At 35.2% G+C, this 72,089-nt stretch overlaps 3 protein-coding genes across 3 annotated transcripts; 1 reads left to right on the top strand and 2 right to left on the bottom strand.

Moving 5' to 3' along the window:
• Positions 1 to 45,533: 45,533 nt before the first annotated feature.
• Positions 45,534 to 49,328, top strand: LOC136233468 (xyloglucan O-acetyltransferase 4). Its single transcript, XM_066023134.1, has 2 exons — positions 45,534 to 45,976; positions 48,475 to 49,328. The coding sequence occupies exons 1-2, from the start codon at positions 45,578 to 45,580 to the stop codon at positions 49,234 to 49,236; spliced, it is 1,161 nt and encodes a 386-aa protein (XP_065879206.1). The 5' UTR covers positions 45,534 to 45,577; the 3' UTR covers positions 49,237 to 49,328.
• A 703-nt stretch (positions 49,329 to 50,031) lies between these two features.
• On the bottom strand, positions 50,032 to 51,314 carry LOC136231914 (uncharacterized). The gene has a single exon (XM_066020940.1). It carries the CDS (start codon positions 50,797 to 50,799, stop codon positions 50,248 to 50,250), a length of 552 nt encoding a protein of 183 aa, XP_065877012.1. The 5' UTR covers positions 50,800 to 51,314; the 3' UTR covers positions 50,032 to 50,247.
• A 5,895-nt stretch (positions 51,315 to 57,209) lies between these two features.
• On the bottom strand, positions 57,210 to 61,971 carry LOC136231904 (alpha-dioxygenase PIOX-like). Its single transcript, XM_066020926.1, has 9 exons — positions 61,953 to 61,971; positions 61,701 to 61,841; positions 61,351 to 61,614; positions 61,124 to 61,273; positions 59,010 to 59,143; positions 58,562 to 58,921; positions 58,149 to 58,376; positions 57,873 to 58,075; positions 57,210 to 57,803 (listed from the first exon to the last, which is right to left on the bottom strand). Exons 2-9 carry the CDS (start codon positions 61,821 to 61,823, stop codon positions 57,337 to 57,339), a joined length of 1,929 nt encoding a protein of 642 aa, XP_065876998.1. The 5' UTR covers positions 61,824 to 61,841; positions 61,953 to 61,971; the 3' UTR covers positions 57,210 to 57,336.
• Between the last annotated feature and the right edge of the window lie 10,118 nt (positions 61,972 to 72,089).

Genomic DNA, 72,089 nt, shown 5'->3' with positions numbered 1-72,089 from the left:
TGAACAAGAATTCATTCGGCATTCCATCGATTGATTAATCTTATTCATCCCTCTTTCTCTTTGATCTTGTGTTGGTTTGTTAGAGGCAATCTATTTTGGTTGCATCTCATAAGGGTTGATTTCATCTTAGCATCACCGTATTAATCTTTGTGTTTAGAATCTCAGAGAAGAATTGTGGGCGCTTCTTTAACAATGGTAGATTGTTCATTGAAATGTATTCCTTCTTATCCCTCTTTATATGAAATAACGATTAACGGATCCTATGGTTAAAAGGAAGTAGGCTAAAATTTTTATATTTCCGCTGCGATACCTTAGCCTTAATTTCCTTCAACTTAAACCAGAAATTTATTACTTGATAATGACGGGGTACACTTATCCCTTAGTGAGTTCTCATCTAACCTTAGGTGAGGGCGCATCACCCTACTCCAAGATGACTGAAAGCAGTACCCTTTATTTCTGTTTAGGGCACTTGATACATATCTTTCATTTGGACAGCCTATAACCACTTTAAAAAACACCAAAACTCAACAAACTCAATCACAACTCATCCAAAACAAATCCTATGATCATACCTAAGTATTTCAGAATCTCAAACTCATAGAAAACAAGCTAAAACAACATACTAACCTTCAACTTGTGTCTATCACCTAGTATGCTTCCTAACTTGACTTGTTTGGCTTGAAAATGGAAGAAATTGGAAGAGTTTTCTTTGGAGAGGTTTAGGTTATGAACAAGGAAGTTTTGCTGAAGCTTTGTCGAAATTTGGGAAGCAAAGGATAAGAATTGAGACATATACATCTTTTTAAATCAAAGAGGTGTATTTTGTCTTAATATTGGGGTGACACCTCGTGCTTGCTCACAAACCTCACATTCAGCCCTCCTAAAGTGTAAGTTAATCAATTTAGGACATATGAATTCATTCATTCATTCATTTAAGTCCTAACTCAATTAACCGATCGTTACATCTTAACGACATATTAATCGCCTACTAATCGCACGGTAGTCGCATTATGCATACGAAACTTCTATTGACAATGAGATGAATCTAAAATGTATGTATTCAATTATGAAAACATATATGAATGTGGGAAGACTCGTATGTTAGGGTTTTGGGGCTGTTACACTTTATCCCCCAACCAGTAAGGTCTGGCCGTTGATATGCTTTAATCTCAAATTTACACCTGCACGCTTTAGTTTTAGTTTTTCGTATTAACCCTGCCTCATCTGTTCTCCATCTGTAGCGTTCACCCCGTGAACATCTCAATTGCTTTTGCTTTCCACCATGTTTATGCGAAGATATTATAATCTCAAACCCAATTCGAATAGCTACTTGTTTTGCCCAAGTAACAGCATCTTCACACGAAGGAAAAACGGTGTCCGTTATAAAACGGGAACTGTAATCAATGTCGTCGGGTTGCCAATCTTCTAATGGTTCCTGAATATATAAAAATGCATAATATGTATTAACAATACGCGCAAAAATTTAAAAAAATGGCATTCGGGTGCATAATAGGTATTAACAATACGAGTAAAAATAAAAAAACTATATAAATTTGGGGCTTATTCGGGCAGCCTGCACGTTAAAAATTACAATTCCGAGCTTGTTTGGGCCTCGTATAGGCTAAACGGACAGGCTGCCCCGTTAAAAAGCAAAAAAGGGCCAAATTAGGCCTAAACGGGCAGCCTGCCCGTTCAACCGTCGGTTGGAACGGGCAGGTCACCCTGCCCGTCCCATGACGGAACGAGCGCAGCGTGCCGCCCGTTCCGCAGGTGGAACGGGTGGCGCGTGCTGCCCGTTCCGCAGGCTGAACGGGTAGTTCATCCGTTCGGCCTGCGGACGAGCGGCATGCGCCTCCCGTTTAGGCTAAATCCTTAAAAAAAAATCAAAATTTAAAAAACGAATTTTAATTTAAATTTATATCGTAGGATTACCTCGTGTTCGAAATTATGGTCTACGGGAATGCTCGGGTCCATTTTCGTCAAATTCGGGGTTTTAGGCTTGGGAGAGAAAGAGAGAAAAAAAAAAATTTGAGTTTTTGAAAAAAATTAATGAGAAGGACATAAATGTCAAAAGGGTGCGGTGGATGAAAAAAAAATTTGCGGTATATAACAATACCCTATTCCTTTGGGATTTAACAAGCACTCCTGATTTTTAGATACCGAAAACAATAATAAAAACCAAGAATCCAACAATTATATTTTGTGATACAACCCAAAGAGAAAACAACAATTAAAGAAGAACAAATGAAGCAAAAAATTATCTCAATTATATTTTTTCCATAAAGAACGTTTATATATACGGTTTTGACTACATGAATATTCACCGTTAGATTTAGTTTTATTAAAATCCTGAAGTGGGGATTTGAAGCATCCTACAGCTTAGGAACTAATAATTAGTATTAATGTTTAAAAAAATAATTATTAAAGCATTTATTTAACCAGATTTCTTTGCAAATAACACGTTTCTACCCGTTGAGAAAAATGAGGAGTTAGTTCCCATCTATAATAGAAAGCATGCATATAATTAATTTATAAAATATAATATATGAAATACTACTATGTATATATATTTTGAAATAATACAAGATAAGATAATATATGTATATATTTATACAACAATCCCTCACGTATTTCAAAAAAATAGAAAAAACAAACTTTGGTGGGGTTTTAATTAAGTGACTCAATTTGATGTCTATTAGACTATGAACCAGACTTGCGGTACATACAATATGATTGGGTAAATTATACAGCGTGGTTTACAATATTTATCATATTTTATATTTTAACATACAACCTTTAATTTTACGTATAAAAGTGTATAAAATTTTGGTGACCTTCCACTAAAATACGCAGTAGTTCTGCATATTTTTTTATCCTCATAACATAAATTTTTAAAGAAAAATTGAGTAATATAATTGTGATTCCATTACGACAAAAACAATATGACTAATCCAAACATAATAACGAGCATCCATTAGAATTCCATTATATCATTCATTACAAAATACTAAACGGTCCTCAGAAGTTTTTCAACCAGCCAGTTCCATGCAATAACACCCCCACCATGGGTGAATATAAACCAACTAATTAATTTTATCTCATCCAGACCAAGATCCAGTTTGTATTATTGTCTTCTTCTTATATAATAGAAATAGAAAGCATACTTTATGGTGCTTCTTAAATATTTCATTGATCTAACAAACCACTCAAATGAAATCATCATAAATGGATTTATTATAAATTACTCATATATTTACTTTCATAGAAGAAATAAAAGCATAATAAAATAAGATTATGGTCAAACTTGACATTAATATTAATAACTTAATATCCTTCATTAATAATATTTGCATTGCCACTTTTTACCGAAGGATAAAAAAAAAATACATATATGGAGCTTAAAATTTCGACTATTGCTAATAGAAGTTCATAGATTGATATTTATTTTATTGTTATTAACAAGTAGAAAAGTATATCTTAAAAGTAAATTAAGAGGACCAAAAGACAATAACTAAGAAGTAAATAAAGATTATCCTGTAAACTCTATTTGGGTCTATTTATTGATAATAAATATAACTAATAAAACAAACAAAGAATTCTAGATTAAGAGGTCTTAAAAAAACAATAGATATGTATATATATATATATATATGTTTCCATATCAATGGATTAAAAAAAAAGAGTGATGCGGGCATCTAGTCGACTAGACAAGAGGAGACGAATGGTGAAAGAAGTTGAACCAAAGGGGCAATACGTTAAGGCAAATGAAAGCTTATTATGCTAAAAAAATAGAGTCTACACGCCATATCGCTATTCCCACACACCGTTTGGGTCTGATGAAAAGTTTCTGATTCTTTTTAATCCATTGACACGCCGTGTCGGGCTTTTTAAAAAGCCTTGCAATCAGACTTGCCTCTCACCCCGGCTCTTTCCTAATTACAATTGTGTCACCCCTTAATTACCATCCATTTACCTCTAACCCATTTTACCCCTTTAAGTTTTATATATTTAATTTTATGTATTTGGCTTTTTATGTAATTTGTCATTTAGGTTTTGAGATGCTATAGATCCATCTCTTTCTTTCTAATCAATTAACTTTTGATGAATTAAAAATATAGTCTTTTCTTTGAAGCTTGTTAAGGTTTCATACCTTCAACGGTGAGGAATTTTCTATTTCCTACAGATTTAGTCCGTGAAACTCGGGATTAACTCCTTCTAATTTAGTTGGAGAATAACCATATTTGTTGATTTAAGATCAAAATCGACTCGTTCAACATCGATCTGTATCATTTGGTATCAGAGCTGATCGTTTTCCTAACTGCGACTTCTTCAACAATGATTCAATCGAGTTTTTCACATGCCTTAATGGAGTTTGCAAACAAGAGCCTTGAAGAATGGCAAGACGAGTTTGAAGAGATGGATTTCAAGCTTACTAAAGCAAGGAGAAAGACAATAGAAAACATGTAACAAAAAGAGATGGAGAGGTTCCAAAGAGGAATCCGAAGACGACAACGTAGAGCCCAACGAAGAGGAGATGGAGAAACCTCCATTTTTCCTCATAAAGAATCATCCCAAATATATCTTCCATCACACAATGAAGAGGTAAATCCTAAATTTTCAATTCTTGATGTGGAAGTTATGGGTAAGCCTATTACTAGTGAGGACTTGATTGTTTGTGACATTGCTAGTGATTTAGATTCTCAATATGGGTTTATTGATAATGGAATGATAAATGAGAATTTGAATCCATGTATGGATGAGGAAGAATGAGTGTTTGTGGTTGAAAACTTTGAGAAAACTCATGTTGAGAAGTATACTCCCCATGTGTTCGATGAAATGCACCTTAGACATAACTACATATGTGTGCTTAAAGAAAATGAGGGTAATTATCTTAAATAAGGGGGGAGTGAGTTTGGGCTTGTTAATCTCTTTGAAGAGAATGTTGAAATCACCTAATGTGTGGAGATTGATGGCTATGGTGATAGAAGATATGTTGGTGGTTCAACCATGTTGGGATGTAGCATGTTATTTGAGTCGAGCAACTTGGCAAGTGAATTAATCGGTTTGAATTATGAGAAAAAGTGAATGGGAACGAGAGGTCATGAGCAAGAATAAATTATTGACAAAGAGAGGAACGAATTTGAATATGAGCATGAGGAAGATGAGTTAGAAGAGGATATTGATGAAAAGGATAACCAATCTGAGAATGAGCTAGAAAGAAATGGTGAGTTTGGCTATTATGATAGTGAATTCGAAGATGAGGTTGAAGAGAGAGAGAGAGCACGCTTCCGAGGATGGGATATATGAGGATGGTGAATTTTATCGTCATGTGAATGAAAATGATTATGATGAAGATGATAGAATTTACCATGATGAGAACGAGCGTCAGAAAATTGACTGGAACCAACATGGGGCCACTTATGAAGATGGCGAAGATAGAGTCTATCATGATGAGGATGAGCTTCGGTACATTGAGTGGAATCAACACGGGACTCCTTATGAAGATGATAAAGATAGATTCAATTATGATGATGAGTTGGACGACGTTGGGTGGAGCCAAATCGAAGATACATAGATATGAAGGTGATGATGATGGTGATGGGTGTAATGTGTATTTGGTGATGTTATAAAACAACATCTTTTAGCTTCCTGATGGGTGTCGAATCCACCAAAGATAAATATAACTTTACTTGACCGAAATATGGATTTGTAACAAGGGTAAGTAAAGGTCGAACCCAAAGGATTAGTACTGATTTAACTAAATTAATAACCAAGAAGACAACAAAATTAAATAAAGGGGGGTTGAGTAGATTTCTGAACTAAGTCAACAAAAATAACAAAATCAAAATTGAAGTTGAATATAATAAATAAAGAAGATTTCAACTATGGGGTTCTCATGCAAGGAATTCAATTAGTCTTGATCATTGATAGATAAAATAGACTCTTATACACATACCGGATCAGTTTGGAGTATTCTTCCTTAATATTAAACTAGTCAAGCACGACAAATAACTAGTTCCTAATCAATAAATAATACAGCCTCAGCGGTCAAGATTCAATCTATTGACAGCCTTATGAATTAGAAGAACCCGACCTTAGTCAACCGACACTCAGCGTAGACGATTAAGAAACTAAGTTATTTGTTCATTCGACTCAAATAAACCCAATTACTTTCGTATTAATGTCACATGAAAGACAATCTTAGGTTGTCAAATCTGAATCTATTCTTTCAAATACAAAACTAACTTAATTTATATTATCGATTGCTACTATGATTGGTTCGTTTAGGTAAAACTCTAACTTTACCAATTCAGCCATATGACAATCCAATTCAAAGAACGACCTGCAGTTATCATTCGAAGAATGAATAATCAATCGAGAATAAATCCCTAAAATGCAATGAACAAATAAGCGGTAAGATAAGAATTAAAGCACAACAGTCTCACAATAATGAAGAAAACCTCCCTTGGATTAACCCTTAACTGAAAATAGAAGTTTAGCTATGAATAGCCATGAAGAACAACCTTTCTCTCTTGTGAAAGAGAGAACAAAAATAAAAATAAAAGCTAAACCTAAAAACTAAAAACTAAAAACGGAATGAAAAGTGAATTAAAACTGAACTCTAATTATAAAACGGAATTTTAAAACTGAACTCCCATTAGAGATAGATCCTCTCCTATTTATAGGAGTTCTCCAACCCTAATTAGGAGATAAATACTAGCTAATTATAAAAAAATAAATATTCTAACTTCCTAATACTACTTGACTTTTTCCTTCCTGATTTGTAGGCTCAAAACTCCTTAATAGACATCTGAAAACGTGATAAATTTGAACAGATTCGCACTTGACATATTTGGAAAGATTTCTGTCCGCCTGCTTCTTAGTCTTGGGCAAGACTAACTCCCAGCTTCGACTTCAGGTCTTTAAAACAGCTCCAGATTTTATCTTTAGCCAAATTAGCTCCAAATAGCCCCAATTCAGCTCCTTTCTTCATAATAAGTCCCTGTAGAGGCATAATACACAAAACAAGCAATAAAACCCGTGATAACAATCAAACCGGCTAACAAATAGCATAACAAGTGGGTATTTTATCGCTGAAATAAAAACTTATCAAACACCTCACACTTACCCAATGCTTGTCCTCAAGCATACCAGATCATGTCAACAGTTCTTAGCTCTAATGATTTCGTGTATACTAACCTTTCTCGATCCCCCCTCATAATGCAAAGGTTATCAGCCATTAACTCTCCAAGTCAAGAATTTATTCATGTTTAAATACACAATGTAACTACTTGAAAAATCTCACCAAATAAGCTTTTGACCATGTACATGAGAGATGAATTAAAATCTGCAGCACCCTCACAGAAGTCACTCATTGCACTCAAGTGTTTAAGCTATAATTAGTTTTAAGAAATCACTCAAGTCACAATCTAGAATGAAATTACCATAAGCTTGCCAATATATCAAATCTCCACCACTTAGTATGAATTCAAGACACTAAATCAAAGGGACTTAAAACAGGGTGTAACATAGGTTGTGGGTAAGGTTTGGAAAGGAAAAGAGAAAGAAAGGGAAACCGAGAGTAGTAAAAATGTACAGTCTACTCTGAAAATGGCCAAATGGAAATCAAAGCTCAATTATTTACAAACGACTTACAATTCTCAAACTTCAGAATGAATGTTCAAGATGAACTTAAACAACTATAAACAGACTGAAATGAAAAAACTAACAAGAAATTTTTCTTTGTTTCTTTTTCTCTTTCTTTTTCTTATTTTTTTATGCCTCTAACTTTTTTTTTCATCTTTTTTTTCTGAGGGTTTTTTTTTCTCATTTTTTTAAATATAGAAAACCTTCGAACTAGAACAAGAAAGCTGCTATTTTGCCGACTAATGTCTATTTAGACACTTTTTGAAGCACACCCACATATACTATAACTAAAGGACTATTCAATTGAATCCTTATACTTTGATGAACTTGTGGTTTTCGAACATGGAAATTGCTCAAAGCGGCAATTAATCATTGAATAAAGTAAAAGAATATACAGACTCTGATGGCTAAATTGTCCATGACCAAAGGACTCAAACAAGGGTTGTGTCAAGAATGAGGAAAAGGCTCAAATGTGGCTAAACTAAGGGCTGGATACTGTTATTTTTGTTAGTTTTGAGTAAGACTAAGGGTTCGAATTTATTTGAAATGACTAAGAAAAGAAACCTACTTCCCTTATCATTTTTAATGTTCGAATACATCAGATGTGGTCTCGAAATGCATAACATGGCAAGTTTCAGAATTTCAAACTAAAATTGGACAACACTCAGAAAAATAGAACAAAGTGTAATGTATTTTGTTCTTGCATTTAGGCTCAAAGTCTTTCCAAAAATAGGGATAAAAGTGGTGTTGCTTCATTCAAAACATCTTTTCATGTCATGTGAGATTAATCAAGTAGTTAATATGCATACTTAGGGCAATAATGCAATCCTGACCTTTTGAAATCAACGACCTTACTCAATACAAGACTTAAGGATTTCAGTACTAAGTTAGAAACCTAATTTCAATTGAGCGCAAAATAGAGAGCTAGCAATGGTAGTTTTAGGGACGAAGCAAGAGGTGGACACCTCACACTAGACTCGAGCATATTTTCTGATAAAATTATACCTAATTTTGCAGCAACAACTTGCACATAATCCACCCAAATTTCAGCAGCAAATCAGCACCAAAAACCAGCATCAAATTCATAAATTTATAGCAGTAAATCAACACTAAAAACCAGAAAATTTACATCAATTAACTCAGAAAATTTTAGCAGCAAATTCAGAAATTTAATCCCAAACATACCAGCATGAAAATCATAGCAAAAACAGAGCAAATCATCACTACTAACTGGATTAGAGACCCCTAAATACCTCACACTTAATTCTCGTGTTGTCCTCAATGCGGAATAAAACACGATTATAGGATGAAGGGCAATAAAAAAAATTAAATGAAAGAGAAAGGGGTACTGCCCTGATTTGTGAAGATTGTACAAGGATTAGTTGATTTTAAACAATGATTCTCAATTGCGGACCATCTTTTCTTCCAATCATATCGTTAATACAACACTGGTGAACGGACAAATGATTCTCCAAGCAAGTCTTCATCTGGAAAAAAAAATGGGAAAAAAATAACCAGCACAACATGGAAGATGAAGGCAATTAAAATTAAAATAAAGAAACAAAATGCAAGAATTTAAATAACAAAAGTTAGCTCTATCAAAGCTAAACAATGAGCTGCCTCCCAGAAGCGCCTCTATTTAACGTCTTTGGCCAGACGTTTGTAATTTTACATTATCCAATTCCTAACCGTTCATCCTCCTTTCCATCCCAATCATAACCGAAAATATTTTCAAGATTGTCCGGGTTACTCTTTTCATGCATAGTGGAATCAATCAAGCCAACCTGAAAAACACAATAAAATTCAATTGGATATAAAATTATACCCTCTTGAATATCCGAATTTTCATTAGCCTTAGATGAGTCAATTGGAAAAAATTTCTATGAATTTATGATTGAATTACTTGCATCCAAAACATAAAAATCCTTTGAATAATCTAACTCATTGGCAGCTATGTAATTTTTATCATCAATTACCTTATCATTTTCTATTATTTCATCTTCCTCTAACGCATAATCATGAACTAAAATTGGAGTGGATAAATTCAAAACAATTTCATCAAGAGACATACCTGAGGTTGAAGAATTAATAGAATATGATTGATAATTATCTGAACTTGATTGGTTGCAAAAGAAATTGGGATATGGAGAGTAATATGGATCAGAATTCCAGCGGTACTCATTGATGAGTTGAAGCACATGATCCATAATTATGAAAAATCACTCAAATGAACAAAAAAATACAAACTTGATTATTAATAAAATTAAATCAAGTTAAACTAATCCCCGGCAACGGCGCCAAAATTTGAGGGGTGTCGAATCCACCAAAGATAAATATAACTTTACTTGACCGAAATATTGATTTGTAACAAGGGTAAGTAAAGGTCGAACCCAAAAGATTAGTACTGATTTAACTAAATTAATAACCAAGAAGACAACAAAATTAAATAAAGGGGGGTTGAGTAGATTTCTGAACTAAGTCAACAAAAATAACAAAATCAAAATTGAAGTTGAATATAATAAATAAAGAAGATTTCAGCTAAGGGGTTCTCAGGCAAGGAATTCAATTAGTCTTGATCATCGACAGATAAAATAGACTCTTATACACATACCGGATCAGTTTGGAGTATTCTTCCTTAATATTAAACTAGTCAAGCACGACAAATAACTAGTTCCTAATCAATAAATAATACAGCCTCAGCGGTCAAGATTCAATCTATTGACAGCCTTATGAATTAGAAGAACCCGACCTTAGCCAACCGACACTCAGCGTAGACGATTAAGAAACTAAGTTATTTGTTCATTCGACTCAAATAAACCCAATTACTTTCGTATTAATGTCACATGAAAGACAATCTCAGGTTGTCAAATCTGAATCTATTCTTTCAAATGCAAAACTAACTTAATTTATATTATCGATTGCTACTATGATTGGTTCGTTTAGGTAAAACTCTAACTTTACCAATTCAGCCATATGACAATCCAATTCAAAGAACGACCTGCAGTTATCATTCGAAGAATGAATAATCAATCGAGAATAAATCCCTAAAATGCAATGAACAAATAAGCGGTAAGATAAGAATTAAAGCACAACAGTCTCACAATAATGAAGAAAACCTCCCTTGGATTAACCCTTAACTGAAAATAGAAGTTTAGCTATGAATAGCCATGAAGAACAACCTTTCTCTCTTGTGAAAGAGAGAACAAAAATAAAAATAAAAGATAAACCTAAAAACTAAAAACTAAAAACAGAATGAAAAGTGAATTAAAACTGAACTCTAATTATAAAACGGAATTTTAAAACTGAACTCCCATTAGAGATAGATCCTCTCCTATTTATAGGAGTTCTCCAACCCTAATTAGGAGATAAATACTAGCTAATTATAAAAAATAAATATTCTAACTTCCTAATACTACTTGACTTCTTCCTTCCTGATTTGTAGGCTCAAAACTCCTTAATAGACATCTGAAAACGTGATAAATTTGAACAGATTCGCACTTGACATATTTGGAAAGATTTATGTCCGCCTGCTTCTTAGTCTTGGGCAAGACTAACTTCCAGCTTCGACTTCAGGTCTTTAAAACAGCTCCAGATTTTATCTTTAGCCAAATTAGCTCCAAATAGCCCCAATTCAGCTCCTTTCTTCATAATAAGTCCCTGTAGAGGCATAATACACAAAACAAGCAATAAAACCCGTGATAACAATCAAACCGGCTAACAAATAGCATAACAAGTGGGTATTTTATCGTTGAAATAGACACTTATCACTTCCGTGGGCCACGTTTCTGTGAAGCTTTTTTTCATGAAAAAATGTTTGTATTTATTTGATTTTGATAACGTTATCCTTTTTATTTCCACAGAACACGTTTCTTTTTTAACGTTATTTCGATCTTTATAATATAATTGTAGAAAGAATAAGGTTTTTCTCGATTCAACAAATTTTTATTTAGTTATTAGGTTATTTTATTAACTTTTATATTATATTTTTTTACTTTTAAATTTTATTTATCAACTAATTTAAAATAGATCCATATTAGATTTACATACTAACAATAATATTTCATCACAAATTTACCCAACACTAATTATTAACCAACTAATAATAAACCGTTAACATTAACAATAAACAGCCAAGAGCACCAACAATAAACAGCTAACAACAATAGGAACAACTATCAACTAATCGTTGAATCAAACAGATCATTATACTCTTTTATACGTTAAGATCATATTTAATTCTCTTCAATAACTACATGGTGATTTTTAATCCTTATCCATTTTTTATATCACGGTGACATAAAGATGGAAGTGTATCTAAAGTGTCGAGAGGGGGTTTGAGCATCCAATGATTACTAGAAAACTCTATTTATATGAAACTTTAAATTTTTTAGAATAAAAGAAATAAAAAAAAACCAGTAAAATACTAGTATGTAAAATGAAAGTAAAATGTTAATTAATTTGCATCTAGAATTGATAAAAATATTTTGTCTTAGATGTTAGGCAGCTTGAGCTTCACATGTGATATTGCTGTCTCAACGATATGCTTCCCCATGTGCCCTTCAGCTCATACTCTTCTTTTATATATAATTATAAGGACCCTACTGCATTTTTTTTTTAAAGAGAAGGACCCTAACACTTAATCAATTAATTAATTTTCTTCTAATAATTATTTGTCTTCCTTGTTGAGTGGATCCATGGGAATATTTAGGCCATTTTATTATTACTATAATCGGAAATCATAAATATATAATGATCTAATCTTAATATAATTTAACTATTTCAATTTGTAGTCCAACCGAGATCTAGGAAACTTCTTAATGCCGGTGTATATATTTTGGTTAAGTTACATTTTTGACCCTAAACTACAACACTATTATCTTGATTTTTTTTTTTGGCATTCACAAAAATTCCTAAGCTTTACATTATTATATCATTAAAGTCCAAAGCCATGAAAAATCCATTGAAATTTTAAGGGAATATTGATATCAATAACTTTAACTACATTTCTTTTTTTATCTATATCACTATAAAATGTAAAGAATAACTTATATGAAAAATATATATTTTACCATGATTTATGCTAATATAGATAAAAAAAATTTATCCAACTCACTATTTCGTTTAATTTTTAATGGATTTTATCGATTTAAATTTTAATGTTTTAATGTTACAATAATATTGAAATCACGCAAGTAATCATATTACATATTACATATGTTACAATTATAACCGTCGAAGTCACATAGACTAGTCAAAATAGATATTAAGGTCATGCACATTCACACTCGAGTCTGATGCCTGGATCAGAATCACAGGTGCAATTGTTATAACAGTTTCAAGTTGATATTAGACCTACATCATTGATTGGCTATCATGTGGACTTTATCTGTCATTTAGAGCACACAAATCAATCCTCTTATATATAAAAGATACACGATATACTAAAAATATTCAATTCATTCATATGGCTCGCCTAAGCTACATACTCTTCAATAAAATTGTCTTCGTTGACTTAAGCATGGAAACGAGGCCGCGATATCCAACTTATCCTTGATCCTTTTTTGTCTTATTTCAGGCATATGAATGCAGTGAGTTCAACTCAGATTATTCCATATCAACATAGTGCGGTGAGCGTGGATCGAATTGATCAACGCAATGAGTCAATTAAACAGTCTAGCACGAGCTAAGGTAATTTGTATATATGAATTACACAAGCATGAACACCAATGAAACTTGTCACCGAGGAATTGGTCCAGCAGCTAGGACAATTTGTTGTTGTCTTTGTCTTTCTATCATTTGAGCACAAAGATGACATTCTTGCATAAAAAGGCAGAAAAATAATTTCAAAATAGAGAATTCATCTTCAAGGATCTCGTAATCGCGATCTTCGCCTTCTAAATGGAATGCTTCCTTCTCATCAAACACAGTGCAAATGGTGTTGGAGTAAATCAGGTCCAACATCTTTGTAACCGTCTAGCAACTGGGAAAGGACATTATAACTTCCACAGGCCTCTCCTAACCTTTAGTAAAAAAAAAGTGGGGCTCTGCCTAGGTTTCTTCTTTCTCAAGAAATGGATTCCGGTTAGTCTTGAAATTGAAACCTCAACGATAGAGGTTGTTGGGAGATTTCGAGTTTGGCCCTAGTTCGAACCATTTATCCTTGAAACCCTTAATACTGTTTGACTTCCCGACCAGAAAAGCAGACCTCCGTAACTTGAAGATTGGCTTTTTAAGCCCTAATAGCAGAAATCTTCATTCTTCCAAATAACGGACCTCCAGAATTGGCGGCAAACAGCTCCATTTAGAATAAGACCTAAAGTAAGGTAGAATTTATGAAGGGCCAATATTAGAAACTTGGCGATAACTGACAAGGTCTCATATGAAACTCTTCTAACAATGCGACAATAGGTCTGAGAAGAAGTAAGGCCATCCTATAGGACATGTGTCGAGTGTAAATACCAATAAAATCCTCATCATCCTTATAGAAAACACCAACAATATGTTGTTTGGGGCTAGGAAGATGTCTCGCCAAAGGCTTAAGAAATAGATACTCTACCAATAGATTCTGCAATTTGGTACCATAAGAATTGAGCCTTGGTCCTAAACTATAGGTTTTTTTTTCACCGTGCACCTTCTTCCCCTTACTCGGTCCTCCTTTACTCTGCTTCCGATGAGCCATGTTCTTAGTTTCACTCAAAGAAGAATGGACATATTCCCTCGAAGACGAAGGAATAGAGTTTGCATAAAATTAAAAGAAGAAATGGACAAAGAAAAACTGAACACCCATCGAAACCCTTTTTACAGACATTCAGACAAACAAAAGCTCGCCATCAATGAAGGTAATGATTTCCAACGACACGCCTTGTAAATCTCAAAATCCTTCCATATACGCATACTTAGCCTGAAGCATTGCAATTACACGTGTCAAGCTTCAAGTGGAGTAAAGAGGGTTGCCATAATGATGCCTACTAGGAAGATGGATGCACGTCTACCTATCAATTATGATGTCATCTCATGTAATGATCTTCCATTGGAAAATTTACGGATCACACACAGTAAAGTGTCAGTCTCATTTCTCCCAAATGAAATTATTAAATGGGCGTAAACGGACAAAGCCTTAAAAGGGCTTCTAGAGTCCAAAAGGGTGGGGGAGGGGGGCATCTAATAACATATGAATTAGTATCAGTACACGTGTTTCCATCCTAGGTGGTCATGAGTGTCTGGATCACTGAGACCAGTCAAATTCAACTAAACAGGGATATCATCTTCCTTAGAAATGTGGAATAGTAGGAGGATCTCCCAGTCCAACTCGAGCTACATTCCACCAAATTCGCATAGAATCAAGGAAGTCTAGAATGAGTAGGATACGACTTGCCTAAATTTCACCTAATTGTCTTCCAAAGAATATAAGGACAACAAATATTTATAAATACACCTAGAAATCACAAAATGAAGGTACATACACATATTCTCTAGAATTAATCTCAATTGCTTAATACTCCATCCTAGACATCACTAACTTAGACATCAGAGTGGAGTTGTCCGTCAACGTCCTCACTTTGACTATCTTTCTATCTTATCTCAAGCACTAAAAAGATCCCTTTGTCATCAGACTCATAGAATCATGAGTATAACTTAATTTATATCGTTTATATCTTATCCAAAAATAATTAGATACTCAATACTAGGGGTAAATTACATACGTGGTGTACAACCTTTACCTATAATCATATTTTGGTGTACAACCAAAATTTTGTCACACTAAATTGTATAACCTTTTCGTGACCTCCCACTAAAGTGTGCATCATCACTTTTAACCTTCTAACAAATAAAAGTGGATTCTACTTAATGCTAAATGACTAATTTACCCTTAATTATATTTTTATTTTTTATTTTTTTATATTAATTCTTTTCTCTCTCCTAATTTCTCTCCCATATCTCTCTTCCGCCTCCGCCTCTTCCACTGGCTCCTTCTTCTTCTTCTTCTTCTCTACTTCGTTGAATCTAGAAAAAATTTCAGTTGAATCCATGCCTACAACAGTTTGCTCTCTCTCACCTCCGCCGAAGACGTTTTTGCATCCAAACTTAGATGAAAGGAAGGACGAGAGAAACGCCTCATATCAGATTTCCTAAAACAAATCAATCTAATCAAAATATCAAATAGAGCACTTTAAATCCCATCTCCACCTCACTGGATCCAAATCATCACCATCAATCGACTGAGATTCCAGATCTCAACACAGGTCAAAGCGGCTACAGCAGATGAACGGCGACGTCGGATGAGTCGCGATGATGAAGACGGAGGTGGAGCCACGAGGAATACCAACCAGACAAATGGCGGAATCAAAGACGAAGAAGATGAACGGCGGAGCCACGATAATCAAACGATCAGACGAGCGGCTGAACTGTCGAACCAACACCCTCTCCCTTGATTTTCAATCTTAATTTCAAGTTTAATCAAAATATTATAATTTATTTTATGTTTCTGTTTTTGGATTCCTTTCTTTCTTTCTTTTTCGGTTTGTGGAAAAAATTTCAGATATCAGAACAGAGACTAAAAGCAGCAACCAGGGATCAAACTCCATAGTGGAAAATCAATTTTACAGGGGAAAGAAAAGTGGTATGCTTTGTTTTCTATATATATATATATATATATATATATATATGAAGATTTTTTCAATTGTTAATATTGGTATGTAGCCGATGGTGGTTTTTCTAGATTCAACAAAGTAGAGAAGAAGAAGGAGGGGGAAGAGCCAGTGGAAGAGGCGGAGGCGGAATAGAGAGATATGGGAGAGAATTTAGGAGAGAGAAAAGAACTAATATAAAAGAAAAATAAAAAATATAATTAAGGGTAAATTAGTCATTTAGCATGAGGTGGGTCCACTTTTATTTGTTAGGAGGTTAAAAGTGATGAGGTGGCTCATTGACCAGGCGTTGACCGATCAAAATTACCTGTTGTACACTTTAGTGGGAGGTCACTAAAAGGTTGTACAGTTTAGTGTGACAAAATTTTAGTTGTACACCAAAGTGTGATTATGGGTAAAGGTTGTACACCACGTATGTAATTTACCCTCAATACTAGATGTGTCAACTATATAACTTAATTTGCATCTTTTTGGTCATAGTTTACATGGAGTTTATAGAGATTTGTTGTTGCTTCATCCCATAATGATACAGATCGGTTTGAGACGAGTTGATTTTGATCTTAAATCAACAAAGAAGGTTTTTTTCTAGCTAAACTAGAAGGAGTTAATCTCGGGTTTTATGGACTAATCCGTAGAAAATAGCAATTCCCCATTGTTGAAGGTTAAAACCTTAACAAAGCTTCATAAAAAAGATAATAGTTTTTTATTTCATAAAAGTTAATCATCATTACAAAGAATGAGGCTTATATAGCTTTCCAAAACAAAGTGTAAAAGACCAAAAGCCCTAACTACGGTTACAACATTAAAGATAGTGATAGGGGTAGAAAGGGAAGAAAGTGCAAAAACGGCGTTTAGGTTATTAAACCTAAATGGCAAGACAGTTGATAACAACCCAAATTATTCTTGAATAAGGAATAAGGGAAAATTAATAGAAATAATGGCAAACCATTATTCCTTCTAAAAGAGATATTTATGCATGATTAATGTGGAATTAATGATAATTAATACAGGGGCGAATATGCAAATAATGAGGAAAAGGAAGGAGTCTCTAGCATTATGCCACGCCACGTGGACCATGGCGAGATACGCCATAACGAGATACGCCCGATGAGAGCGAGTAGCGGAGACCCGCCATAGCTCTCAAGGAGAGCGTACATACGCCTTGACGGATCAAAGAATACGAAAAGGCGCCTTTATTACCATCCATGAATGGGAATAAATACAAATAAAATGGCAATTAATAGCCATTAAAGGGGAATAAAGACTTGACTGTTCGAATACCTCAACTCTGAGGGTTTCAATGCTAAATACTGGGATTAATGGAGAATTGATAGCAATTAAAGACGAGTAATGATACGACTCTTCACCTACTTCCCCATTAATGCTGAAGGTTACAAAAACCTATATAAATACCCCAGCTTCCTAGGATCAAAGGTACACTTACTGATTCTCTACTTTTGTGCTTACAGTTTATTCTCAGAAATATTACTGACTTTGGCATCGGAGTGTCCCCGGCCGATCCCAACGGCGCCTCACAGGTAAGTGCTCCGATCAAGGTTTTTTCCCCGAGTTATCAATTGGTGCGGTGATCGTGGATCTCTAACAAACAGAAGATCACAAAATCTTGATTGTATAGAGTTTCACAAAGAACAAAACAATGGAGTCAACAGAATAGAAATCACAATCTCAAACTTTGGCTCAATCAGTACAACAAATCTATCCAAAGATACAGTTCTCCATATATTGGCGGGAAAGAGTTTTCTACATTAAATCTGGAATTTTATGATGAAAAAGATAAGTTTCCTCCCCTTTCTTATTCCATTTTTAATTAAAGAAAATTGAGATCCCTCACTCTTATAAAGTGCTATGAATATCATTACATGTTATTATGATAAATCTAATAAACTGTGAAAGATGAAGTCATAGACACAAATCTTTCATTAAATCTTGCATGCTTACTATGCCCTCATATTTTTATGCATGACAAGTATAATATGATATTATCATTGAATTAGTACAAACGCATGTATAAGACCCGTAATCTTGGAATTTTATAAAAAATTCATTCATTCAAGGTGATTTTATCACTTAATATTAAGATATCATAAAAGGCTCGTGTAATTACAGATAATTTAGGTCTGACCAGTCTTTTGGATGAACATGCATACAACTATTAGAAGAAATTACAAAAAATCATATTTGGTTTTTCTTGTACAATTCACCATCTATGTATGGCTTTTCTCATATATAGTACTTTTAATATCAGAAATTCATATTTTTGAATATTGTTTTGTCAAACAGTTATTTCATTCCCCCTTTTACAAGGATGTGTTTATTCATATAAAAACTGTTTATTTGACATTGTTAGAATTCCTGTTACCAACACAAGAGACTTGAAAATATTGAGTCTATTTGTAATTATCCTATAATTGTCCCTAACTATTAAGGCCATTATGGGCTGATGAATTACCAAATTGGATAAACAAAACTTTCATGTCCTGAGCTAACTACAAAATAGTGCAAGTGTCGGTTTCGGATCAGAACATTAATTTATGCAAAATTCTTAGGATATACATGAGAATTCCTTAAAGATTGGAGGATTGTATGTGAAGGTATGTGAGAGTGGATTTTGAGTAATTTTTCTTACACTCCAAATTGGAGGAGAATCATGGTACATGTATTTTTGTTCCAAAATTACCCTTTCTCTTTTATTTTATTCGTACAAATGAAATGATATAAGAGTAATTTTATATATAACTATATTATTAAATCATCACTTACCTTTCTTTAATTACACCTCATTCAAATGAGGCTTTAATGATCTCTGAATGCCATTAATGTATGGATGCACAATATTAATTGCAAGTAAATAGCAACTATGTAAGATATCTTACCCAATATAAAATGTCATAACTTTTATGACGTTTAAAATAAATATGCTATCTTGGATATTAATGCGCATTGAAATACAAAATGACATTATTCTTAAACCATTCTCATTATGGTTATTTATTAAGAATTCATTATGATATTCATGTGCAGTAGCAATCTTTATGGTTATGACCGTTATACGTGATATTATTATTAAAACAAGCACGATTAAAATTCTATTATGAATTTGTTTGACATATAATATTTACTCAGTTTTACCCTTTGACTAAGTTCATTCTAGAGTCAGGGACCAACGTAAAGGAATTACTAAGCTGATTCCGTGATGAACTAAAAAGTCCATAAAGAGACATTGCATCGTACATGATATTTGCCAACAAAGGTCAATGCAAACAGTCTTTCGCAATGAAGTCTGTTCCATGGATCAAGCCATTGATCCCCAAGGTAAGTGAATATAGCTTTTATGACTTACCACAATCTTTTAATAATGGACAGGATATACCCCACTTCTGGAGTTCTTTCAGTACTAACCCACAAGTACAAGGGAATCGCTAATACTGCAACCAGCGCCAAACACTGGCATGAAAAGTAAAGCTCAACCCAGAGAGGTGTACATTCGAAGTCACTTCAGAAAAATTCCTTGACTACGTTATTAGCCAAAAAGGAGTTAGAGCAAATCCAGATAAAGTAAAAGCCATGCGAGGAAAAAGGTGAAAAGAGCGCCTAAATGAAAGCCCCACTATGGGTGAGAAAGATCCAGATGTTGAACAGGCGGATCATCGTACTAGAAAGATTGTCAACAAGCATATCAAGGTATAAAACAATTTCTAGCAGAACCACCCTTGATGAGCAGACCAATTTGAAGGGGAGACCTGCATTTGTATCAATCTGTCATGGATAAAGCTATGTGCACCGTGGTTATTCAAGAAGAAGAAGGTCAGCAGTTCTCCATCTATTATGTTAGCAAAATGTTGAAGGATGCGGAGACAAGATATTCGAAGCTAGATAAAATGGCTCCCACGGTTGTGACAACATCTGTTGGTCCCTTATAACGTTACACGTATAGTTCCAAGGGGGGGTTGGGAACTATTTAAAAATTTTAAGTTAGGGCAGACTTCGTTTTCATGAGAAAAAGGTTTTAACAGCGGCGCTGAGTGAATAGCAAGATACTGGCTTAGTCAACTAGTGACTAGGTCAGTTTCTTTACTTGAGTCAGGAGATAGCACTAAGAGTCTATTCCTGAGCTCAGATATTCAATGCGCACAACTCAGCTTGACCTCTTTACTTGGTCAGTTTTTGTTTAATCAAGCAATAAATATATAAAGGAGTTTAAGGTTAGAAATATGTTACTCAGCAGATTTATCCAAGTTCGGCCTCCAAGCCTACGTCCTGTCCCCGGAACACGTTCCGAGATTTCGAATTCTCTACTGAGCTCTTTAACGGTAGAGCATCAAACCTTTTACAATCTTAGCAACTGAGTATAACAAGAGTACCTTCCTCTATACCTCTACTCAATCCTAATCTCTCGCTGAGTACTCAACCTCTCCTTTCTAATCTCTAGAAATGATAAGTGTTTGTCCTAAACAACGATTGCTAAGACACCTTAGATGATTGAATAATCACTCTAGACTTTTACACAAAGATATGAAATGTAGTGTAAGATTGCTTTGCTTTTTCTTGCAGAACTTTGCGTAGAGATTTGGTCAGCGTAATGGCTTGATCAAGTTCTATGTATGAATGAAGCAGCTGAAGGACTCTATTTATAGAGATGTCTGAGGCATCGGTCATTTTGAATTTCGAAATAACCGTTGGAGGGAAATGGCTTCCTGTCGTTGTCATCCTGACTTGCTCAGAGCTCTCGACCAATCAGATTTGAGTATCTTCTGTCCTCGGTCAGCTTTTGGTCAGCTCGGCAGAATGTCTCTCCTTTTATGGTAAAGTCAACTGGACAGCATACTGTGTCGTCTGAACTTTACCCAAAGTGGAAACACTTTGTCTGGAAGTTTTTCCTAGCCAGCTGCTGTCTTGTACGCTTTGTCGAATCAACTCAGCAGCTTCGTCCCGAAGTTGTTCCACGAAGGTCTTCTAGATCCTTCTTCCACTGAGTTGCGTTTTGTATATAACGACAACGTTTTGACATACTCGGGCCGAGTTTTCTTAAGCTGTTTGACTTGGGCTTTGACTTCCGTATTGGGCTTGGGCCTTTTAAACTTTGTATCTTATAAACAATTTAACTCAACATTGAACAAACACATTAGTAGTATAAATCAAAGCATTTAAACTTGGTGTGTTTAGAATATGTTTTTAATTATACTTAAACAATTTTGTCAAATCAAAATTATGTGGAAAGGTGTTTCAACAAACTCCCCCATTTTGATGTTGGCAAAACTATTCAGCGAAGAACTCAGTATTGAGCTCCCCCATGATAGTTGACCTAATATGACTTAGCAAACTCCCCCGTCAGGGTTGAGCCACTGACTTAGTTTTACTCTAAACATTTGAAGGTTTAATCGAATAAGTCTAAGGTCAGTTTTCAGATATAGGTCAGCTCATGGAACATATTCTATTTTACTCAGTGTTTAAGCGGAAGTTATTTGTTGTTCAATGAGTCTTATAAGACAGTGTTATAAAAACATACAAGTCAATGTCAAACATGTTATCAGCATTAGGTTCAGTCAATAAGTTTTATAAGCATTAACCATAGCTGATGTAATTGAAGATACATAATAATTTAATACTCAGCATCGTATAAAATAACTCATAACTCAGTTTTAAGATAAAAAGATGCAAGTATTGATATTACTAGAAATAGTCAGCTTGTACAACAAAAGATATGCATTAACATATAGACTACAAACTTAGCATAACTGAGCTAGCCTAATTTCTATTTCTTTTTCTTTTGCTTGGACTGACTATGCTCATGCTGTGTTCTAGCTTGTTCTTTCTCCCCCGTTTTGTCAGCATCGGGAGGAGGAATCCTAAAGGCGTCGGTTAAGACAGCTGTGGTCAGTTCCGTGGACAGCGCCTTAAGTTTGTCGGCGCTTTCATTGAAATCGTCAAAAATAGCAACTCCATCATTTGATACCTCGGCAGGTATATTAAGTTCAGCAGCGCTGATCATGCTTACTATGAAGGCTTGAGATTTTCCTATCCAGGTAAGTGCATCGGTCAGACCAGCAACGACTTGATGGAATGTCTTGAGTAAGGATGTGTCATAGTATTGACGCTGAATATTGTTGTGACGTATGTGGTTGAAGGTTTGTCTGGTGATAGACAGCATTTCATTTTGCTTCATAGCGTCAGTATCCATCTCTTGCTTGTTCAAGTTCAGCAATCGAACGGCCTCACCAATTTGCTCCACTGAGCACTGAGAATAGGAGACCATTTGCTCGTTGGTTTTGATTTGCTCAGTATGAAGCTGAGCAAAAAGCATTTTGACTTCATCAGAAGTTGCATAGCGCGTGTTCGCAGCTGACAAAGTCTGAACTTGTTCTTGAAGAGCGTTGAGATGTTGAACTATTGTCAGCTGGATCTCAGCCAGCTTTGCGATGGAATCCTTCTTAGCTTGCTGTGCTTGAAAGGTAACGATGACACTCAGCAAGTCCTTGAATCCCTTAACTTCGTTGAGAAGCTGAGTTACATGGGAGAGCTGAGTTGTCTCAGCAGTAGAAGACCCAGCAGCAGGTTGGGTGGTTTGATGAAGGTCTTTGATTAGTGTTTGCACCGAGTCGATGATTCTTTTTCCAGACTCAGTGGCATGCAAGTAGCTAAGAGAGCCTTCATTAACTTGTCTTGTTTCCTCAGTATGACCGATTGGAAGAGGAGTCAGAGGAATAATATGGTCAGTGACTGGAAGTGTGTTTCCAATCTGCACTTGAGTTTCAGGTAGAACTGATTGATCGGCAGAAGTGTTGATTGGAGAAGAGGTAATTCTAATGCTGTCTGTGCTGACTGGTGCAGGATTATTGTGAGTCAGCACAATGCTTGGATGGACAGCATTTACAGAAATTGACTCAACTTGACTTGTTGAGTTGGCGGAAGCATTCAAGTCGGCGTGTTCCTTTGGTGAAGAAACAGAGGCTTGCTTTTCAAGGGAAGCCGATGGAGTAGTAGATGGTTGTTTTCTGAAAAATTTCAGCTTGAGTTTAGAAGGGTCTTGGGTCGGCTTCTGAATGACAAAGTCAGGAACAGTTGGTATTTGGGCAGGAGGTTCAATGACCGACTTCTGACTTGCCTTAATTAATCTTCTTCTTCGAGGAGGTGTGTCAGCTTGGATAGATTCTCCTGAGTGAGAGGGAGAAGTTTCCTCTTGATCAGCATTAAGCTGGTCAGCTTGTTCTTGTACATTGCCAGCAACCAACTCAATATTTGTTGGCTCAGCTCCAACCTCACTAGCTGTCTCCTCAGTGTCCTCAGCGTCATCCTGACCGCTGGCTTCTTCTTGTTCCTCATCTTCTTCACTATCGCCATCTAACTCTTCCTCAACTTATGCAATGAACTGATCGTCCAGATGCACCTCATCTTCTTGATGCTCAGCTACAGTTCCTAGACACTGTGTGTAGTGAGAATCACCAGGCACAACGACGTCAGTAGGGATAGCATCAATAGGAGTCAGTGTAGAAGACTTCTGATTCTTTTAAGGTTGCTCATCAGCATCTGCTCTTTCCTCAATTTCAGGCTCTTCTTGCCTGCTCCTTTTCTCAGCTGACTTAGGTCTCTCCTGACCTAGTTCAGCAGCTGACTTAGGCTTCTTAGCCTGAGGCTCAGCCTTCTTTAAAGGAGTCCCAACAGCTTTCCTCTTGCGGGCAGCTGGAGCCTTTGTCCTTTTGCTTTGCTTTGGAGCTGTTTCCTCAGCTTGTTGTTCAGCAGCAACTTTTCCTTTCTTTAGTGGCTGATTGAACTTCAAAGCCCTCAGCGAAGCTGCGGTTATCTCAGATCCTCTAGCCTTAGTTTCCTGAGAAAGATCAATTTGATGATCTAAGAGGATTCTGGTGATGAGTGATCCCAACCTGAGAGTTCCAGTGCTCCTTAGGAACCCAGCAATCAAGAATACTGGCATATTGATCGGCTTGTACGTCAGCATATGCCATATGAAGCATTTCTCAAAATTCGTTGCTGAGGTGGTGCAGTTGATCTTGGGATAAATGAAGTAGGTCATCAAATAGTGAGCCATCTTTTGGTGCTGACCCATTGAGGTACTTGAGATTTCTCCAGAATGACCAGGGGGCTTGCAAAAGTTGACTTTGTAGTTAGTGTCATCCTGATCTCCAGTTCTTCTCAGTTTTGCTCCCTCATTTTTCAACTTCAGCAAATTTGCCAAATAGGTGGGATTGATGAAAATCGTTTTCTCCCTTACTACTGTTGCCAGATAGTCCTGGTTATCATCAGCGACTTGGAGGTTGTTGTAGAACTCCCTTACTAGGTCAGGATAGGTGTGATCTCTAATGGAGAACAACTCTGTCCAGCCATTCTTCGATATCCATTCGGAGAAGGGTTGCTCGGATGTCACGAAGGCCTCAGAAACCCATCGTGAGAAGTCTACTTTCCATTCGCTAATGTCTTCAAATACCTTGCTATAGGTTCTGGCCTTGGTCGACTTTCCTTTAGATGAGGTAGCTTGGCCAGCTTTGCCTTTACTCGGTGTAGTGACCTTGGTAGTTTCAGGCATAGTAGTTTGCCTGGAGGGTTCATCGGAGCTGGTCTTAGGGTGACCGGCACCGGAGATGTTGACAGAGACTTTAGTTATAGTTTCAGAAAAGATTTTAAAGCTTTGAGAGTTTTTAGAGAGAGAATGCTTTGCCAAAGAATTCGGTAAGAGTAAAGAAAATAAAAATGGGGATTTACCCATTATTTATAGCGGTGAAGAGTGGATCTTATCGAATCCATGTGTCAGTTTTGCCTTGGGGATTGTGAAACGACAATAATCCTGGCTTTTATGACACATTCGGTGCATACGTCATCCTAGGTGGTTATTCGTGTGCTTTTGAATTTAATGCAACGGATCTAACACTCAGCGTTTAGAATACTAAGGGTTTTATATTCTGAGTAGTCAGTAGTATATGAAAGGATGATTTCTCAGTTTGAGATTACTACTCGGTGTGCATATTAACTCAGTATTGATATGTATTTTGCGTTAAGTACTCAGCATAACAAACACTCAGCATGCATTTGCATAAATCATTCAGCATAGTAATTCACTCAGCATAAATTTTCATTTTAGAATAGGAATTTACTGAAGAGGATTAAACATACCAATGGCTTCTCTCAGTATGCCGAACTGTTCACGAGCCAGTGGCTTTGTGAAGATATCTGCAAGCTGCTCATCCGTTGGGACATAGGTCAGCTTTATCTCACCCTTGAGTACATGGTCTCTAATGAAGTGATGTCTTATGCTGACATGCTTCATCCTGCTGTGTTGAATTGGGTTCTTTGATAGATCAATTGCACTTTTGTTGTCGCATTTGACCTCAATTGTCTTTGTTTGAACATCATAGTCTTCAAGTTGTTGCTTAATCCATAGGACTTGAGCAACACAGTGACCAGCAGCAATGTACTCAGCTTCAGTGGTAGACAAGGCTACTGACGCCTGCATCTTGCTGAACCAGGATACAAGACAGCTTCCTAAGAAATGACATCCTCTAGAGGTGCTTTTCCATTCTAGCTTGTCTCGACCATAGTCAGCGTCAGTGTATCCAACGAGTGTAAAGCCATGAGTGTTGGGATACCACAAACCTGCATTCACTGAGCTTTGCAAATATCTAAGGATTCTTTTTACAAACCTGTAATGAGATTCCTTAGGGTTAGATTGATATCTAGCACAGTAGCATACTGAGAACTGAATGTCCGGTCTACTGGTTGTTAAGTAAAGTAGAGAGCCTATCATACCTTGATACAATTTGCTGTCTACCGACTTACCATTCTCGTCATCGCAGAGGACAGTGTCAGTGCCCATAGGAGTGGATATTGGCTTGCAATTTTCAAGATCGTATTTCTTCAATATCTCCTTGGCATATTTGCCTTGACTGATGAAGATGCCATTCTTTCCTTGTTTGATTTGAAGTCCAAGGAAGAAGTTGAGTTCTCCCATCATAGACATTTCAAACTCAGTCTGCATTTGCTTGCTAAATTCCTTGCACATTGACTCATTAGTAGCACCGAAAATAATATCATCAACATATATTTGAGCCAGCAGGGTATCTTTACCCTTTCTCTTAATGAATAAGATTGTATCAGCTTTGCCTCTGACATAATTTCTAGTCAGCAGGAAACTAGTCAGCCTCTCATACCAAGCACATGGTGCTTGCTTGAGGCCGTACAGAGCCCTTTTGAGTTTATAAGCGTGGTTTGGGAATTTAGGATCCTTAAAATTCCTCGTTTATAACTCCATTAAGAAATGCACTCTTAACATCCATTTGAAACAGTTTAAAGTTCATGTAAGATGCATATGCATATAAAATCCTAATAGCCTCTAGCCTTGCCACTGGGGCAAAGGTCTCACCGTAGTCAATACCTTCTTGCTGACTGTAGCCCTGAGCTACAAGCCTTGCTTTGTTCCTGACTACGTTTCCTTACTCATCCAACTTATTGCGGAAGACCCATCTTGTTCCAATGGTCTTCTGACTCCTTGGATGTGGCACTAGCTCCCATACATCGTTTCTTCTGAATTGGTCAAGTTCCTCTTGCATTGCGCTCATCCAGAATTCATCTTCCTCAGCATCAGCGAAGTTCTTAGGTTCCTGAACTGAGACGAAGGCTACATTGCTGAGGTACCTCCTAAGTTGGTTTCTTATCATCAGGGTATTCTCAGCGGCATCAAGGATTTCACTCTCTAAGTGCCCTCTTGGAATCTTTATCTCTTTGGGTAGATTGATGTCTTGTGCTGTCTGTGTTTCAACAATCTCTGCAGGTGAAGACTGGTCAGTGAAAACAATATTTGGTTCACTTTTACCTTTAGTCAGCCCTTGAGGGAATGACTCAGCGGCTGTATCTTGATCAGTGGGTGCTGAGTGTGGATCATCCTCGGTCAGCGGTAGATATCTTTCTGTAGGGTTAGTTTCGTCGAACTCAACATGTACTGACTCCTCTAAAACTTGAGTTCGTTTATTGAAAACTCTGTATGCTTTGCTGTTTGTTGAGTAGCCTAAAAAGATAGCTTCATCAGCTTTTGAGTCAAACTTAGCTAGGCTATCTTTAGTGTTTAAAATAAAACATTTATAACCAAAGGCACGAAAGTATCCAATGTTGGGCTTTCGTCCTTTCCAAAGTTCGTAGGGGGTTTTCTTTAGTATAGTTCTAACAAGAGCCCTATTAAGAATATAGCACGCTGTGTTAATAGCCTCTCCCCAAAAATACTTTGGAAGCCTATGCTCACTCAGCATTGTCCTGGCTATTTCAACCAATGTTCTGTTCTTCCTTTCAACAACCCCATTTTGTTGAGGTGTCCTAGGAGCAGAAAAGTTATGGTCAATGCCGCTGGCTTCACAGAATTCAACAAACTGTTGGTTTTTGAATTCTCCACCATTATCACTTCGGATGTGAGCCAATTTTAGGTCTTTGTCATTTTCAAGTTTTCTAACCAAATTTGAAAATGTCTCAAAGGTCTCATCCTTGCTACTCAGCAAGATGATCCAAGTGTACCGAGAGAAGTCATCTACAATGACCAAGGAAAATCTTCTTCCACCCAGACTCAGCGGCTGGACTGGACTGAAGAGATCCAAGTATAGTAATTCTAACGGACGCTTAGTTGAGACAATGTTTTTGCTATGAAAAGATTGTTTGGTTTGTTTTCCAGCTTGGCAAGCATGGCATAATTGATATTTTTAAAATCTAAGTTCAGGCAGTCCCTCAACCAATTGCTTTCTTGCTAATTTGGCCAGGAGGTCCATGCTTACATGACCAAGTCTCCTGTGTCATAGCCAGGAATATTCTTCCTTTGAAACTAAGCATACAGTTTTTGAAAACTTTTTCTCTAAGTCTAGCATAAAGACATTATCAATCCGAGGGGCAGTTAAAATTAACTCATTTGTTTGTTTTTCCCTCATATATTTTACATCCAGTAGCATCAAATATAACTTTTCTCCCATTGTCACATAGCTGAGCTACGCTGAGTAAGTTATACTTGAGTCCGCTGACTAGGGAGACTGACTCAATAGTAGGATTACCTCCGATGGTTCCTGATCCTACTATCTTACCCTTTTTGTTGTCTCCAAAACTTACGCTTCGTCCTCATTTACGCTCAAACGTGATGAACTGAGTTTCATCACCAGTCATGTGCCTCGAGCATGCGCTATCAATATACCACATCTTTGACTTCTCAGCACACCTCAGGCTTACCTGCATTGTAACTAGTTACTTTTAGGTACCCAATTCTTTTTGGGTCCTTGCTTGTTAGGTTCAACAGGTAAAGCATCATATTTGATTTTATGGCGGCATACTTGAACAGTATGGCCATTCTTTCCACAGAAGTCACAGCTGACCTTCCGTTTAGGATTTTTCACTGACTGGTCAGCACCCCAGTGCTGAGCGTGCCAGCACACCTTAGTGGTGTGTCCTTTCTTCCCACAGAAGTCACACTGGACATTCCGCTGGGGATTCCATCTCTGCTGACCAGTACTTCGATACTGAGCATTTAGAGGAATATTCCTTTTGTTTTGAACCTTTAGTTGGTTCTGGATATTTGTGACGTCCTTTCTCAGTTTCTTTGAATCTGATTGGACTTCAGAGACAGACTCATGTATGATCTTTATGTTATCATGCAAAGTTGAGTTGTCCTGAAGAAGGTATTTGAGGTCACTTAGCTTGACCTCTTCAACCTCATCACAACGCCTGCTGAGTGCTCTAATTTTCTTATTACACTTTTTGACAAGTGTATAGAGATCACTCAGGGCATTACCCATTTCGTTTCTGAGCTGGGAAAGTGATATTACCTCATTTGATTGCTCCTCATCGTCAGATGCAATGGAGGGGTCAGTATGCTCAGAGACGCACGGCTCAGCAAGTTCGTCAGCCATGAAGCATATCTTTGCTGACTCGGTGGCCTCAGCTTCTGTTGATGAAGACTCATCACTGTCGCTCCATGTAGCCACCATTGCCTTCTTGTTGTTCTTCTTATCTTTCCTCAGCGTGGGGCAGCTTGACTTGATATGCCTAGTTTGATGACATTCAAAGCATGTAATGGGCTTTGAGTTGTCTTTCTTGTATGTGATGTCGCTGGACTCAGCTTTATACTTATCAAACTTTCTGTAAGGCTTCTTAGAATATTTGTCATTCTTCCTGAATAGCTTTTTCATCTTTCTTGTGAACATAGCCATCTCTTCATTATCTGTTGAGCTCCCATCAGTGGAGTCAGCTTTCATGACAAGAGACTTCTGCTTCTTGTCTTCAGACTTTTCCTTCACCTCGAAGTTTTTCATTGATATCTCATGGGTCAGCAGTGAGCCGATGAGTTCGTCATATTTGTAGGTGGTTAAGTCCTGAGCTTCCTCAACAGCGGTCTTCTTTGCTTGCCAGCCTTTAGGAAGACTCCTGAGTATCTTTTTGACTTGTTCTTCCTCAGTGAAGATCTTCCCAAGTCTCTTGAGCTCATTTATGATGTTGGTAAACCTTGCATTCATGTCAGATATTCCCTCGTCATTGTTCATTTCGAACAGCTCGTACAGTCTCATCTGCTGGTTCACCTTGGACTCCTTTACTTTATTGGTTCCTTCGTAGGTGACCTCCAGCTTCTTCCAGATCTCTTGCGCCGACTCACAACCTGAGATTTTATTATATTCTGCAGCATCGAGCGCACAGTGAAGCATATTTATAGCCGAAGTATGATTTTGTAGCTTCTTGAGATCATCCTCTGTCCATTTGGCCTCAGCTTTAACAACTGTTAAGCCATCCATAACTTTGATAGGTACAAATGGACCTTGGACTATGGATAACCAGGCACTCATATTTGTAGCCTGAATGAAATTTTTCATCCTATTCTTCTAGAAGGTATAGTTAGACCCGAAGAATAGGGGAGGCCGAGTGACGGATAGCCCCTCAGGTAAGATCTGAGTTGTTTGGTTTCCTGGGAGAAACCGAGTACTGTTTTCGCCCATAGTGGGGATCAGCTCAAGGTTGTTAAACCTTTTATAGTGAGCTTTTAGGCTCTGATACCACTTGTTGGTCCCTTATAACGTTACACGTATAGTTCCAAGGGGGGGTTAGGAACTATTTAAAAATTTTAAGTTAGGGCAGACTTCTTTTTCGTGAGAAAAAGGTTTTAACAGCGGCGCTGAGTGAATAGCAAGATACTAGCTTAGTCAACTAGTGACTAGGTCAGTTTCTTTACTTGAGTCAGGAGATAGCACTAAGAGTCTATTCCTGAGCTCAGATATTCAATGCGCACAACTCAGCTTGACCTCTTTACTTGGTCAGTTTTTGTTTAAGCAAGCAATAAATATATAAAGGAGTTTAAGGTTAGAAATATGTTACTCAGCAGATTTATCCAGGTTCGGCCTCCAAGCCTACGTCCTATCCCCGGAACACGTTCCGAGATTTCAAATTCTCTACTGAGCTCTTTAACGGTAGAGCATCAAACCTTTTACAATCTTAGCAACTGAGTATAACAAGAGTACCTTCCTCTATACCTCTACTCAATCCTAATCTCTCGCTGAGTACTATAACCGAGTACTCAGCCTCTCCTTTCTAATCTCTAGAAATGATAAGTGTTTGTCCTAAACAACGATTGCTAAGACACCTTAGATGATTGAATAATCACTCTAGACTTTTACACAAAGATATGAAATGTAGTGTAAGATTGCTTTGCTTTTTCTTGCAGAACTTTGCATAGAGATTTGGTCAGCGTAATGGCTTGATCAAGTTCTGTGTATGAATGAAGCAGCTGAAGGGCTCTATTTATAGAGACGTCTGAGGCATCGGTCATTTCGAATTTCGAAATAATCGTTGGAGGGAAACGGCTTCATGTCGTTGTCATCCTGACTTGCTCAGAGCTCTCGGCCAATCAGATTTGAGTATCTTCTGTCCTCGGTCAGCTTTTGGTCAGCTCGGCAGAATGACTCCTTTTATGGTAAAGTCAACTGGACAGCATACTGTGTCGTCTGAACTTTACCCAAAGTGGAAACACTTTGTCTGGAAGTTTTTCCTAGCCAGCTGCTGTCTTGTACGCTTTGTCGAATCAACTCAGCAACTTCGTCCCGAAGTTGTTCCACGAAGGTCTTCTAGATCCTTCTTCCGCTGAGTTGCGTTTTGTACATAACGACAGCGTTTTGACATACGCGGGCCGAGTTGTCTTAAGCTGTTTGACTTGGGCTTTGACTTCCGTATTGGGCTTGGGCCTTTTAAACTTTGTATCTTATAAACAATTTAACTCAACATTGAACAAACACATTAGTAGTATAAATCAAAGCATTTAAACTTAGTGTGTTTAGAATATGTTTTTAATTATACTTAAACAATTTTGTCAAATCAAAATTATGTGGAAAGGTGTTTCAACAACATCCATCCGCGTTAAACCATAGCTCCAAGCATAACCTCAACATGATCGAGATCAAGATCAAGAGTCGGCTTCACCATCATGATTCAACATTGAACACACGAATGATGAGATCTGGATAGACAAGAGAACAATGTAGGAAGATACGCCATCCAGTTAACAGGAATTCACCATTCACAGCGCGAATCATGGGGTACGAGGCGAAAAAAATGATTAAAGCTTCCAACTTGCCACAATATAAAAGAAAATAATCAATATAAGCGGGACATTACATATCCCGAACCCAAAGGAGGGGAGCATGTAACCGTTGGTAGAAACGCCAAAGCGTACTACAGGTTGGCCACCACACTGAAGCTTGCTGGGAGCTGGCAAACGAGATAGCTTTGTCCAGAATAACAAATAACAAGACGACAAGCAGAAGACAGATCCCAAAAAGAAATTCAAAAGTGTCATTAATGTCATAGCAGATGGACCAGTGTATCAGCCACCCGTGGAAAAAGCAAAAATATCCATTCTGGATAAAACATCCCTCAATCGCCCCTTTTGCAGAAACAGGTCCAGTAATCTCTCCACATACAGATGCGTTGACAATTAAAGGATGGAAGATGAAATAAATCGAGCAATGGTAGACACGGGCAGTTCTTGCAATGTCATCACCATAGGTGCATTTGCCAAACTAAAGGTTGATCTGATCCAAATAGAAACAACCATTGTTGACATCATGGGAGTGACAGGTCACACTATCCGGACCAAGGACCAGGTAACTTTGGAATGCAAGCTGGCGGATGATGATCAAGCGTGGATTGGTGATCTGGAGTTCTCTATTATAAATGGACAATCAGCTTATAACATCATTCTTGGGCGGCCGTTTATCTCAGAGGTTGCAGCCCTAATTTCCATCCGTCGTATGGCAATGTACATTCCCACCAGCAAAGGAGGAATAATGATTAGCGGGAACCAAAAGGCGGTTCAAGAGGCCTACTCGACATCGCTATCGATCTGCCCACAATTCAAAGATGACGAAGGTGAGGAAGATGAACTTGTCACTACAGCTTTGGGCGACACAGAAACGCTTCTTATTGCTGATGGAAAGCGGGTGCGGATCGCCAAAGGATTAAAACCTGAGATCAAGGAGGATGTTACGAAAGTTCTCATTGAGTTTGAAAGCCTATTTGCATAGGAGAATGAGATCCCCACAGGAGTAAGCCCATATGTGATTACTCATAAGTTAAACATCATTGAGGATGCGGTTCTAGTTGCTCAGAAAAGACGGAACCATAGGCCTAAAAATCAGTATTTTTACGTATTCTTATATATGCATTAAACTGTTATAGTATCCTATATTTTATAATTTATTCTTTCTCGCCATACTTCTTATATTCATTTGCCTAGCTTTTATTCCTGATATACGCCCAGTGGCTGACGAATGAAAAGTTCCACAGACAGATCAATTACCTCAAAGATAGGACAATTGATCCCCATCACGGGCGGATCCCCTTTCCACAAAGATAAGAAGCACAGACCCTCATGAGCTTTCAAATGAGCTCAACTCTCACCTCAAAGACAGAAAAAATATTGGTCACCATAAAAAGCGGGTTAAAATTATCTCAAACATGAGAAAATTACACCCTAAACTTTCTCCTCAAAGATAGGAGAACAATAATCTCAGCGGCGGATCGATCTACCTCAAAGATAGGAAACAATTGATCGTCGTCAAAGACAGAGTTAAAACATTTCTCAGACGTGAGAACTTTATACTCTCAAATACTCTTCCCAAAGAAGAGTCTCAAGACCTGACGGTGGATCGATTCACCTCAAAGATAGGAAGCAAATCGATCGACTAAGGCAGCTTAACTTCCTCACCAGGAATAAAAGCTTCTAACCTTCACAAAGGTTCACACATTGGGGTACGGCTGGCCACCTACCCTAAACAATTGGAGAAATCCTAAACCAGATTCTAAAAAATTACTTGCTAAAAGATATAATGCATTAGTAAAAATAGTTCTGGAAAGAAAAGGGTTCATCCAAATCAATGAAGCCTCGTCTTCATCTCCAAATAATGAAGCCTCATCTTCATCCAAGTAATGAAGCCTCGTCTTCATCCAAATAATGAAGCCTCGTCTTCATCTCCAAATAATGAAGCCTCGTCTTCATCCAAGTAATGAAGCCTCGTCTTCATCTCCAAATAATGAAGCCTCGTCTTCATTCAATTAATGAGGCCTCATCTTCATTCAATTCATGAAGCCTCGTCTTCATCCAATTAATGAAGCCTCGTCTTCATTCAATTCATGAAGCCTCGTCTTCATCCAATTAATGAAGCCTCATCTTCATCCAATTAATGAAGCTTCGTCTTCATCCAATCAATGAAGTATCGTCTTCATCCAATTAATGAAGCCTCGTCTTTATCCAAACAATGAAGCCTCGTTTTCATCAAAGTAATGAATCCTCATCTTCATCATAGAAATAACAAAGTCCCGCCTCCACAAAATGCAGAAAAGTCCCTAAATGGCTGATCATTCTTACTGATACCTAAGGGCGGGTCATTCTCCTCAATATGGCAGAACTGAAGAAAAGAAGTCCCTAAGGCGAATCATAATCCTATGCGGTAGGAAAAAATGGTCCCATAAAGGGCGGGTTATTCCCTTTCTAAAGGAAATATAACTCTTAAGAAGCCCCTAGAGGATAACAATGGATACGGTTGGCCACCTATCCACAAGGAATCAAAAGCCCCTAACAGTGCATCATATCCATATATGATCCCACATAGGGCGGATCTTGTTCATAAGATCCCGCATAAGGAAGCCCCAAAAGGCGCATCATTTTCATATATGATCCCCCATCTAGGGCGGGTCCACTTTCCTCCAAGATAGAAAAATAAAACACCATTTAGACAGCCCTAAAGAGCTTTTAATACCTTTAGGGGGGGCTTCTGATAACAACCCAAATTATTCTTGAATAAGGAATAAAGGAAAATTAATAGAAATAATGGCAAACCATTATTCCTTCTAAAAGAGATATTTATGCATGATTAATGTGGAATTAATGATAATTTTTTTTTGATGGGGGAATTAATGATAATTAATGTAGGGGCGAATATGCAAATAATGAGGAAAAGGAAGGAGTCTCTAGCATTATGCCACGCCACGTGGACCATGGCGAGATACGCCATAACGAGATACGCCCGATGAGAGCGAGTAGCGGAGACCCGCCATAGCTCTCAAGGAGAGCGTACATACGCCTTGACGGATCAAAGAATACGAAAAGGCGCCTTTATTACCATCCATGAATGGGAATAAATACTAATAAAATGGCAATTAATAGCCATTAAATGGGAATAAAAACTTGACTGTTCGAATACCTCAACTCTGAGGGTTTCAATGCTAAATACTGGGATTAATGGAGAATTGATAGCAATTAAAGACGAGTAATGACACGACTCTTCACCTGCTTCCCCATTAATACTGAAGGTTACAAAAACCTATATAAATACCCCAGCTTCCTAGGATCAAAGGTACACTTACTGATTCTCTACTTTTGTGCTTACAGTTTATTCTCAGAAATATTACTGACTTTGGCATCGGAGTGTCCCCGGCCGATCCCAACGGCGCCTCACAGAGAAGTGCTCCGATCAAGGTTTTTTCCCCGAGTTATCAACAGTAAATACATGAGTGGCAAAACAGTAAATTTCGAGGGGCAGAAAACTGACAGAATTGTCTCAAAACTATTTGTGTAGGAAATCACCTCCACGCGGTGTGTTAATGAGCCTACATGGCGTGTGGGTCAAGCCACGCAGCGTGTGGTCACTCCACACGACATGTGGCGGGTCTTCTACCTTCGGCGCGTGAATTCGTTCTTCTCAGTCGCCAGTGCCATCTCCACTCGGACAGAACCCACTTCACACGGCGTGTGAGAGGGTTGGCATGTCGTGTGGAGCATTTTTGCCCATTTTCTCCACGTGTTCGTTCGTGTTTTGTGTCTCACTCGACTCTCTTCGCCCATCAAACCCTTGAAGGAGATTCTCGCATCACATACTGTAATGCAGTCCAAGCCAATAAGATGAGTAGATAATTTTAGTTTTGGAATATGAAATAAGCTATTCCAAGTTGACTATCTATTTGTATAAACAAGGGTGAAATTGAAAATGAAGTAATTGGGAAATCACATCTACACATGTACTATATGTTCTTGTTGTTGTTAGTATGTTAGAGTTAAATGTGAAAGGTAGGGATAAGGATGGGGTATAATATAGAGGATATGTTAAGTGAAATGGGGACATAGAGATAGAGAGCACATTAGCATATGGTATACATTTATTAAAACTATAACTTCAACAGTTGTGTAATGTTCCCTCACCAAAACACACTCATCCATCTCTCTCTTTTACTATCAACAAAACCTGGATTTGTCAAAATGGTAACTCTCATAAATAATAAAGATTAATGAGAATGTGCACTTGTCTCCAATAATATTGTTTATCCTCTTTCCCATATGTGTCTTTCTTGGTTTATACCTCTATTCACTTCAAATATTTTAATAAAATATTTTATTAGAATTATGAAACAATTTTACATAACTATTTCCAAAGGAAATAAGTTAATAATTTCTACTTAGTACTAAGGAGTGTTCAGAAACCGAATCAGATTGAAATAACCACGCAGTCGGTTTGGTTCGGTTTGTTAATTTAATTCGGTTAGGTTTGGTGTTTATTTTCTAAATGTTTAGGTATTCGATTATTTCAATTTGGTTTGGTTTTCAAACCAAACCGACCGTAACATTTCTATGAACAATTGAACCAAATAAGCTCTTGCACTTTTATGCAAATAATTCCTTCAAAAATATAGTTACTATCCATATATTTATGCTTTATTTTGAAAAATGGGAAGAACGTATTTTTAAAAAAGTAAAAACTAAAAGAAAATAAAAAAATGTATATATTTTGCTTTTTTTTAGAAAGTATATATTTTAATTTTTGATAAAATAATATATAGAGAGAGAGATTTATAAGTAGGTACTTTATGTAAATTTAGGATTGAAAAATATACATAAAAATTCAGATTTGAAAAATTGTCTACAATTTTTTTTATTAAAAATTTGCGCACAATGCGCTTACATTAAAGAAGAAAGAAAAATCCCCACCAGACCCGGATGTGATTCTAACCCATGACCTCCCAAGGCATAGGTAAGCTCTTAACCACTAGGCTAAGAGCTTCACCACAAAAAATTTGCTTTTGCAGGGATTCGAACATAAAAAATTATCTACAATTATGTCAAATAATAATTTAAATATTAAACTAAGTATATCATTGTTTTTAATTAAAATTAAGAATTAAGGTTGATAAATTAGAGGATCTAGAATATATATTTTAGGGTTTAAAATTTATGAATTAGAGTTAGAATTTATAAATTAGGGTATAATACTTTAGCTGTGATATATAGAAAATAGTGATATTTTGAGAGTTAATTTTGGTAATATGATTTAATTATAATATTATAACTAATCGTAATATTCTACATGAATACCGTGTTTGTTATAAAAATTACAATTAAGTCATACTTTAAAAAATAATTCTCAATATGTCAATATTTTCTATATATAACAAATAAAATATATTTTTAAACCCTACTTTATAAATTTTAGACCCTAATTAATAAATTCTAAATCCTAGAATATATATCCTAAACTTTCATTTTTATTAACCCTAGATCTTAAAATATATTAAAAATAATTATTTTAGATTGATATAATTTAAATTATTACTAATTATATTCTTTGTAAATTTCTCTATTTTTTAATGTAAAAAAACCCTTTAGGATTGTGTAATGGGCTTTTGTAGGCCCAAGTGAGAATATAAAAAAAGGAGAAAAGAGTCCAATCTGGAGCTGAAATGCATGCCAAAGTTTGTTTGTCTATTTGTCATTTTGTACATGAAGAAGAAGAAGAAGAGTATACAAACAAAAAGTAAAATGCTGCTGAAATTCGGATTAGATGTGAATTTACTTATGCCAACTAATAGTAATGATGTTCAATGCAAATGTTGTTCATTCTCATATTTATATTTTTTGGCCTAATATAAAAGTTGGCCAAACTGGCCCCCAAACTTTAACATTATACAACTAATCGCATCAATTTGCTTATTTAAAACAAATAACTATTGACAGCGTGCGATTCGCAACATGTTATTATAGAGGGTTAGTTATAACGTTTTGAAGTTCCAATCACGTGCTGCCACATGACAGTTTAGGGGTTATTTGTTCAAAATAAACAAATGGGCAACGTATGAAAAAATGTTTGTGGTTTGCCTTATTTGTAAACAGAGGTATTTGGTTCAAAAGTTTAAAAATAGAGATATGTGGTATGTTTTTTTTACGAAACAAAGTATTTCAGATTACATTGTTAAGTTCTGATGCAATCAATAGCATTTTTATTTTATTTTTTAAATTACATTTACATATTGACAAAACACATATCAAAAAATTAAACTGCAGCGGTGTAAAATAAGCTTAAATATCAATTTAGTTCATAAACTGTGAAATTAGTAAAAACATAAAATTTCCACCATATGATTTTTGGTTTCGATTTAGGGAATTACTTTTTGGGGACAGACCATGTTTCGTCGATATGTAAGAATAATTTTTTTTAAAAATAAAAATGTCATTGGTTGTATTTAGAATTTAACACTGTAATTTAAAATACCTTGTTTTGTAAATTAAATCATACCACAGTCCTCTATTTATAAACTTTTAAACTGCATGCATTTATTTATAAATTAGACAAATCACATACATTGTTTTTGTACTTTTTCCTAAACAAATTAAAAGAATTAGTCGTAATATTTTAAAGTTTAGAGTGAGTTGCAGTTTTTAGATAACTTAGAAGACTGACCATGCATTAAGCGTATATTTTTTCTACATCACATTTGGAGAGAAAGAAGCATGGCTTTCCCTCTTATAAGCTACATTATCATATATGTAAAAAAAAATATTTCCAACAGTAAAAAGTAACATGTTAAATGAATTGAATAAGAATCAGTCATTCGTTTACTTTTTTTTTTTTTTTTTATCTCAGCAAATTAAACTTTAAAAGTCAAAATTTCTCTAAGCAGTATGAATAGTCAAAATTGGATGGGTGTTATTATATAACCCACCCACCCAATCTCAATCCATTAAACTCATAAAAATATATATTTTTTATTTGATAAATTGGGTTAGATGAGTTGATGGGCTTATGAAACTTATATGGGATGGTTTAGTGTAAACTATATAATAATTCATCACACTCATTTAATCTTATCTAAAATATATCAAAATCTAAAGGATGAATTACATGAATAAAATTACAACTAAGTCACATCACTAAACTTAATTTTTAATATATCATTATTCTCTATATATTATGATTTTACATCATAATTTAAAAATTTCAGACTCCAATTCATAAATCATAAACCCTATAAAATACATTATAGGTTTCTAATTTATAAATTCTAATCCTTAAAATATATTAAAAGTACTGATTTTACTAGTTTGATATAATCTAAAATTATGACTTGACATAGTTATAAATAGTTTCTGAAAGATTATGATTATGATTTTATCAATTCTCCAAATTGAGTTAAATTCCAACAATTAAGACCAAATAATAAACTAATACCAATTGACAACATTTTAGATGAATCAAAAAATTCTCTTAAATTTGGTACTGAGGTTTTTTCGGTCCTCGAGAAAAAAGGGAGTGTGAAAAAACAAAGAGGAATGTAAAGATGTTTTTGTGTTGCAAGAATTCTTTCTTCTTGACCAACAATAACACCTCTGTCTAATTTTACCAAAAACTAATTAGCAATTAGCTAACAAATAACAACTATAATTTACCAATAAATAATTTACGGCAACAATTAACAATAACAGCTAGCCAGAACCTTATCAAAGCAATAAGAAGTCTTGGCTCCTCCTTTGAGTCCTTAGAGTTCAGCCACATCTACAGAGAACAAAATCGAATTGCGGATCGCTTGGTGGCGGCTGGGCACGAGGAGATGTTAGGTGTTTCCACCCTTTTTGATCCTCGTATCTATCTTTCTTCTCTCCTTTTAGAAGATAGAGTTGGAGTTAGTTTTCCTAGGCTGATCCCATGTTAGCTTTTGTCTCGGTGTTGGTTTGTTTTCTTTCCTGTTTCTACCAAAAAAAAAAACAATAACAGCTAGCAATCAGCTATCGTTGAACCAAATACAGTAAAACCTTGATAAATGCATATCCTTGGGACCGGAAAAAAATATTCATTAAGCGATATTATTTATTTATCGATAAATGAATAAATTATTCATTTATCGATAAATCAATATTTATTATTTTATAGATAATTTTTCATTGTAAAATGCGTACATTGTATGTGGTAAGAAAAATCAATGATGATGGAAATGATCTAGAGCCAGATGATAGTTGCGTTGTCGCAAATGTATCGTCAAAAGAGGTCTTTCAAGCAATGATCACCTTAAACAAATACTTGTGGTAGACCTTTGGTGAAAATATCTGCAATTTGATGACGAGAAGGAACATGAAGTACCCTAACCTCTCCTTTAGCAACCTTTTCTCGAACAAAATGTATATCCATCTCAATATGCTTGGTACGTTGGTGTTGTACAGGATTACCAGTGAGGTAAACTGCACTCACATTGTCACAATATACCAAGGTGGATTTACTAATAGGGCAATGAAGTTCAAGAAGAAGATTTCTAATCCAGCAAGTTTCAGATACGACATTAGCAACACCACGATACTCTGCTTCAGCACTAGAACGAGATAAAGTGGGTTGCCGCTTAGCAGACCAAGACAGAAGATTGTCACCAAGGAAAACACAATATCCTGAAGTAGAACGTCGAGTGTCAGGACATCCCCCCCAATCTGCATCTGTATAGGAGACCAAGGAATCTAGTGAAGAGGTTGTGAATGTAAGTCCGAACTCCAGGGTTCCTTTAACATATCGAAGAATCCGCTTGATAGCTGCCATATGAGACGTTTTGGGATCGTGCATGAATAAACAGACTTGCTGAACAGCATAACTGATGTCTGGGCGAGTGAGAGTCAAATACTGTAATGCACCAGCTAAACTTCGATACTCAGATGGATCATGATAAGCAGAACCAGATGAAGCACTCAGTTTTTGCTTAGTGTCAACAGGTGTTGTACAGGAATTTGCTGAAGAAAGACCGGCTTTAGAAATGATCTCAGTAGCATACTTCTTTTGAGACAGAAAAAGAGAGCCGGCGCTCCGAGTGACAGATATCCCTAAAAAATAACTCAATGGGCCAAGATCTTTCATAGCAAATTCGGAACTCAATTTGTTGATAATTGACTCTCGTAGAGCAGTGGAAGAAGTAGCTAGAACGATGTCATCCACATATAAGAGTAGATATGCCATCTCTGCTCCCCGACGAAAGACAAACAGTGAATGATCAGATTTACTGTGAGAAAAACCCATGGTAGACAAGAAAGAGGCAAACCGTTGGTACCACGCCCGTGGTGCCTGTTTGAGACCATAAAGAGACTTTTGAAGAAGGCATACATGATCTGGATAGTTGGGATCCCGAAATCCCAGTGGTTGATGCATATAAACAGTCTCATGAAGATCCCCATGAAGAAAAGCATTTTTTACATCCAGCTGATGTAGTGGCCAACCTTTAGAAAGTGCAATACTTAATACAGCTCGAATTGTTGCTGGCTTAACAACTGGACTGAAAGTATCACCACAGTCTACCCCAACAAGTTGATTCGCCCCATTTCCAACAAGTCTTGCTTTGTATCTTTCAAAAGATCCATCTGCATTAAATTTGTGCCTGAGAATCCACCAACTACGAAGAACATTAGCATTAGAAGGACGGGGTACGAGGACCCACGTCTTATTTTCAATAAGAGCCTTATATTCTTCAGTCATGGCTTGTTTCCAATTAGGGTCTTGTAAAGCAAGTGAGGGATTAGAAGGAATAGGAGAAATAGTGGTGGTGTGTAAGTTGAGCTTTCTTTGGGGTTTGAAAATTCCAAGTTTAGCTCGGGTTGTCATAGGGTGAGTCGGTTGGGTTGGGTTGGCGTGTATAGGATCGGGAGAAGGCGGGGAAGTGGGCTGTTGTGGGGAGGTGAGCTGTTGTGGGGAATTTGTGTTTGGGCCGTGTTGAATTGGAGAAGGAAAGGGACTGTCGAGAGGAGAAGGGGGAAGTGCTGGGCTGTTTTGGGAAGATGGGTTGGGACTGTTGGGCCGTGGTGAAACTGGGCTTTGGTTAGGAGTGGACGCATTAGTGGGGAAGGGAATAATGGGTTGGGTTGTTTGTGTAGGTGAGTTGGAAATAGAAGAAATGGGAGGGGAGGCCGAGACATGTTGAGTGGAAAATGGAAATTTGCTTTCATTGAAAATAACGTGACGAGATATAATTATTTTCCGCGCGGAGATGTCGTAACACTTATAGCCTCGATGATTGGATGGATATCCAAGAAACACACATGGAGAGGACCTAGGTTGAAGTTTATTTCTAGAGGAAGAAGGGACAAGTGGGTAACAAAGACAACCGAAAGTGCGTAAGTGAGTATAAGAAGAAGTACGATTGTAGAGAATTTGAGTCGGTGAAAGAAGACTAAGATTTTTGTGAGGGAGAATATTTAAAAGATAGGTCGCATGAGCAAGAGCATGAGGCCAGAAAGAATGAGAGCAAGAAGCATGTGTTAGAAGAGTGCGAATTATATTATTGATTGTTCGAATCGTTCGTTCAGATTTACCGTTTTGGGAGGAAGTATGTGGACATGAAAAACGGAATTGCATACCATTATTGTTAAAAAAATCATGAAAATGACTATTGTTATACTCACCACCATTATCACACTGAAAAGTTTTGATATCTTTTTCAAATTGAGTACGTACGTAATTTCGGAATGTGAGGAACACAGAAAAAACTTGAGATTTATTTGCTAAGGGAAAAGTCCACAGAAAATTAGAATAATCATCTAGGAAAAGAACATAATATCTATAGCCACTAGAACTTAGAACAGGAGATGTCCATATATCACTATGAATAATATCAAACGGCATTGATGACATATTTTTAGAAGCATAAAAAGGCAATTTAATATGTTTCCCAAGCACACAAGAATTGCAAATAGAAAAATCAACATTTTTAGGACAAGAAATAAAATTATTAGTTCGAAGATTGTCTAAAATTTGAGGACCAGGATGGCCCAATCTATTGTGCCAAACTGAAGGAGATAAAACAGAAGCATTTAAAGCATAAGAAGACTCTGAAGAGGAGGATGTGACTGGATATAAATCACCGGTGCTATTACATCTCATAATAGGGATCCCCGTGCGCAAGTCCTTCACAGAGAAACCAACAGGATCAAATTCAATGGACACATTATTATCAATAGCAAATTTCCGCACAGATATAAGGTTTTTGATTAATCTAGGGGCATGTAAAACATTGTTCAATTCTAGGGTTTTGTTGTTTGTTTTTAAGGATGCATTACCAAGACCGATAACAGGAATACAAGTGCCATTACCTACTACGATACTCGTGTTAGGACTCTTATTTAAATAAGATGTGAGTTTACCTCCATCCCCGCTCATGTGAGAAGTGGCGCCGGTGTCCATATGCCAAGGTTCTGCAGGTGGTGTGATTGTCAAGGTGTGCATAGCCGCCTCAATGTTTGTTGGAGTGTAATACTGGGCCAGATGGGCCTGCGGATGGGCTCCCAATATGCCTGGCTGGACTGCAGAAGAATTGTTATTAAAAACAGGCCCGCGAGTTGCACCATGAGTTGCACCATGTGAAGAATTGGGCCAAGAAGGATAAGGACATGGGGGATAGGCCCATTGGGGCGCCTGTCCAGTCCATGGCCCGTACCCCCATGGCTGTTGTAAAGAAACAGCCCCTGACCAGCGAGGACCACTATTTTGCTGCCATCGTCCGCCTCTGCCCCGTCCGCCTCTGCCACGGCGATAATAACCCCGGCCACCGCGAGCAGCGCCAGAATTTTGAGGGAAAGAAGGCCGAACGTGATTTGAATATGGAGGAGCTTGATTCGACGGGGACTGTTGGGCGATAGTAACGGCGGAAATTTCAGATCCGACGGTGGCGGCTGTGCGTTTTTTACGGGCAGATTCTTCCAATAATAACATGGACCTTGCCTTTGTGAAATTGGGCAGAATGTCATTGTGGCGAATTTGTGTTCCGATTGTCTCGTAGGCGTCAGTGAGCCCCGAAATTAATTGAAGAACGAGACGATCGTTGGATACGGCAGCCCCGACGTTGCTTAATTGGTCCGAGAGGGACTTCAAATGTTGGCAGTAGGCAGAGATATCATCAAAATTTTCAAGTCTAGCATTGGACAGTTCTTGTTGTAAATAAAGGGCTCTTGAATTTTTATTATCGGAGAATTGTTGTTCTAGGAGTTTCCAAGCGTCGGCGGCTGTTAAATTTGGTCCGATGATACTGTTGAGAAGGTCTGAAGATATGGCTCCATAAATCCATTGCAACACGATGGCATCAACACGAGACCATAAACCTGGATTGTTTGCTTTCATAACCGAAGAAGAGGTTTCCGATTTATCGTCGGTTTCAGGAAGGATATGATCAAGAACTTGAAAAGCACGGGCATGTGTTTTAAAAAGTTCAGCCCAAGTGGTATAGAGGCCTTTGCCGGATTCGAGAGGATCACGAATAAAGGAGGTAATGTTGATAATGGAGAGGGCCGGATGAGTTGGTGCGGCGGCGGCACCATTGTTTTGTTCATTGTTTGGCATGGTGGCAGTAGAGTTTTTAGGGATGAAGAACGGCAGAATGAGGAAGAGAGAAAGAAGAGATTTGGGTGGGATTAGGGAGAGAAATTTTAGGAGAGAGTTTTTAGGAAAGAAATTAGGCTCATGATACCATGATAATGTAGAATCCTTGCCTTTCCATTCATTGATAATGTGATATATATACACAAGATATATGTGTGAACATGATAATTACAAATCAATTATATTCCTAAATTACAGCAGAAATATCCATATCTAATAGTTACAATATGAGCAAAATATATCAGAAGTTGTGTTTGCACTACAAAAAGTTAAGGATGATGTTCATTTTGGTTTAGGTGGAAAGAAAAAACAATCAACTATAGATGCATTTTTTCAGAAGAAACGATGCTTCTTCTAGTTGATTGATTGAAAAGTTTTGGTCTATATATATATTGTATGTAATTTATATTTTCATTGGGCTCTTAAGGATTTAAATATTTTTATTACTTAATACATTTAGCGAGGTTATTACTTTAGCCCATTGGTCCAAGTCGGGAGCGGAAGAATTTATTATATAAACGAGGTTATTACTTTATCGAACATTCATTTATCGAGATTTAACTGTAAACCCTAATTATCAAAACACAAATACTTTCCAACGAATTCTAAACATGATCATAATTAGAACATAATAACAAAAGTCAATTTGAGTTTTGACCAAGAATATGAAAATAACCATGCTTTAATTAAATATCTAGCACTGCATTTTTTATTTTGTGTTTGAGAAAAAAAAAGGTAAAAACAGGAAGGCCCAAATTACTGATATGAGACCAAAAGAAGAGTCAAGTGTCCAATCTTGATTAACCTTCGCCGATAAATCAGGTTAATCAACTCAAGGTCCCATCCCATCCCATTCACTTTACAACATGCAATGAATCACCTATTTGGAAAATCCTACACTCATTTTTTACTTCCTTTTTCATATTACAATCCAGCGGTGAATCTTACAACATTACCTTTTTTGACCCTCCTGTAATTAATTCTTTTCTTAACAATGGACGTTTCCGAATCTTCCCTTTTCAGTAAATTTAGAATTCCATCACTTCACTTTGAAAACATCAACTCTTTTTCTTCTTCATCTTTGCCTTGGGGATGGAGAAGTTAGTTCCTTTGATGTTTTCTTGTTTAGGGTTCAGTTTGTTTCTTCTTTATTCTCCAAACCCTTTTAACCACTTCCATCATCATAACCCTAACCTTGAGGAAGATAATGAGAAGTGCGACTTCTTTAGGGGGAATTGGGTACCGGAGGTGAATGGGGTAATAAGATATACAAATTCAAGTTGTGCAACGATTCCGGAATCCAAGAACTGTTTCAGGAATGGAAGGCAAGATACAGATTTTTTGAACTGGAGATGGAAACCTGACAAGTGTGATCTTCCGAGCTTTGATTCCAGGGAATTTCTGGACATTGTGAGAGGAAAAATAATGGCGTTTGTTGGTGATTCAGTTGCTAGAAACCATGTGGAATCACTTCTATGTCTCTTGTCACAGGTTACTTCACTTTCTTTCACTTTAGAATTCAATTTCATTTCGCTCATGAACATGATTGCACTCAAATGATTTTCTAACACCACTACTTAAAAGAGTGTCAAAATCGTGTACCTTAAATTTTACATTAGTTGATTATAATTGGTATTGTTTAAAAATATTAGACTATAAATTTGTATCATTTTATACCTTAAGGCCCCGTTTGGTACGTTGTAATGAACGTCGTAATGGAATGACCATTATAATGGGGGTTCATTACCATGTTTGGTTAGTCATATCATTTTTGTCGTAATGGAATCAACATTACATCATTCAATTTTTCTTCACAAATTTATGTAATAGACATTACAAACAAAATAGACATGAATCCTCATTACGACTAGCCCTTATATTTTTATTACTACCAGCGAAATACGAAAAATCAATGGAAACATAAAAACCGAAAAATGCGAAAATGTGAAAAAAAAATGCAGAAAACGAGAAAAAATATGAAAAACACGGAAATGGTAAAACGAGAAAAAACACGAAAAAATGGAAATGGAAAAACGGAAAAAAAACAAAAATGAGAAAAACAGTGAAAAATGAATTTTTTTTCAAAGAAAACATGAAAAATGCAAAAAATGTAAAAAAATAAAAATAAAAATTGTATTTAACTAATATAAACATACGTATTGTATATGATAATTGCATTTTATGGATTTTATTAAAATTTGTCAACCAAACATGATAATGTAATCATGATTTCATTACATTATAACTTTAATTACATTACATTAATTACATTACATGAAAACGTATCAAATGGACCCTAAAAACATTAGAGTCAACGTCTATTGTCCCAAAATAAAAAAGCAACAGTTGAAAAGGAAAACATTTAACGCAGAAATTACTCCAGAAAGTTGAATGTTGAAGAGTGTTGGTGATGAAAAGAGTGGGAGACATAAAAGTTAGTGCAAGTTACAGATTAGCTGGTTCAGTTTTTAATGACGCAACCTGATTGATTGCTTTTGTAGTATTTGGCATATATTCTTTCCTGCTCATTAAGTAATTCTTGTCTTGTCTCCCATAGGACCCCTTTTTTGCTCTTTCTTATAATCATAAAGGGCCGTAGCACCTAGCCGCCAAAAACCTGGTAAACTATTCGAAACAGTTTAGTCAAATATATGTTCTAAGTTTAGAATCAGCTTGATATATGGTCAAAAAACCAATTAAACTATTCAAATTCCGGATCAGTCAAATTTCGGGTCGAGTCTGGAATCAGTTTGATAGATTGTAAGGAACCAATTGAATTAAAAAATTAAACTGACAGTGAAGCTTCAATAATAGCTTTCATTATATTTTTGACACATTTCCTAACATAAGTTTGAAGCATGTATAATATAGATCAATCCTAGCATGTGCAAATGTTGTCAGAATTCGAAGACTCGGTCGTTTGGTTTAAGAAGACCTTATACTATGTCAAAAAAATCAATTAAACTAAAATTTTAAACTGATAGTTAAACTCCATAATTTTTTATTTTTATCTCTAACATATATTAACGAGTCGAATCTGTGCTTTCTAAAACTTGACTTCTAAATTCGTGGACAGACTCAATTTTTTTAATTATTTTATATTATTCATTAATTTTTACTTAAAATAATAATTAATGACCATGAAATAATAATTAGTAATTAGTCTTCCATTCTAACTCCCAACTAAACCCTACTCACAAGATCGTAAAGAAAAACACTTGATACGAATTATATACACATATTTCAATAATTTTAATTTTAAATGTTATTAAGAGTCATAAATTATAAGTCCATTAATAAATTATCACAATTTTTTTGGCCCATACATAATTTATCCAAATGCACCACGTTTTAAACTTGGGCCAACCATAAAAAAATTTGAATTGTTTTGACATTTTATTTTATTTTGTTTATCTAATAACTTTTTATTTTTTCTTTAGTTTGAAAATTATTTGTTAAGTTGGATAATAACAATATTAAATTTGAACTTTAAACTCGAGCCAAATCACGAGCTTTTTTCGAACCGAGCCCATTACAAGCTCGAAAATGTAAAACCAAACGAGCTCGAGCTGGCTCGAAAAGAATTGAGCTCGAGCCGAACTTGTGTCGAGCTCGAGCCGAGCTTAAAAAATCCAAGCTCAACGAGCTTCGAACTCGAGCCAAGCCGACCTTTTTTCATTCTACAAGTCAGGTTCGGTATCGGTTCGGCTCGTTGGCGCCCCTAGTCAAAGTACAGACTTGGAAGACTAATCCTCTTCTCCCTCTCTACTTTGTTATCCACATTGGTAGCACTTACAGCTACCATCCATAAGTAACCACATCAACAAAGCCATTTACAATGTGCGGAGTTATAGGGAATTTTTTTAGTTCCTTATTCTATAAGTATATCGTAAATTTATATATGGTAAATTTAATTAAAACTCGGATCAAAACTCAGTCCAATTTCTTTTGTTGTGTTGAATCTTATCATCAACTTAAAAATCTTGCAGGAGGAAGTTCCAATTGATGTTTACAAGGACGCTCAAGACAGAAACAGAATATGGCACTTCCCTTCCTATGATTTCACCCTTAAAATCCTCTGGACAAAATTTCTTGTATCCGGCGAGGAGAGAATGATCAACGGTTCTTCTTCAGGCGTCTTCGACTTGTATCTTGACAAGGTTGATAATAGCTGGAGTAGAGCCATTAATAACATAGATTACATTATCATTTCAGCCGGACATTGGTTATTCAGACCGATATACTTGCATAAAGACCGAAAAGTAATAGCATGTGTATATTGTAATGAACCAAATATCACAGACCGAGGCGTTAATTTCGCTGTACGTATGATATTTCGAGCAGCATTGAATCGCATTAATAGCTGCAAGAAATGTAAGGGAAGTGTGACATTGTTAAGGACATTTTCACCATCTCATTTTGAGGATGGTTTTTGGAACACAGGAGGTAGCTGCAACAGGACAAGTCCTTTTGGAAAAAGCAAGATCGATTTAACATCTCGCGAATGGGAACTTAGGACGATGCAGGTAGAGGAGCTTGAAAGAGTAAACAAAATTCAAAGGGGAAAGAAGTTTGAAGCTTTAGATGTAACTAGAGCTATGCTGATGAGACCAGATGGACACCCAGGAGCTTACTGGGGTAACAAATGGATGAAAGGTTATAATGATTGTGTTCATTGGTGTTTGCCTGGTCCTATTGATTTGTGGAATGATATGTTGCTGGCTCTTCTCAGGAAGAGGTTGTTTACTTAGAAGCTCAACAATACATATTGTTTTTCACTTACTAATAATGTTCAATTTTTCTATGTCAGCTGACTAGTTCAGCAAGTACAGAGGATGGAAATAAAAACTACAGGCACAATTTATTGACATCTCTCTTCTGATTATCCAAAACATAAATCAGTACAGGCACAATCCTGATCCGAGTTGGTGTTTCGATATAACCAGGACTATGATATGCCTTTCAGAATTAACAAGAAAAGCATACCAATCACCCTCAAAATGCAGGGTTGAGCAACAAAATGTACCCAAGAATATTGCAGCTAATACTAGCATTTGCAACTTTACACAACCAAGATGTGCACAAATAGATTTCTAGACCATAAAATAAGAGCATATGCTTCATATTTAGATTTCCAAATGCAAATGATCATCACTCAAACTACTGAAACTCAGCCACAAGATTGCAAAATTAGGCATTATATTAACATTCATGAACTTGTTCCATAACTGAAGATGCAGAAAAGAAAAATGAGCAAACTCTAAAAACTGCATGTATATGGCTCCTACATTGGTTCCATCTATTGGACTAAGACCAACTATGGTTTCTCAATTAGTGAGTGTCGTACTTGCACAGGCACCGTGCTAATCTTCTCTGTCAGATATAGACAGAATCGAACAGCCATATATATATATATATACATGGCAGTTATTAAGCAGAGGCTGACACATATATTTCTCTACGTACTTTACCAAAGGAGGATAATCAAATCTAACAAACCAAAAACAATCTCAACAGATGACATGAATTTAAACCAAAGAAAAGTATTGCCCTGTCCCCAAATCTGTAGAGACAGAAATAGTGAATTTATCATTTGCAGATTATGACCATGAGCACATCAATGTAAATTCTCTAGGATGCTTTAACATAGCACCATTAGTATAGCAAACCTACATTAAAAGCAATATGAAATCTAACACAAAGAAACTAAAATTCTAAAATTGTCAAGTAACATACTGAAACAACATGACAGAAAAAAACTCTCATCCTTCAACTGAATTACCAAGAGAAAATGAGAATAATTCGCGAACAGGTGAGAATTCAACCAACCCAATATCCATAGCATATCCAGCAACAGGCAACTTCAAATCTCTCAAAACGCAAAATGCCTCAGCTATTCTCGCCTTCGGCACATCTTCAGCCACCGCACAATAAGGAATCCAAGACTCAGGACGGTACTCTTCAGTAATATCAATCCCTTCCTTCTTCAATCCATCACACAACTGAGTATGAAACTGGAGTAGTGAAATTGATGGTGTGGGAGCCAAGAAGAGGACATTGCTGTCACTTGGGAGTGCCCCAATTGCGGAGAGGGATAAAGATAGAGGCTCCTGCTTTGAGGCGAGAGACTTGACGATAGATTCAATCTTTCCAGGCTCAACATAAGTGCTGGCATAGAGGGTTATGTGCGGCCGAGACTCAATTTCGATGAGTTGAGTACTGATTTGGCGTCGAGCAAGAACGTTCCAGGCCTTCAAGACCTGGTTTTCTAGCGCCGGATCGAAATAAAGCTCAATTGCATAACCTTGCGACATTGAGTAGTCAATTAACAACTACTATGAAATCAAATCGCAGTGAATTCAAGACAAATTTGAGATCTAAAGTATCCGGTTAATGATTAAAACAAGAAAGAAAGTGAATAGATGTCAAGATTATACCAATTAACAGTAGAAACAACAAAAGAAGCACCAAGAAGTTGAGATTCAATTGGAAAGTGGGCAGAAGAACTTGAAAGAATGTAGAAATGAGTGGAATTGAAGTTAGTTGGGAAAAGAAAAGCAGAAAACCCTAAAACCTGGAATCTTGATTAGTTAGAACAGAAAGAAGTTGGGAATTGGAAGCAAGAAACGGTAGAAGAAGAAGATGAGAAAAGATGAAAATGAAATGTGCAGTGGTGGGTCGATTTGGAGAAGATAAAAGAAAGGAAGGAAGTGTTTTTTGTTTTGAGATGAAAATGGGGACAGTCTACTTTCCTTTCCGGCTAGTGTATCCGGTGATTTTATACGCATCCTCAATCATTTTCTTTACTTTACATTCTCTCCTTCTTCCTTTTTTTTCCCATCAAAATGCTTGTATTATTCGAAATATTTAAAATAAAATAAAATAAATAAAGGAATAAAATATATAAAAAATACTCTAACGTTTGAACGTCGAGGGCAATTTTATTCCTAAAGTGTTAAATAGTGTAATTTTACCTTTAATGGTGGCAGCGAAAACCAATTTTACTTGTAACATTGGCAAATTGGATCAATTTGAGAAATAATTCATCAAACTGTATTTTTAGTTACGAATCTTGGCATTTACACTCCACGTATGTGTCATTTTATCATTTATTAGTAACAGATCACAAACACGTGAATAGACGTAAAAAAAATAAAAATTAAAAAATTATAATGTATTTTGTACGAGTTGGATTAAAAAAATCCAATATTTCGTTGAATTTAAAAATATTAATCTAGAATTCTATTACTAAATCACAAAAACTCGTAAAAAAAATTAGAAGTAACTGATATGTAACTGGTGCGGAATAAGGAACAAAATATATGTTTTATAACGATGTTTGAAATTGACTCAACTTGCCAACGTTAGGATAAAATTGTTCTTGGTTGCCAATGTTAGGGAATCGAATTTTAATATATATATGGGTAATTAATTTATTAGTCCCTATATTTTGACAACATACTGTTTAGTCCCTGTATTTTTAAAAACACACAGTAAAGTTCCTAACGTTTTTCTCGGTGAACTGTTTAGTCCCTAACGTTTTTCTCGCTGAACTGTTTAGTCATTGCCGTTAGACTCATATGAAGATTCTGTTAGTCAATTTGGATTTGCGTTCTTCTTTTCCTTTATTTCCCTTTCCTTTAAACTCTAATGCATCTGAAAGCAACTTTGAGTGTTCTTCTTCTTAATTTTCTTCTTAATCGTTCAAATTCGTAAGCATTGGATCTGTTCTTTTTCTTATTCTCCATACAAATAGCTTCTTCTTCTAAATTGAATTTCCTTTTCTGAAGTTTGAAGGTAAATAGTAAATGATAATTTAATCATTTTCGGAGTCATAAACGGTAAAAAATCTAACAAATAGACGGAATGACTAAACAGTTCACTGAGAAAAAGGGTAGGGACCTTACCATGTGTTTTTGAAAATATATGAACTAAACAGTATGTTTTGTCAAAATATAGAGACATAAATTAATTACCATATATATATATATATATTAAAAGAATGGTCAAATTTTAATTACATCTCACTTGGTTTATTTCGATTACGTGCTGAAGGATAAAGTTAGTGAATTACTATACACAACCTCAAATTTCTACCCCAAGCCCCATGAAAAGACTGAAATACCTTTAGATAATTTTTAGAATTTTCAAATTCTCTCAAACAACCTAAACTCTCTTTAATCTAATCCGGACTAATTTATCAATAAAAACATGGATCGGTAAAGGAAAGGGACCTATGATACGTATTTCCGTTTGATTTTGATGTTTTTTGGACGTGTTTTGCATCGGATTTTGTTGTTATTCAAAATCGAAATCGGGACATGGGGTGTGTGGAGATCACGTCGTCACCTCTGGTGCGGCGTATGAACATCACGCCGCACCACAGGTGAAGGCATGATAGCCTCACGCCTCACCACAGGTGACGGCGTGATATTCATACGCCGTCACCTGTGGTGCGGCGTGATGTTCATACGCCCTCACAATGGTGACTGCGTGATACTCATACGCCCGTGTGGCGTATGGGCAATTTTTTTTTTAATTTAGTTGAATTTAATTAAATTTTTGTTATTTTTAATTTGTTTAATTTAGTTTAACTAAATTTTTATATTGTAAATTTAATTTGTTTAAGTTTAGTTGTTGTAAATTTTATTTTGTTTAACTAAATTTTTATTTTGCTAATTTATTTTGTTAATTTTAGTTAATATTTATTCATTAACTTATATTATTGTTACGGGTTTTAATTAAAATTGTGTAGTTTGAACACGTAACAGGTATTTACGGGTTTAATTGAATAGCGGACTAATTTTTTTTGCCCTCCCGACACGCGGGCGTGTGCCTATTACGCCCCACCGTGAGGTCGGGCATGTGGCTATCACGCCTCACCGTGTGGTCGGGCGTGATGGCCACACGCCACACCGTGTGGTCGGACGTGATAGCTACACGCCCGACCACAAGGTGAGGCGTGATAGCCACACGCCCGTGTGTCGGGAAGGCAAAAAAAAGAGGCTTTTTCCACCCAAAACCAATGAAAGGGCATTTTCATCCTTTCACGGGGCTAGGGGTGGGAATTTGTGGCTAAGTATAACAACACCCTAAAGTTATGTATACATTATTTTTTTTTGTTACCACGAGGGGTTAAAACCCTGAAACAAAAGCTAAGAAAAGCTAATCTCGAGTCCTCCTAAAAAGACAGGAACTGCCCATATTTGCCTCAAGAATCTTCTAGATGTCTGCATAAGGCATATCACATTAGTAACAATCCAAGACTAACCGTCCTGTGTAGTTAGCCATCCAATCCGTAACTTTGTTTCCCTCACAAAACATATGCTCAATCTTCACCTCCACTCCCAAACATAGAATTGTTCGCATTTCTCGATTAACCAGTAAACGTGATGTCTCTGCTCCGTGCTTTGGCCATCTAATCACATCCCTCTAGAGTCACGTAACACTCCCCCTACAGAGGCTAAACACGGGTTTCCTTTACTAGCACAATCATTGTTCATTTTAACCCAACCACCATCTTGAGGCTTCTAACCAACCAAAATCTCTCTAATCGACCTCATAACCATGCTTTGCTCAAGCTTGAAAGCATTGTGAAACTCAGTAACTTGCCTCCTAAGAAATTCGACTTTATTGCTACAATGGGAAGCATTTGCATCTAAACTTATTGACAACTCCAATGTCAAAGCCACCAGATAATCATTACAAACACAACAGGCCAGATCATCCCAAATCTTGTCTCCTGGCTTGTCAGATTGTTGTACAGCCAACTCTCCCAATCTGTCCCAGAGAAAACCCCTCTATCACCACTCTGAATCAAGTCATGCCAAAATTAATTTTAACGCACCACAGTCACAAAAAATATGCAGGCTAGACTCTGGAGTAAAACATAAACCACATGAGGCATCAGTTCCCAGGTGGCGATCCATTTGCTTGACATTAGACAAAATACCGTCCATAAGAAGTGAAATAACGGATGCGTTCCGAAACCCCAAGGCACGAAACTACTTGCCACTGCGGATTAATTATGCTCGAATATGTGGTCTACTACATTAGATGAAAGGGTGATGCCTAGAGTTCAAAGCTCTCCAAAACCAGTCATCCTCCTCTTCTGATTCAGGGAAAACGCTATTAAGGCCAGACGAAGCAATATTTCTGCATGGAGATAATTATTCAGTGAGTGCCAGTCCCAGCCACCTCCCGTTTGCTAGTAAGATGTCATAAAATGTGGATTAACACATGCCGACGGTGATTCTCGAGTCAAAGCAGACAGTTGATTATCCCCGGCCCACTTATGCATCCAAAACTTGGACGTTTTGCCATTCGAGAACATCCTACCAAGCCCTTTCCGAAGGAGAGAATCCTTTTTAACTACATAGTTCAAAATATGGCTCTGAATGCTACACCTCCGAAACATATTCAAACCCGTTTTTCTCCAACATATCAGTTACGAAGGACCTAGACCCATAATGTCAACGGTTCAATGAGGATCCTCCAGTTAAGCTTAGAAATCAACACAATATTAAAGTCTTGAGTCGGACACATCCCCAAGCACTCTTCATTTCTTGGCTTGCAAACAGTGTCCCAATGTACCAAATAAACGCGCTTCTAATTTTCAGACCCTTTATAGAGGAACCTTCTATTGAGTGAATTTAGTTTTCGGTAAACGCTCATACCGAGAAGGGAAGTTTGTATACTATACGATGAAATCAATGACGCTACTACATAAGGGTGGTACGACTAGCCATAGACAAGTAGTGGGACTTCCATCCACTTAAGTGACTCTGAACCTGAACTAACATATGTTGGAAGCATTTAGAAACCCGCAAATGAAAAGGAGGAACCCCAAGGTATTTTACCAAATTTATTGTACTATTAATTGTTATTTCACGGCAAATCTCCTGCTCCAATATCCTTGACGTATTTCCTGGAAAAAAAACACTTGCGATTTCTGTGGACGCCTCTTTAAGGCATCTCAGCACCGTTCCGTGAACACCCATCGTTACTTTGATGGATATAACATATCCAGCAAATTCCGACACTCGGCCTGATCATCCTCACCCCAAAGGCATTCCGTAAAGAACTCACATAAAATGGTTTGACAACACGCTTCGAAAAAGGGAAGAGTGACTACTTGATAAGGAATATAGGCCAACCCCACAAAGCCAAACATACAAGCTCTCCAAGCAAGCAGTCCAGTTGGGCTCATCCAGCCCCACATATGTGGATTTGACCCACTAATACCCCTGTATAAGAGGTCTACTCTCTCTCTCTCTCTCTCTAAGTTACGCGTGTTCTCAATGACCATTCCCCGCACATGTGATATCTGCAATCGAAGGCCACCACGGAAGTTTCTAGTACCCTCATTATAACTATTATATATATATATATATATATATATATATATATATATATATATATATATATATATATATATATACTTTTAATGAAATAGTTTCTTATCCTCATTAAAAGTCTTTTTTAGTGATTCTTGTGCTTGTGAGTTTCATAAAATCTCTTGTAATTATTTTTGGTTACTTCAATAAAATATTTCTACTCGCTCATAGACAAATACATAATTAACTAAAGCACGTAAATATTGTGTTTTGAGTTAGTTTGTAATTTTGTTTTAGAATTGAAAAGCATACACTAATTTATTAATCTTATTTAACCTAATTTTCAGCTTAGTTTCCGATCTATTTTTTTATTTTTTGAAATTTTTGTACACCCATATATATACATCATCATCAGACCCTTCAAGAAGCAACTTTTTTCATCCCATTTAATTTGGATATGGCACAAACTTGAAAAAATTACTCGAAAGATTGGAACCTACTTATTGAGATATTATACTATACATCTAGCATACCATATCATCTATGTGTCAAACTAATAATTTAATAAAACGTCGTATATTTTAGAAAAATGATGGTTTATAATTTAGGTTTATGGTTTATTTTTTACGGTCTAGAGTTTATATTTATAATCTAGGATTTCATATAGATAACTAACTAAAAATATATAAATAATTAATTACACAATAATAATATTTTACTAATTGAAAGTGTCACATGACATTATTGATGGGATATAATAATAACATAGTACGCTAGACATGTCGTAAAATATTTCTTATATTATTAAAATTTATTGACAATATAATGAAAGGGCATTGCAATATTAAGGGGACGTTTGGTTAAAACTACGGAATCGGAATGTAATGGAATCATAATCGGAAACACAATTTATTTATTATGTTTGGTTTAATATGAAATCAGAATCAGAATCCATTTGAACCTGTTTGGTTAGTTTGGAATCGGAGTCAATACAGAAGTTAATAATAATAATCATAATAAGGTTTAATAATAATAATATCAATAATAATAACATAAATATCAAAGTTTTCAAATGATTTTAAAATTATTATGTAGTTATCTATTATATTTTATATGTTGAATTATGTTTATCCACTATATTTTCTGCACGAAAATTGAATTTGGCAATGGAAAACCATGTATTTGACAATTTTAATGAAAAAAAATGCATAGAGAGAAAAAAAAATAACATAAAGGATGGAATCAATTTGATTCCTTAGAATAAGGAGGGGAATGGTTGATTCCAACATAGTGGGTAATGTGAATCCCATTACCTATTACATATTGGTTAATAATTACAAATCACTATAAATCCTCACAAATGAAAATTCATAATATCAATCAATGTATAAACTGAACTTCAAATGAAAATATCAACACAAAAATTATAACTTGAAATACAACAAGTAAATAAAGAAATAAAGAGATTGAATGCAACATATTATATATAATATGATTATGGATGCCAAATTTCGTCTATGGAACACGAAAGTAGATAGGGATGGGATTGTAAGCATTAGGAGGAGAGTCCCAAACAGAGAAAGCACTTGTAGAGTTAAGCCATTTGTCTGAAATGTGAGGATAATGACGATCCATTACATCTTTCAAACTCTCCGTTGTATTCACCCATTTAAATCCTTTCTTTGTGTATGTTTCCTCATTGAAATTGCTTGTGAAGAACCTGTCTGCCTCTAGTCTCCTTGTAGCCATCAGAAGAAATATGGTAAAAGCAGTCTCACTAATGGCAAATCCTTTTATCTTTTTTTCAGCCAAAAGACCAACTAAAATGTCAAGCTCTTCCACATCATCATCATACACCTCTCTTAGTACTTCAATAGCTTCTTTGTTATCAGTTAGATCTTCCCATTTGGAAATGGGAATCAGAAGTAGAGATCTACGGAAGTCATTATACCTTGCAACTTTCCTCTCTCTATCTCTATAAACTGCACATATAAATTCATTAATTGTATACGTTTAATTAATTAAACAAGTCAAATAATATAAATATGTACCTTCAAGTGCAGCTAGATCGACATGATCAGGCCTTTCATGGCCATCAACGTCTTGTGGGATTACATCTCGAAGAAACTGAGGATAATTCCAAAGCTCAAGTGCACCACAGGCTTGGTGACCCATTGACACCAATAATCCAGTGAATCCAATTTCAGGTAGGACCTTTTCTCCTTTCAACCCTATCAAGTTCTCCATTGGCATCCTGTGTATTATATGTACATCAATTTATCTACTCAAATCATCAATTTTAATGATAATATAAATAAAATACATACTGATTAAGCAAGGGTGGAGATTTGTTAGGACCGGTTTGAGCTGAAACGTCCCTAAGAGCAAGAGTATCGGGTAGGAGTGGATGCATCCTATAAACGGTCACAAATTCCTCAGTTAAAGAATATGGAACTCCATGATTTTCAGACTTCTTTGTACCCACTAGACCTCCAAGGAATGCATTTCCTACATGTCCAAATGTATCCTTGAATTTCTTTCCCAACAATCCATACCTGAAATGGAATAAAAATATTAGGCTTGGAATGGATAGATGGAAATATTGTATTGAACTGAATAAAAAAAGAAAAATATTTTAAATTTGACTAAACAATTGATTTTAGTTTACCGAACTCAATTCAATTCGATAAAAAAAAAAGTAAACAACTTATTCCAATTATGCATCATTTTGTTTAATTACCAGTTGGCACGCATTCCTGCATGTAAAGTATCGGTTTTAAGAAGTTCAACAGTCCAATCAATAGTGTGAATCTTTGCAATTACAGCAGATGTTACCAATCTTGCATGCCTGTATAACTCATCATCATCTAAGTTTGGATATTCCTTCTTAAGAGCATCACATACTGCATTATGCTCCTTAATAAAGAGAGCCTGCAAAACAGAAACACCAACCCAACTATTGCGAACATCACCAGAAATTGCGATACAATCTTGATCACGTTGAAGAAGTCCGTCTTCTGATATTTTCAGCTTTCCATCTTTGAATGTTCTCACTTTCTCTACCTTTTCTGTGTTGCTTCCATATACTGCACTTGAATCCCTGAATATCCATTTAATTAATTAATATTATCAATCTCTCTACATCATATATATAATGGATCTTCAATAATATAGTATAATGGTCTTACCACCAAGGTGTACGAATGTTCAATGCACCACTCTTTATCTCATGAAAGCCTGTAGGAACTTCTTTTGTCTTGTAGAATTTAAAAGAACTAAGGGGACATTGGCTTGCAACTTCTTTTGGAGCTATCAGTTCAATCTGTATAATATCATGAAAATAACACGAATTAAACCATATACTTTATATTTGGAATAGGATAATTTGTTAGTTTTTATGCCTTACATATTATAGAAGTCAATTATGTGCTTTTGGAGAAATAATTATATAGTTTTAAGTTTTAATTTTGTTTCTTTTGACTATTTAATGTTGGACTAAATAAAATTTAAAATAATAAATTACATTTTGCCTATTTTTAATGATAAAATTATTTTTTATTTCAACATAATCCTAATTTCTTTAATATATAATAATTAATTTATTTTATATAATTATTAAACTTTTATTTTGCCGCGTATTAGCTCTTTTTTCATTAAGAAAATGAATGGACAATATTTTAAAAATGATAAAATTAGAAGTAAAGTTATATTAAGAGAGTGTTTGGTAGCTCATTTTCATGCTACTGTTTGCCTTTTGACTTTAAAAGTGAAAATTTTAAGTGTTTGATTAGTGAACTTATGTTTGCATTTTACACTTGAAAATGAGCTTTTCAAAAATGCATGAAATCCCTGCTTTTTGAAAAAAACAGTTTTTTCCAACAGCAAAGAGGAAACCGTAACAGCAAACAACAACTACATATAAAACAAACCGCCCTAAATTATAAGTAAATGAGAATAAAAAAAATTAGAAAATAAAAATAATTTTTTATACTGATATATATAAGGATAAAAATATTGGTGTCTATATATATGCTACATAAATTTCATTACAAGTATATTGATTATATTTGAAAATTAAAAATACAAGTTTTTTTTATCAGAAATTCTATTATATTTTTATTTATCAATCCATTGATGTCATTTATACACTTTTATTCTTAACACCAATAATCTTCTAATAAAGTGGTAGGCTTCCCTCTTTTAATTGATTGGGTGTATTACTCCATGATCTCATTTTTTTTACTTATATAACTATAATAATTTTTATACTTACATATAAAAAAATAATAATAAATGAAATAAATGAAGAGGCTAAATAGTTGAGTAGCATAAAATTTAAAAATCTTGATATATATGCATAAAAGAATAATACATTGAATATATAAAGGAAAAGAGCATCTAAAAGAAATCTAAAAACAAAATAAAATAAACTAGACATTGACCAAAATCCCAAGGGTTGAAGTTGTTGTTTCTTATTGTTTTAATATTTTTATTTATTTTTTGAATTATTTATTTTCCAACTCTTAAAACCTGACCATATATATATATATATATATGTGGTTACCAAGAAAAAAGTAATACAACCATGTACAATTGCTCAGATGTCAAATGAATTTATAATTATTGTTAGAAATAATATAAATATTACTTTTTTTTTTATCTTGCTTATCAATTTAAAAAATGAAAACTAAATAATTACTTATGGTACTGTAACTCTTGGAATTTTATTGATAAATAAATTGAGTTGATAAAAGTAAAAACGCTGAAAAAATAAATAAATAAAAACGCCACTAAAATTCAGAGTAAATGGATCACTCTAAGCCCTTGTTTGGGAGGAGGTTAACGGAAGTAAATGGGAGTAATGAAAGGTTAAGTATTAAGTTAACCTTGTTTGAGAGTTATTTTTTGAAAGTAAATGGAGATTAATGAGGTTAAATGTTTACTTCCTCTAATCTCCAAATTGGAGATTAATGGGAGTAACGTAAAGTTTTTTAAAATTTCTTGTCAGTAAATTTAACCTCCTTCCCCTCCATATTTAAAATCCCAAACGAGGTTAAACATTTAACCCCATTTCCATCCTATAAACTCCCAAACAACATTAATTTTTAACTTTCCTTTCCATCACTTCCATTTCCTTTCCATTACCTCCTTTTAAGTTTTAACTCTCTCTTCCATTAAACTCCAAACTCCCAAACAAAGGCTAAGTAAATTTAGAAAGTAATATTTACTTTAAACAAATTTAGAGGACTAATAAATTAGACAGGTTGTAAGTTCACAAGTTCTAAACGGAATAGAGAGTTACCTGGTTAGTATCTTCCAAGTGATCAATCCAGTCATGAATCATAAACTGAATCCAACAAGCTGCTATCACATTGAATTGCTTTCCTGTATCTATCATTTCTTTTCTTGCTAGTAATTTTGCTGCTACCACCATCGGATCCGGCTTCTTCAGCTGCATCCACATCATCAAATTAACAAAATTTATCACGAAACACAGAAACGCTAGTAAAGAAGAGTTTCCCTTCGTACCTTATCTTTCTGATCAACAGGTAACATGTTTCGGCCAAAGAAAGTTCCTTGACTTCCTACACCTTCATTGAAGGGATCATTAAACTTTCCATCATCCGTTCGGTACGGATAATCCACCGGATTAAACCGCACGCCCACCGGAGTTTTACCAACGTTGAGAAGGTTGTATTCCTGATGAAGATGGCGGCGCATAGCCAGGTAAATCAAACTTAAGAAAACAGGTAACTTAGGCCATATCCCTAGCTTATCCACCGAGTGCACTATCTGCAGCAGCATCAAATAAATTAATTAGTATAGTAATTAACACTAATTAAGAATAGTATGATAAATTAGAATATATAATTACTTACAAGAAAAAGAAATGTGTCGAGGATGGTCATCCTAGCCACAACATGATGAAAATCTCGATGGATAAAACGATGCACATGTGAATTCACGAGAGACTTTAAACCCGAAAGTAGTAACGAAACCATTGTTAATGTTTCTTGTTGCTGTAATGAAAACAAATAATCTCATATATATAGGCAAGGAGGAGGAGATTTTTCTTAATTATATTCCAGACGTCAAATTGAACTTTTCTTAATTATGATTAGTCAAATTACATGTAATTTTCAACTGTGGATAAAAGCAAGTGTGTAAAAAATATTGATGGAATCAAAGCAGCCTATATATAGTTTAAGAAAATCCCAGTGGGTCTATTATATAATAATTTTATTTGCTAATTTTAGGGTTTAAAGAGTTGAGTTTTTTGAATTCAGATACAGACACATGAGTGACGACTTCGTTCTTACCCACTACCTGCACTAAAAAGGTTTTTTCTGCTTATAAAAATAAATACTTCAGAATAGATAATTACTATACTTCATCAGCTACACTAAAATCATAACTTAATTAATTATTTATTAGCTTTTTTTAACGTAAATTTTGGAATGCAACACGAGGATTTTCCAAAAGATCACTCATTTTAATACTGTTCTCGCTTAATTTGGAGTTTGATGGAATCCGGTGCATTAGTTATGATAGGATCCGATACACGTTAAAACTAAGAATGATTAAACACTTCATTTATCTTTGTGTAATTATAATAAAAAATATATTAATAAATTATATATATATAGACAAGCAGGACAACATGTGTCCTGCAACATGTCCTAAATATGTAGGTGTTTGCCATCTATAAATATAGATATATTTTATATATGTGTGTTTTGGATGGATATGTTTGGGGGGGATAAGATTAAAAAACATAAAAAACGAAAAAGGAAAAAATTGCTATCAATTTGGTATGTTCAAATATATCAGTTGCAATCAATTGATATGGTTTATAAAATTGGATTTCATACAAATAAATGTGAAAGAATAAAGTAGAAATTCCATTTATGTTGTATAATTTTTAAAGAGCAAGAATAACGAAGGTTATGTATTAGAGCAAAAGGATTTCGTATGGTCGGACTAAAAATACAATAATTAGTGTATTGGTCATTCTTTATTTGAGTGGATGCGGGTATTACTAATGATATGATCATAGAGACGGTGACAATAGAATTATCTCCATGCTCATTTTCGATGACTGAAAGTTGTGAGGTGTTAACTTGATGTTGATTGTAATGTTTGATGGGATGGTGAGGAAAAAGTATTGATGTTGAGAGGTTATTAGAGTAAATGAGGGAGGTATAATTCATGGTGAATTGTTGGGGAGGGATAGGGTATGAGATAAGTATAGTATTCTGAAGTTGGGCAGCCATGGAGGGATGATGATAATCTAAGTTTTGGTTTGAGGTCTGGATCAAACCAGGAGGTTGTAAGTTAGGCTGAGGCAAACCCTAACGGGTCGGTTGTGGGCGATTATTGCATAGGGAGAGGAATGTCAGGGTGGGAAATTGAAGATTGGGGTTATGTGTAATTCGGGGTAAGAGTTGTCGTGCCAGTTGGAGAAGAGGTATGAACTGGTGACAAACGACTGTGATGGTCGCTGAGAAGTGAATGGTGATTCGAAGTGTTGTGGGTGTGATGAGGGTTGTTGATTGTAGGATGTTGTTGTGATGAGGACATCTCAAAAAGCAAGTCGAACGAAGAGTGATGGGGGAATCACATGATGTGTGAAATATTCCACACGCCATGTGAACCGATTTGAAAGATGAGGAACCAATAGGGGAAGGGCCACACGATGTGTCAACCCATCATATATCATGTGGGGTGCTTCGAATGAGGATGAACCAATAGGGAAAGGGTCACATGACGTTTCAACCCATCACACGTCATTTGGGAGACTTCAACTGAGCGGGAACCAACAACAGAAGGACCACACGGCGTGTCAACCATCACACATCGTGTGGGCTGCCTTAGCGACCAAGCTCTATGATTCATGCATTGTCTCCCCCAACTTATTTACTGTTTTTCCAACTAACATTTACTATTTTTCCATTTAGACCTATTTACTGATTTACCATTTGTTTAGTTTCTCCCATTTTACCCTTAGTGCGTAATTCAAATTTGTAAGCCTAGTAAGAATTTTGGGGTCTTTTCTTATCTAGTTAAGGGATGTATTTAAACCCCTTTTTTTTATATAAGGATGAACAACTTTTATGAAATCAAACACAATTTTCTCTTTGGAAGCAAGATTTATCAATCTTTGGGATTATTTCCTACTGGTCTTGGCTAGTGAAGAGATTGTTCTTTGTTGGTTTAAGATTAAAATCATCATTATCACCATGAATTTGTATTATTTGAGCCGATCATTTCCTAACCCGAGACTTCTTTTAGCAATGATTCAATCGAGGTTACCACAAGAAGCTATATAGGTACAAGACAAGAAGATTAAAGACTTGTTGAGAACCAAACTAAGGGAGCAACACCAGCAGTTTGTGGAAGAGATGAGAGCATCCATGGAGAGGTTCCAATTAGAAGTGTGAAATATGATCTAATAACCCGTCGGAGGTCATCAACAGAGAAATGAAGAGATTCTGATGCTCCAACCTCAATGACAACCCACACCTCCACCAAGGAGGAACCTAGCACCACCTAACCTGCATCAAAGGGCCCCAATGGCTCATACAGTAAGAAGGCCAAACTTTATTATTGTGCATAATGAAGATAGTACGATGATGTTGGACATGTTAGAAATGTTAGAAATATTGGAAATGTTAGAATATATATATTCTTTTTCTTTTTCTGTTATTTTCCGATTAGAAGTTGAATAATGTAAAAAGGATAATATAAATTTTGGACATATTTTGTTCCGTTTAACAATAGTTTTGCTTATTATGGAAAAACAAAATGTCAAGTTTTATTGAGTAATTTTATGATGATCCGGTGGATTGAGGTGCATGCTATTTCATTGAAAAATAATTAATATAAAGAAATTTTTTTATGTAATTATTATGTTTTTATTGATAAGATTCACGAAACGTAATCGAGAAAATTAATTTTCACATATTAGGAGTGAAGAATAATTCTTAAATTTTTTACTGCAGTTTACGTCCCACCAACTAAAAAAAAATGTATATCACTTCAATAATTAGTATTAAGAAATAAAAGTGTAGAAATTATATCAATTAATTTACGCAATGTATTTCAAAATATAGAATTTGTGACCAATTCAAATGAGAGTGGGAGATTTTTCAAGTAGAACTAACTTGATTCTTTGAATGTTAGAATATGGACAAAGAGCCAAGCCAATGACCAAATATATATACCACTTGAAAAAATAATAAATTCCTATGATCAAATAAGGAAGCATCGATGCGTATACAAAATTCATTATTATTAATAATAAGGATAAGACCCAATTTAGTTCTATCATTTTAAGAGAAGTACAGATTTAGTTTTAACGTATAAAATTGTGTAAATTTAACCCCTAACGTTTTCAAGTAAGATTAATTTCAGTTTTACGTTACTAAAAATTTGAAAAAAACGGTATGACTGTTATTCAACTGTCGCATGAGATATTTCAAATAAGTTTATCGATAAACTGAAATAGTTTCGTAACTTTTTGTTAGTAATACAATAAATATTTTAGATAATTTGATAAAAAAAAATTATGATTAATTTATATGTGGCAGACCTAATTATTACCGTTTTATCAGGATTATGTTAATAACCCACTATATATATCAGACATAATTGATGTTTGAAAAGTCTAAAAAACAGTCCAGTCTTTTTAAATTTCTGATAACGTAGAACTAAAATTGATCTTGCTTGGAAACGTTATGGTTAATTTGCATCATTTTGTACGTTAAGGTTAAATCCGCACTCTCCTGGCTAACTTTGGTTTTTAATAATACTAATAATAATAATCCTTTTAAGAAAAAACTAGTTTTTGGCCCGTGCGATGCACAGATTCATCTTAATATATAAATATTAATAAAAATACAATCTAATAATTACAATTAATGACATAAATGTGTTATATAAATTAAATATTATTATTTGATTTTCACATTTACTTTAAATAATATTTTTATAGATAAATATAATAATAAAATAAAAACTAATATATTATATATTATATTATATTTTTTATCAGTAAAAAAGAGGAAGTGACACCTCAGTTCCATCGTTACTGTTTTATATTATATATAGATGACTAATCATTTCAATTTCATTTTCTTTTTTTTAAAATCAATTTCGTTCTTTTATATATATATAGTTTCTATTTTGGCTATTTGCTAAGATTGTTTTGGCTATTTCCCCTCTACCCAGTAATCTCGACTCAACCACTCATTCCCATTTTAATATGGAGATCTCACCTAAACACAAAACCGTCTACCTATTCTAAATATACTAAAACGCCCCTAGTATCCTAAATATTCTTAAAATGCTCTTCCTATACAATACCATTTTCAACCATCCTAAAATACTAAACACTAAATAATCGCTTGATGCGGAAAACTTAGGAGGAATCTCGCGAGGTGTGGTTCAAGACTGAGATATCCTGTAATAAGACACAAAAATTAGTCAAACGAGGGGTCGGGATCTAACGATTCCATTCTAATGCCTAAGTTAGCAGATTTTTAAGGATAGAAATGAGAATATTGAAATTATGTGATGCCTAAATTAGCATATTTTTAAGGATGAAGATGAGAATATTGAAATTATGTGCATTAAAGATGAGATACTTTGCACTACACCATGGATTATCTATTGCAATCATTTTTCAAAAAGTGTTGCTTTAAAACATTGCTTAGCTAAATTTATTTGACTGCTCATATTCATGTATATCTAATGCAAAGATTCTAGATAAAACGCTCTTTGGATTTTTTTTAGTTAGTTTATTTGAGCTAAGATAACATTTAGACAATGTTTACAACTAAACATTGCGTTATTTAACTTGATAATTAGATAAAGCTATAAGCAATATGAAGGAAAGAAATAAATGTTAAGAAATGAAACTCAATATTATTTACTTAAATGATTGAGAAATGATAAAGAAAGGATCTACATATTATAATGCTTCCATAATAAGCAAAACAGAAAAAGAAGAAGCAAGAGAATTAACAGATCATTGATGGTGGCGCTAATACTATTAAAAGTAACTAACAGTTGTCGTAACTATTTTAACAGAAAGAATGAACAGATCAGCTAGTTTAAGATGTATGATATATGGAATGCATCAGTTGATATATGAACCTATATGTTAACATGCCTCTTGAAGACGGAGCTTGTTAACATGCCTCTTGAAGACGGAGCTTGTGAGAGCATAACAATACCCACTTGGACAAAGAAGGCAATTGGCTTAGCTGCTTAGTAAAGATGTATGTCAGTTGATGATGTGTACTGACATGTGTGAGATTTAGAAAACCTTATTCAACATGGTTTCTAGCAAAGTGACAATCAATTTCAACATGTTTGATCTTGCCATGGAACACTGGGTTCTTGGCAATAACAATGATAGATTGGCTGTCATAGGATAGAGTGAGACGATAAGAAACATGCAGTTTGAATTTGCCAAGAGATAAGAAATTCATTTACGCTCGCAACAGGTTGATATTATGCTTTGCTATTCGGATTCTGTAAAAGATTTGCTTGCGATAGCTTTTTTTTATTTTCCAATAAATAAGAGATGATCCAATAAACACACAATATCATCAAATCAACACGCTATATCATCAAGTCAACGGCCTTGTTTGGCAATTAACTGTTAGCTGATAGCTTATTACGTTAGCTATTAGCTGATTATTTTTTTGGTTAATTGATCTGACTAGCGGATTGTGTGAACTTGTTTGGTAAAACTTAGTTGATTGCTAATAGCTGTTTATGTAAAATGATAAATTAGGACATGATAAGTCATTTATTTGAAATTAAAGAGTATTAATTAAGAGTAAAAATATCCATAAAAAGAGATTGAGCAATAAGCTAATTGAAAAAACTCTTAAAATAAGCTTTCTCAAAATTAGCTTTTTAGATCCAATGAACTCTTTCAAACCTCTATTCACCAAACAACACTATTAGATATTTGACTAGTCAAAACCTCTAAATAGCTTAAACGTTTAATTTTTCTTTAAAAAACTCTTTACCAAACAGAGCCAACATGTCACTTTATCAAAGTGAATGACACATAAGCAAATAAACAATTCAATGTGCCAAATCATTAAAGTCTATCATGTCATCCAAAACTAATGTGGTTAGTCAAATTTTTTTGTAGTTGTTAACTTTGTAAAACAATGCCACATTTTTATATTTATAAATTGAGAAACCACATGGGTTTTTATATTTATATTGTTTCTTATTATTTTTCATTCATTTACCTTTTATTAGTCATTTATGTACAAATTGCAAAAGATTAAATTTTTTTTTTTTAATAAACAAATCAAGCAGATTTCTTTGCCACGTATCTTTGCCAATAGGCTATAGAATTAATTAAGTCAAATTTGATTACAATAATATATTTTCAGTTGTGTATTTTAATTTTATAATCGTTATGCAGTAACAAAATTGAACAAGGCATTGAATCAACTCATATATAAACTAACAAATATGCTTATGGGTCCATTAAGACAAATACAGCTAATAAGTATATGTTTTATTGTTTTATGTGTGTTTTATATTTTTAATGGTTTTTTTATTCTCTTTGGTTGGTTTCCTTCTTTTATAGATTTTGTGAGGTTTTTTTCCTTATCTGTTTCTTGAAGATCCCCAACAGATTACGTAGTGACTAGAAATCTTTTAAAAGGCATTGAATTTTCTTTTATTCTTTTTATATTTAATTATATGACATTTTTAGTTAGAAGTAACAATTATCGATTTCGTATTGTATTCGTGTCATTTCAATTTTAAGTTAGTGTCAAAGTGAATTAACCATAACTCAATCTAAAAAATTTTGGTCATAATCATATTAACTTAATCGAGTTAGTGTCGATTTCGCATCGTTTTTTCGTATTACATGTAATTTTACTATGTACGAGTATTAATGATGACTATTAAAAATATAGGAGGATATGATACTACTTTTAAATATTTTATGTAATTTTTGGATTAATATTCTAACACTAATCATAAAAAATTATGTTAGTATTATATTGGGGAGGCCATGTAATGTGTTTATAACGATATAGGAGGTTCGAGTCGTGTTTGCAAGTAATAATTATAATTTTATTACCTTTATTAATAAATATGGCATGTAAAACACGAGAGAATACAATAATAAGTTTAAATATTCGTGTTATTTTCGGAGTTAACATGTCACCCCTAACCCAATCCAAAAAAATTCGTGTCAATCCAAAAATGATTCATTAGCCACTAAACTAAACTCAAAACTAATATTCACTACAAGAAATTCGATATATAACGAGAGTCGTCGTTAATTACCATCGTTATTAACTTATAACGATTGTATCTACCGTCATCCATCCTTGTTACAATTTTTGACATTAAAGGTATTAATGATGGTATATCGTGTCCTATCGTTAAAACTAAACAACGACCGTGTGCAACCTGTCCTTACTATTAAATAACTAGGACAACAATGACCGTCATTAATAACTAATTTCACCGTCGTTATTAAGATATTTTAATGAGTAAATAAATGGTCATTATATACATAATTCACCGTCGTTATTATGACATTTTAATGATCGAATAAATGGTCGTTTTCTCTATTCTTCACCATTGTTATAATTAAATTTTAATGAATAAATTCACCATCGTTATTATTACATTTTAATGAATCACTTCATTATCGTTATTATTATATTTTAATGAGTGAATTCAACATCGTTATTATTGCAATTTTTTTTTTGAAATAATGTCAAGTTTTATTACCTTAAATCAGATGAATGGATATTGCTAAGAAATGGTGGTGGACATGCCTACTCACCCCGAACAGACACAGAATTGACCGCTTTTGCTAGAGCATGGGCATCCGAATTCGTTAAACGCTTAATAAAAGAGATAAAACACATGTCTAAATCTCGTAATAAATGAATATAATTAGAAATAATATGTTAACTAAATACGAATGACCTTCTAAACCCATTTGAATTGCATTGACTATGACGAGACAATCCGACTGAATTTGAATTTTCTCAGTGGGGCGATGCATTTTAAACCAACTTAAAGCTTCTTTAATAGACATGACCCCGGCTAGCTGAGGATTGAGATTTCCTTGAAAAGCTCATATCTTAGCTAGAATATATTATCTAGAGTGATTACTTGATGATGTCATAGATGGAAAAAAGAACTTTTGATGCAAGAATTGAGAAGAGAAGAAGAAACTTGTCAAATGACAAGACAAAACCAAACTTGTCAGATGACAAGACCAATGTCAGTTGAACAACAGCACAGATTAAAAAACTCAAAATTCCCCTTTTAATCAACATTGTTTAACTCATCTTATTCTCTATTGGGCATTCCTTTGTTTTTCTCTCATTTCCATGTTGCTTCTTAGAGCTCTACACCCCTTCTGAATCTCAAGTTTTTGCGAAATCGCATAATAAGTGATTATAGTAACATTTTAATATAAGAATATGTTATGTTATTTTTATATGTAATTTCTAATGATATTTACTAATAAATTTCTTGAACTGGAATCAAGGTAAAAATTTCATAAGGAATATCCCAAGGTTTTATGGCAATACAGAAAATTTGAACAGTCATTTAAAAAATCCAATGTGAGGAAATGAACAAAACATAAAACCCTAGGAAAATGGAAAGCAAAATGCTTCAAAATAAATATGCAGCTTAAGCACACCTAGAATTATCCAAAAATGAATAAAATATCCGCATCAAATTATCATTGGAAAATTTTCTTTTAAGAAAGGCTTCAAAATTAGAGAAAACAGGAAACACATGAATTGGGTGATGAGGGCATCGTGACAAAGAAAACAGCCCAAGAGTAAAACTGGGCGCACATGTTCAACACGTCGTGTGAGCAAATTAGAAGGAGGGGATGCATGCTATTACCGTATCTTTGTAACCTATCTTCACGATCAAGATTTCGGTCACCTGAAACACAAGAAACATCAGAAAAGGGGTCGGAGTCTGGCGAACCCTCTCCGATGATGAAGTCAGTTGATAGAATGAGAAAATATAAAAGACTTAGAAAGTATTTCAAGTAGTTAGAACCAGTTACCTCAACTCTGTAGTGGTTTGGCTATTTATAGATAATGAAAGATGATTCATAAACACGTGGCAGCTTCTGATAGGTCAACAGACTCTATCTTTACGCGCTACTGTATTTATGAACGTGAGAAGCGTGCACTTGGAGTCGATCATTCTGATTGGTCCATCTTCGGTCATACCGTAATGACCGAAGAACGGAAAGCCCAAACTTCCCCTGATGGATCTTATCCATACTGGGTCGAGGCTTGCCCGAGTATCACAATTCATAGTGGGCCCACTTGTTGTGAGCCCAAATGAACTAATACTATAACACATGCAAAGATTTTTACACAGTGTATGGAATCCCACACGCCATAGCTGCGACTCCTTGTCTCTTTGAGGAATAAGCCACACGATGTATCACTTATTCCACACATCGTGTGAGTTAGAAAGATGACAGCCCTTGAATATTCTGCACACATTGAGTTGAACGAAGGCTGGTATGAACTATCTCAAGATCCAGCCACACACCATATGAATAGATCTCATGATGTGTGGCTCAACTTAGTGGTTAAGGAAGACCAAGCTTGTCACAAGTTTGCCACTACTTATTTATTGTTTTGCCATTCTTAAATTATTGTCTTGTTATTTATGTTTAATTACTATTCTGCAATGTTGTTGTAAAGCCTACCAATATTACTAATTGAGATTGTAAAGTAAGAGGGGATGGCTCTTTATTTTCCTAGGGTTAGGTAAGTATTTAAGCCCAATTTTTGTAAGAACAGAGCAACTTTTATGAATCAAATACATTTTCCTCTTTGGATTCAAGGTTATCAACCTTTACGGATTATTTCCAACTAATTTTAGCTAGTGAATATATTTTTTTATTGGTTTAAGATCAAAACCATCATTATCATCATGAATCTATATTAGTTGGTATTAGAGTCGATCGTTTCCTAACCCGAAGCTTCTTTCGTGGTTCAACCGAGATTACTGATGCGCCTCACGGCGTCGGACCGTAAGGCTCACTAAGGGATAAGTGTACCCCGTCGTTATCAAGTAATAAAATCTGGACAAGTCCAGGTATCGAATCCACAGGATTTACTGCTGCAAGTACCGATCTACTCGGTCGGGTGATGTTATCTAGGCTTTGGGGGGGTTTTGATTTGTTTTGTTTCAATTAATCTACTCCTAGTTGAATT

Source organism: Euphorbia lathyris, chromosome 6, assembly GCF_963576675.1.
Source record: "Euphorbia lathyris chromosome 6, ddEupLath1.1, whole genome shotgun sequence".
Classification (NCBI taxonomy): domain Eukaryota; kingdom Viridiplantae; phylum Streptophyta; class Magnoliopsida; order Malpighiales; family Euphorbiaceae; genus Euphorbia; species Euphorbia lathyris.
The sequence above is the reverse complement of the archived record's forward strand: the minus strand, read 5'-3'. Positions and strand labels throughout refer to the sequence as shown.

Excerpts from the sequence above, each read along its gene's own strand:
- LOC136233468 (XM_066023134.1), top strand. The coding sequence starts at position 45,578 with ATGGAGAAGTTAGTTCCTTTGATGTTTTCTTGTTTAGGGTTCAGTTTG. Across the intron at positions 45,977-48,474 it reads TTCTATGTCTCTTGTCACAG|GAGGAAGTTCCAATTGATGT; the intron begins GTTACTTCACTT and ends AAAATCTTGCAG.
- LOC136231914 (XM_066020940.1), bottom strand. The coding sequence starts at position 50,799 with ATGTCGCAAGGTTATGCAATTGAGCTTTATTTCGATCCGGCGCTAGAA.
- LOC136231904 (XM_066020926.1), bottom strand. The coding sequence starts at position 61,823 with ATGGTTTCGTTACTACTTTCGGGTTTAAAGTCTCTCGTGAATTCACAT. Across the intron at positions 58,922-59,009 it reads AACATTCGTACACCTTGGTG|GGATTCAAGTGCAGTATATG; the intron begins GTAAGACCATTA and ends ATGGATATTCAG. Across the intron at positions 57,804-57,872 it reads CGATCTAGCTGCACTTGAAG|TTTATAGAGATAGAGAGAGG; the intron begins GTACATATTTAT and ends TTATATGTGCAG.